Raw genomic sequence first — 72089 nt, forward strand, 5'->3', positions numbered from 1 at the left:
GGACATTGCAAAGGTAAGCCACAAAAAGCAAGGCCACCTGATAAAGTGGAAAGGTTGTGTCCTACACAAGGGTACTCAGCGAAGGGAGTGAGGGGACAATGAAATCCAGTGCATGTTTTTTTGTTGTTGTTTTAATTAATTTATTTATTTATTTATTTTTGGCTGCGTTGGGTCTTCGTTGCTGCGCTCGGGCTTTTCTCTAGTTGCAGCGAGCAGGGGCTACTCTTCATTGCAGTGTGCGGGCTTCTTATTGCAGTGGCTTCTCTTGCTGCAGAGCACAGGCTCTAGGTACACAGGCTTCAGTAGTTGTGGCTCGCGGGCTCTAGAGCGCAGGCTCAGTAGTTGTGGTGCAAGGGCTTAGTTGCTCCGCGGCATATGGGATCTTCCAGGACCAGGGCTCGAACCCGTGTCCCCTCCAACGGCAGGCGGATTCTTAAACCCCGGGCCACCAGGGAAGCCCAGTCCATGTTCCTCTTACAAAGCCATATGCCCTGACTTAGGGTTATACTCTTCCAGAGGAAGGGGGAAGGGGCTGCCTTTTTCTTTGGACAAAGGTGCCACCTGCTAACCAAGCCTTATTCTTGAGGGGGTGTGGTCTACTCAGTGAGGGTGTGGTCCACTCAGAGGGGGTGGAAGAGGAGAGAGCTATCTTTTTTTTTTTTAATTTTGCAAAAAAGGGTCTTAGCCCTGACAAAAGGTATAAATCAGCATAAAAGAGCGTGAAAGCTGGACAGAGACAGAGAGACGGAAACCCCCAAGAGTTGACTACACATATCTCTTCCTAACTCCATGTTCAGTGACCAGGTTAGTAGCTAGATATTGGCGTATAAGTTTTTATGTCACAGAAATAGGCAAATGCTACAAATCACAGCTTCCGCTCCTACCCCTTGGAGAGCTCATGTTAAATATTTACCTCTATTGGATTAAAAGCAAGCTTTAAGAGGAAGATAGGAGCTAAAATTTATTACGCACCTTTGGTGTGATCCTTGGCACCCATGCAAGCTTGTGATATAGTTATTGCTACCCAACTTTGTAGGGTAAGTAGCTGAGAGTCTTAGAGATGTTAAATTATTTGCTCAAGGTACCCATCCAGCTAGAAAGAGGCAGAATCTGAACTCGAACCCAGCTTTGTCTGGTTGACTCCAAAGCCCATGATCTTTCCACCATACTATGCGGTTTTGCAAAAATCCAAACTCTGTGATTTTCAGATGTTTCACCAACGGACTTGCTTATCACATTAATTCTCCTTAGCATTTGTATTTCCTTCAGTGACATTCAGGCATTTGAAAGGCCACTGCAGCACTTCCAGTACATTCATTAGACTTGCTCCCACAGCTCCAAAGACAGCCTCCCCATAAGATCCTTTTTCAAAGAAACCATCCCAGAGTCAAGCATGTCGGAGTTCAGTAACCACTGTGCATTTCTGACATTGAGAAGATATATTACTATACTCCAGTGACTGCAATGTTTAGAGCAGCTTTGGAAGAGTATTATATCAATTATATTATCCCTCTGGGAGCCCTATTAACATTAAAATGTCTTATGAGACTAGCTAAAGACTCAAGCAAAGAAAACCTCTCTTACAAAGGCTCCCTCATATTTTATAGTTGTTAAGAAAAAAAATCCACCTTGCCTCTCCCTTTGCACAGGACACTGGGATATATGACTCTTCTTGAACTATTTTAAGCAAGTTATCTTAGAAAAGGAGGGCCCATCTCAGAATAAGTTACCTCAAACCAAAAGCCATGCTGTCTGGGAGGTGATGTGGAGATAGCATGGATCAGAATCACACATACCTCAGTTCAGACTCTGGCTAGGCTACTTACGATATCAACAAAACAATAACAATCATTAAAATTTACTGAGCAACTATTCTGGGCAGCGGCTTTATGCAGTCTACTTAATTTAATTTCCACATCAACAGTGCAATGTGAGTATTATTCTTACTTTAAACGTGGGGAAACCAAAGCTAAAAGGCTAGGTAAACTCAGTCAACTCAGTTTGTGTGGTAGGCAGCTTATGAAATGACTCTCAATGACCCCTACCTACTGGTATTCAAATCCTTGTGTAATCTCCTCCCCTTATGTATGGGCTGAATCTGGTGATTTTCTACTAGTAAATAAAATACAGCAAGTGAGACGGGCTGTCACTTTCACGATTAAATTATAAGAGACTAGCTTCCACCTTGCTCGTGCCCTCTCTTTCACTTGTTCATTTTGTTGGAGCCAGTTACCATGTTGTGAGCTGCACTAGGGTGAGATTCATGTGGCAAAGGACAGAGGGCAGCCTCTGGCCAACAGCCAGGTCCACAGTCCAACATTCCATAAGGAACTAAATCCTGCCAACAACTACTGAGTGACTGTGGAAGTGAATCTCACCTCAGTTGAACCTCGAGATGACTATTGCCCCAGCAACACCTTGTTTGCAATCTTGCGACAGACTCTGAGCCAGAAGACCCAGCTAAACCCTGCCCAGATTCCTGACCCACAGAAACTGTGGGCTAATAAATGTGTTATTTTAAGCTGTTAAGTTTTGAGGTAATTTGTTACACAGCAATAGATAACTAATACAGGTGGTAAGAAACAGAGATGAAGGTAAGAAACAGCTTCAAAGAACAAGCTCCTTCTTCTTGGTTAACTAATTCCTTAAAAGCCACAATGACCCTGGGCAAATTACCTAGGCTCTCTGAAACTCCTTAAGTACAAGAATAAAATAAGGATGACGTCCATATCACAGTGTTATAGAGATAATAGATGCAATGCCTTTGGCTTATCTGTCAGTTAAAATATGAAAAAGGAGAAAATAATGAAAGGTTACCACAGGAGAATGTCTTAATAATGCCAGGCAGTATATATGATGGTGGGGAGCTTGAATAACAAAGTAGTTACAACATAGATTTTGCAGGTTGGCATCCAGGGAAGCACAAATTTTGGAAGCACAGTAGTTACATAACCTGGGTCCAGTCATTTCACATCTCTGATGTTTCTCATGGGTGCAATGACAATAATGCATACCTCACAGGAGGGTTCTGAGGATTAAATGAGATCATGTGTGTGGAATAACTGGGATAAGACCTGGCATAAAATAGACATTCAATAGATTCTAGCCATTTTTATATTATTTTTCTAGTTAGTATTATTTTTACTAACAATTATGGCATTTCAGGGACCTGTTACAGGTGAGTAAAAAGTTTCTAAATTGAGACCTTTTCAGTAACCCACATCATATTTGGCAGTTCCTCTCTACTCCTTAAAAGCATCAGATAAATCCAAACATACACACTTTGATTCTCCATTTCAACCTCTTTTCCCCTCTCTATTTATCAGATCTTATAGCAGGGCTTCTCCACTAGTAGTTATGCCCTAAAAGAACAATGAAAACAGAGAAAGCCTCCATCTAAATTATGTGTTTGATTTCCTACTCAGGGAGTCTTCTGAGGGATTAATCATCAGACATCTGGGCTACTGCAAGTATCTACAGCCACTTTCGATGCCTGTATAGAAAATATGTGTGGGACATAGTAGGCTCTCACAACGACCCACTTAATATCTTTGAGAGTAATAGCAGAAACCATATCCATCTTGTTTATTTTCATGCCCCCAATGTCTAGCAAAAGTCCCAGCTTAGAGTAGGTATTCAATCAACATTTGCTGAATTAATGAAAGAACTGAACAAACACGGTGGCTTTCTACCCTCCCCAGACAATCATTGTTTGGTTTTCTAAAAATCACTGTGCTCATCAAAAATTTTCATGAATAGATTTTTGTTGATACACTAGATGCATGCAGCAACTTCACTTCCTTTTTTCCCTATTGCCTACTCTACATCCTGACAAATCCGGCTGAAAAACAGAAGACTTTCCCTCCCATATACAGACTCAGTATCCACTCAGTTCCCTATGAAATGAAATAAAAGAAAACAAAACAGTGAACTGCAATAACAGCAGTTATGTATATTTTGTTGAGCTAAATGTGGGCGTTTACTTAGAAACTAAAGCCACTCAAGACGGTGTTAGCCAAGATTCATTTCTGCAGCCATAAAGGACTACCTCACTGAAGGCCTGTTTGTTTTTAAACCTTAAAGATAATTTGGATATATTAAAAAACGTAGTATGTCATATAGTTAATCTGAGACAAAATAGCCCTATGAGCTTATATAAATCACGTAATCCTCTAGCCTCAAAGAAGTTGATGAGAAAGATCATTGATACTGAATTTTACATACTACCCATTGATTTCCCTTAGACCAGTAATCAAAATTATCAAACATGTAGACCAAAACAGTTTTCAGAGATGATAATATGAATGGTTATTTTATAAGGGTCACAGATTTACTTATTCTCCCGTTTTTTTATGCATTCGTTCAGTGGGACTGGGGCACTCAGGAGTTAAAGAAAGAGAGAAAAAATTTATTCAGTTAGAAAGATCAGCAAGATGTGAACCACATTTTAGAATTAGAAACAGCAGTTATATTAAAGGAAAAAAAAGAAAACCCTAGACTTAGAATTTAAAGTAAGTGTGTGTGTGTGTGTGTGTGTGTGTGTGTGTGCGCGTGTGTGTGTACATGCACACGTTCAAATCCTTGGCCTCCTCTAACTGGCTGAATAAACTTCAACAAATCACTTTACTTCTAAGAGCCTCAATTTCATTATCTGTAAAATGGACAAAATCATCCTGACCTCACTCTGGCCCTGTTTTAAGGTTTAAAGGAAACATTGCACGTCAAAGTGCCTAGCATAGCTCCAGGCAGATAGCAGGCATGCATTAAAAGTTTGTTAAATCTCAGTAAGAATGGGAATGGCTAGGCGCAAATGAAGTCTAATTAGAAAATAATTACATAAACCAAACCTCTGAATGATTAATAGTGAAAATAAAAATGTTTTTTCCTTCTACTCCATTTTCTATTTAACATTGAGAATACTGTCACAATTAAGGTCCAGAACTTTGTGAAAGCGACTGCCATAAAAACATAGAGCTGGATTTATTAAAAAATAATAAACAGTTATCGCATTCAAAATGTTCATGTATTTAACTCCAATTCTATGGATTTTGCTAATAAAAACATACTAAAAATCTAAGTACACTCCTTCAAGAGCAGTTTTAACATTTCAGAATACTTTTATGTCCTCCATTGTTGGACCACCTAGCCTCAGCACACTCAGATAAATGACAGGTTTACAATAATTTTGCAGGTCCTTCTGAATACTATTTTTCATCCGCAAAGAGAAGTTGATCCTTATTTCATAGAAGACAGGGCAGCCACAGGCTACAGAGGTGAAGAAGTTCTGCTGGGACCTGCCTCATTCAGAGTACAAGTCTCTCCTGTGAGTTCCTCTTGCTCTAGTGACTCCATAAACATTGTTGTGCCATGTGGGTCTGTCTAAGGACTCTATTCTTCTCTCCGACACACTTTCCCATATGGTTTTTAACAATGTCTTATATGCTTGTGTATTCCAAATCACCATCCCAGTTCTGTCATCTCTCCAGCACTTCCAGTACAAGGATATGATAGATAGTTGTGCCACCATGTTCCACTGCGTCCTAAACTAGATAACCTTTCCTTCACTAAACCTGGTTGTCTCTCTCCAAGAATGACACCATCATCCACCCAGGGAACATGGGCCAGAAAACCGGGATTGTACTTAAACTCATCTTTCACCTTCCCCGTCTCTTACATCCAAGGCTTACTGATCTTTTCTTCTAAATCTTCATGAATTAGACCCATTATCTCCTTGTCTGGTATCTATCACTGACCTGAAGCTCTGAGCTTCAGGCTCATAGTATCTTTTACCTACCTTATTGTAGCACTTTCCTAAAAGGTCTTCTTTCCTCTAGGCTTGCCCTGCTCCAATCTGTTCTTCACCACATGGCAGCCATACTGATATTCCCAAAAGGCAAGTCTGACTATGTCATTCCACTACCTAAAATCACTCTAAGTTACCTGCGAGGTTGGAGGCATTGTAACTTGGCATCTTACACCTTATATGTATTCCTACTAGACTCTCTAGCCTTGGCTTGTATCAATCCCACTCTCCTTATTACAGTAATAATGAAGTTATACCAAATTCCTTAGAAGAGCTTTCTCTGCAATTCTTGCTACTTCACGACCATGTGTCATTTTGTCTGATGTTCCTGTAAATAGAACATCTTTTCTTCTCCTAGTAGTCCTTTAAGATTCAACTCTTCCTTCAGGAATCCTTCAATGAACCCCCAGACTTTTGCAACATCACGTGAGCGCCTCCATTCTGGAAGTAGTTAGTAAGAATTAACTTTCCTTCTGTACTAGTCTGAGATCCTTTTTAGAGCAGAGAACTAAGCAGCATAATGTGATCTTTAAGAATATGGGCTCTGAATTCAGAAGCATGGAGTTGGAATCCTGTCTCTACTAAGTATTAAGCTGCTTGACAAACTACCTAAACTCTTGGAGCCCCACTTTCTTTAAGAGGTGATAATAACACTGAACTCAATAAATAATTAAAAGAATTAAATGAGCTGAGACCCAAAGGATGAGAAACAGTTGGCCATGCAAAGACTTCGAGAATGCACATTTCAGGGAGAGAGACTAGCAAGTACAAAGGCCCAGCTGAGGAGTCACGGGGCACTGAAGAATTTACAGCCATCAGCCCCATCCCTCCTCCAACATTCACTCAGCCTAGGATTATAGTTTCTAAGGAAAAACAGCGAAAGCCCCAGAATTAAGACACGGTGCTTCGCAGAATTTTATTAATTGGAATCTGCTTCATTTCTCCTGCCCCATTTGGATTCTTTCCAGACTCTACTATCACACTGAAGCTTTGGGTGAAACTTAGAAGCCCTCAAAAGTGGTGAAAGGGCTGCTTTGGCAGGGCCCCAAAGGATGAACATAAATGCTGAGTGCAGCACTCTGGCAAGGGAACTTTGATGAGGGCATAATCCAAAATGGCAAGCCTTTGGATAAACACTGCAAAGCACATACATTCAGGGAAAGTTGACAGCAGGTTTATTTCAGCATGAGACACATTTGCCAAATGAACAGAGACGCGGAGATTTCAATGGTTTTAAAAATCAATTTTTGCTTTATAGCAAAGAAATAAAATGATTTATGAGTTTGTCAGAGAACGGATATGCCTTTTGAAAAAAATCCTCCTGATTCCAAAGTTTCATGAATTGCAAATGAAATAGCGAGTGATGTATATGCACTAGCGAGTGATGTATATGCACGTGTGTGTGTGTGTGCGCGCGCACGTGTGTATGCACATATGCGCCTTAGTGCTTGTCCTCTCTTTTCTTTGCCTCCGTGGTTTGGAAGCCAGCTCCACTGTGTGCCTTCACTGATGCTGCGAGCAAATTGTAATTATAATGCCAAGCAGTCATTTCCAAGACAAACCAAATCTGTGTTCTATTAAAGTCATGCAATAGTTAAACATTATTTTTTTACTCCCAACCATAATAAAAAACAGGTTCCCCATTCAATCTGATGCTCCAGAAGTCAGAGGATTCCACATGGTCCCTTCCGTGATATTTGGAAATAGATTTTGATGGTATCCCAGGCATATCAGCAGGAGGTCAGTTTAACTTATGGTTTATCATGTTCACTGTGGTTTGGACAGCGGCTGTATGGAAGTCCTGAAATGGTAATCGATTTCCTCCCTGAGATGCTAAGCCTGCCTGCCAAATACTAAACATGTTCCCTCAGTGTGTCATTTCGAGATATTAGATGGAATCACAGAAATGAGAGTGATACCTTCTGTGGAACTAGAGATGAGGAAATGCTGCTCTCCAGGAGTTGTCCCAAGAGGAAAACATAACACTTGAGTTTTTCTGTTCATCAGTTTTCAGGAATGATTCTGATGATATATTTTTGCAAAACTGTCTTTGAAATGAAATCTTCCTCTATAATTCACCAATTATTGCATCCCAATGCCCTAAATTTAAGTGTATTCAGAATGTATCTTAACAGTAAAAGTAACTCTTTAAAGAATGTTGGATAAAAAAGAACGTTCTAACATCCACCAGTAACCATTTACCTCCTATAGAAAGTCTAGCTTACATGCACTTTCTGCTTGCTCTTTAACATTTTGCAACCATGCTGAAAATTACCAAGACATTTAAAATTTCAATTTAAAAAGATGTAATCTTTCAGCTAGTTCTTTACTCAGCAGATCCATGTTATACCTCTAGAGTGGGGGATCTTGCTCTGTTTGGGCTTCCAAAGATTCCCCTAATTTCCTAACAAGCACAGCTATGTATTATATTTAAACAGTGGGTTTCAAATTCTGTGAGTGACTCACATAATGACACACATATTACATTGTAACCCAGTATACACAAAAACTTATAATTCATGGAGCAATACTTACCCCTACTACCTACCCTACACTCTAATATTTTATTTTATTTTGTTTCATTTCTATTTTTTGTTCTTTTCTTCTCCACTCTGCTCCACTCTACTCCATTCCATTCCATGTTTTAAATGCCAGTCACAACTCCTCAAATCAATTTTCCTATACATCAATGGGACAGGGCCTGCAGTTTCAAAAACACTAATTCACCAATTTAAAGGAATGTTTTTTCCCCTCCTCCTCCTTCAATATTTTACCTCCCAGTTTTAAGGATTTTGTAGCATAAGGATCTTCAGGATATCCAAGTTACCATGTTGACTCTTAACATTTACAAGTTTCTTTATACTCATCTCTAAAATGAGGATAAAGATAAGTAGTGCTGATAACACAGGATTGTTATAGGAATTAAATGAAATCATGTACATAAAGCACTTATGTCAGCCCCTGGCACATAGGATGTTCCCAATAAGTGGTAATGAACCCCTATGGCAGACTCCCATATCCAATCTCATCCTTTTTACCCCTCAGAAATATCTCTAGATATAAGAAAAAGAGGGGAAAGTTAGTAGAATAAGTCTTCTAGCTCTCCAGTTGATAGTTTCTACTGATTAATATTCTCAGTTGTTCTGTACTCCATATGGTGTATGGGCCGATCACCATCAAACCACAGAGCTCCCTTCACCATTCTAAACCGAGAGAAGTTTGACCAGTTATTTATTAAAGGGTTCTAATAAATAGCCAAAAGCTGTGCTTTAGAGATACTTAAAGTCACCCCTACCCCCCATAAGGAGCAAGCCCCTGCTGTGTGAGGGTCCTCTCTTGTCTCTACCTCTCTCCTCTTTGACTTCCATCTTCCCTTTCATGAACTTCTCTGTATATTGCTTCTTCCAACCCCCTTTACTTAGAATGTGATGAAGTGGTTCCTATCCCCTATGGTCCCTTCTTATGTCTTTCAAACTCTGCAATTCTTCCTTTGGCAATTCAGGTTCTACTTGATCTACAGATGAACAGAGGATAGTGACTGGTTGTAAGGGATGTTTTAATTCCAGTCCTTGGCTGCTTTTCTCCTAATTCCCTGATATCAAATAGAATATGTAACTGTGAGGATTGAGTTCCTTCTATAATGTAAACCACTTGTCTAGTGGACACTTGCCTTGGATAGTCCTATTTATTCTTTAAGAAATTATGATCCTAGCCTTAGAATGCTAAAGGCCTATCTGCCCCTTTGATTCCCTGAGCTGCACTGGAAGAGCAGCAATGTTAAGGAACATGCCTCTGCCTCTGCCATCCAGATAAATGACATCATACCAAAAGAATTTCCCTGTGGCTTCTTGGTGCCTCCCAGGAGGATTGAAAGTCTCTTATCATGACTTCCAAGGCATTTTATGATTTGGCTCCTGCCTGACTCTCCCTCCTTATCTTCTGCCATGATTTGTCTCCTCACCTACCATTTATTCTTTCTGTCTTCTATCTCTGCCATACAGAATGATTTACCATTCTTCCAATTTGCTGGACTTTCTGGTCTCTGCACATTTGTCTAGGCTGCCCTCCTGTACGGAACTCTTTCCACTCCACTCTACCCACTTCATCTGATTAATATTCCTCAACATTCAGCCCATATCTTACTTCTTCCTTCCCTGACTCCCCAGGCAGTGTTAGGTCTCCCATATCACGCCACGAACTTCTCTTTACTATAGCTCGTACCACCCAGTACTATAACTAGCTGTCTCTCCCAATACCATAAGCTTCTTTTCATTTCTAAAATCTCAGGAATGAAGGCAGAATGGGTATTTAGTGAGTATTGCTTGGGGATTTAGCTAACTTATTAATTAATCTCAAGTCCAGCCTCTTATGCTACGAGGCTGAATCACTTCAATTGTCTAGAACCACAAGGGTGTGAAGGAATGTCCTTTTCCTCCTCTACCCCATGAAACTTGCTTGGTCTTCCTCTGCCTAAAAGTCAGCCTCCTGTCCCATCAATAGAGGCTTCTTTTGGTGACACCCTATGGGTTGCTTCACTGTGGTTTGAATTTGGATGGATATGGTTGTATGTGTGTATTTGTGTATGTGTGTTTGACACTGCAGTTTGAAACAGTCAGTATCTCATCTTCTATTTGCTTTTAGATTCCTCAGCTTGAGCCCATGTCCAAAAAGTTAGCTTATTGCCTCCTGAATTATTTATTGACATTTGAGGCAATGGAATGTGGTCCAGATGGGGATTTCTATCTAATGGGGAAAGTGCTTCCTCACAAACTTGACCAGAGTTCCAAAACTGGGGACTGAGGAGGGTACAGAATTCTTCAGCTGTCAAAGAGCTTGGCTCACCATCAGTCAACAAGTGGGGTCAGACTCTCAGACTACATATCCATTCACCAGTCACTGAGTCCAACACATTCTCTTTCTGCCATGTCCTATAACAGGCACCATGCAGCAAGGATGGTCAGATACAGGTCTTGCCATCAAAGAGCTCAAAATCTGTTAAGTGAAGACCAGTAAACAGATCATCGGGATGGAGTGTGATAGAGATATGCATAAAACCAGGGAAGACAGAATAGAGAGTCAATGAAAAAGGTATAACAAGACCTAATGAAGGGATAATAGAATTCATCTGGTAATAAAGAAGTAAATACTTTTCCAGATGTGTCATGTGAAAATGACTTGGGAATGCCCAAAACTGATGAGAACCCAGAGTTTTGTCTCCATTGCTTTGATTGTCACTTGAAGCCAGACTGCTTGGTGCACTCTGGGGAATCAGAGAGGAGAGCTGAGCAGGTAGCAAAGGAAGGAGTCAGCATGAAGGCATGAGTAGAAATCTACGGAAGACAGTGCCACTTGGGAAACTTCCTTTTTCACTCTACAGGTTGCATGTTGAAGCAGGATGCAGGTAGCTAAGTAGAATTCAACCACAGTATTCTGAAGCAGTAGCTAGAAACCATCCCCTATCACTCTATATCCCCTGGTCTTCCTAGTTTTGTGACGGGAAAAGTGGCAAAAAGGGTGGTGAAGATATAAACAAGATGACTCCAAAAGTTGCTGCCATGTAGACACTCTATAGTGAGATCACCAGCTGACTTTAGGATCTATCTTGTGATGTTTAAGGGGAATCTTCAAAAGCTGAAAAGTCAAGATGGAATACTTTATGTTCTTGATAGCACCGAATCTGTCCAACACTTTTCCTAATATTGTCATTATCCTTTTTTTAAATTTTTATTTTACGTCACATTAGTTTCAGGTGTACAGCAAAGTGACTTAGTTATACATATACATATATCTATTCTTTTTCAGATTCTTTTCCCATATATGTTATTAAAGAGTACTGAGTAGAGTTCCCTGTGCTATATAGTAGGTCCTGGTTGATTATCTATTTCATATATAGTAGTGTGTATATGTTAATCCCAACCTCTTAATTTATCCCTTCCCCTCACCTTTCCCCTTTGGTAACCATAAGTATGTTTTCTAAGTCTGTGAGTCTGTTTCTGTTTTGTAAATAAGTTCCCTTGTATATTTTAGATTCCACAAATAAGTGATATCAACTGGTATTTGTCTTCCCCTATCTGACTTACTTCACTTAATATGATAATCTCTAGGTCCATCAATGTTGCTGCAAATGACATTATTTCATTCATTTTTTTTTTTTTTTTTTTTTGCGGTACACGGGCCTCTCACTGTTGTGGCCTCTCCCATTGCGGAGCACAGGCCCCGGACGTGCAGGCTCAGCAGCCATGGCTCACGGGCCCAGCCGCTCCGCGGCATGTGGGATCTTCCCGGACCGGGGCACGAACCCGTGTCCCCTGCATCGGCAGGCAGACTCTCAACCACTGCGCCACCAGGGAAGCCCTATTTCATTCATTTTTTATGGCTGAGTAATAGTTCATTGTGTATACATACCACATCTTCTTTATCCATTCTTCTATCAATGGATATTTAGGTTGCTTCCATGTCTTGGCTGTTGTAAATAGTGCTGCAATGAACACTGGGGTGCATGTATCTTTTCAAAGTATGGTTTTCCCCAGATATATGCTCACGAGTGGGACTCCTGCATTATATGGTAGCTCTATTTTTAGTTTCTTAAGGAACCTCCATACTGTACTACAAAGTGACTGTACCAATTTACATTCCCACCAACAGTGTAGAGGGTTCCCTTTTCTCCACACCCTCTCCAGCATTTACTGTTTGTAGAATTTTGGTGATGGTCATTCTGACTGGTGTGAAGTGATACTTCACTGTAGTTTTGATTTGGGTTTCCTCTAATAATTAGTGATGTTGAGCATTTTTCATATACTTTTTGGCCATCTGTATGTCTTTGGAGAAATGTCTATTTAGATCTTCTGCCCATTTTTTGATTGGGTTGTTTGGTTTACTGATATTGAGCTGCATGAGCTGTTTGTATATTTTGTAGGGTAATCCCTTATTGGTCACATTGTTTGCAAATATTTTCTCCCATTCTGTGGGTTATCTTTTTGTTTTGTTTATGGTTTCCTTTGCTGTGCAAAAGCTTTTCAGTTTAATTAGGTCCCATTTGTTTATTTATTTTTTTATTTTCATTACTCTAGAAGGTGGATCCAAAAAGATACTGCTGCGATTTATGTCAAAGAGTGTTCTGCCTATGTTTTCCTTTAAGAGTTTTATAGTATCCAGTCTTAAATTTAGGTATTTAATCCATTTTGAGTTTATTTTTGTGTATGGTATTAGAGAATGTTCTAATTTCATCCTTTTATATGTATCTGTCCAGTTTTCCCAGCACTACTTATTGAAGAGACTGTCTTTTCTCCACTGTATATTCTTGCCTCCTTTGTCATAGATTAATTGACCATAAGTGTGTGGGTTTATTTCTAGCTCTCTAGCCTGTTCCATTGATCTACATGTCTCTTTTTGTGCTGGTACCATACTGCATTGATTACTGTAGCTTTGACTCTGAAGTCAGGGAGCGTGATTTCTCCACTTCCATTCTTCTTGCTCAAGATTGTTTTGGCTATTTGAAGTCTTTTGTGTTTCCATACAAATTTTAAAATTATTTGTTTTAGTTCTGTGAAATACGCCATTGGTATTTTGACAGAGATTGCATTGAATCTGTAGATTATCTTGGGTAGTATGGTCATTTTAACAATATTGATTCTTCCAATCCAAGAATACAACGTATCTTTACATCTGTTTGTGTCATCTTCAGTTTCTTTCACCAGCATCTTAAAGTTTTCCAAATACAGGTCTTTTGCCTCTTTAGGTAGGTTTATTCCTAGGTATTTTATTCTTTTTGATGTGATGGTAAATGGGATTGTTTCCTTAATTTCTCTTTCTGATCTTTCATTGTTAGTGTATAGAAAGGCAACATATTTCTGTGTATTAATTTTTTATCCTGCAACTTAACAAAAGTTATTGATGAGCTCTAATAGTTTTCTGGTAGCATCTATAGGATTTTCTATGTATAGTATATCATGGCATCTGCAAATAGTGACAGTTTTACCTCTTCTTTTCCAATCTGGATTCCTTTTATTTCTTTTTTTTCCCTGATTGACATGGCTAGGACTTCCAAAACTATGTTGGATAAAAGTGGCAAGAGTGGACATCCTTGTCTTATTCCTGATCTTAGAGGGAATGCTTTCGGCTTTTCGCTGATGAGTGTAATGTTAGCTGTGGGTTTGTCCTGTATGGCCTTTATTATGTTGAGGTAGAGTCTCTCTATGCCCACTTTCTGGAGAGTTTTTATCACAAATGAGTGTTGAATTTTTTCAAAAGCCTTTCCTGCATCTATTGAGATGGTCATATGATTTTTATTCTTCAATTTGTTAATGTGGTGTATCACACTGAATGATTTGTGGATATTGAAAAATCCTTGCATCCCTGGGATAAATCCCACTTGGTCATGATGTACAATCCTTTTAGTATATTGTTGGATTTGGTTTGCTAGTATTTTGCTGAGGATTTTTATCTCTGTTAACCAGTGATATTGACCTGTAATTTTCTTTTCTCTGTTATATCTGTCTGGTCTTAGTATCAGGGTGATGGTGGCCTCATAGAGTGAGTTTGGGAGTGTTCCTCCCTCTGCAATTTTTTGAAATAGTTTCAGAAGTACAGGTGTTAACTCTTCTCTAAATGTTTGAGAGAAGTCATCTGTGAAGCAATCTGGTCCTGGACTTTTGTTTGTTGGGAGTTTTTAATCACAGTTTTTATTTCAGAGCTTGTGACTGGTCTGTTCATATTTTCTATTTCTTCATGGTTCCGTTTTAGCAGGTTGTACCTTTCTAAGAATTTGTCCATATCTTTTAGGTTGCCCATTTTATTGGCGTATCATTGCTTTTAGTAGTCTCTTACGATCCTTTGTATTTCTGTGGTGTCCATTGTAACTTCTCCTTTTTCATTTCTAATTTTATTGATTTGAGCCCTCTCCCTTTTTTATTAATGAGCCTGGCTAAAGGTTTATACATTTTGTTTATCTTTTCAAAAAATCAGCTTTTAGTTTCATTGATATTTTCTATTGTTTTCTTTGTCTCTATTTCAATTCTTTCTGTTCTGATCTTTATGATTTCTTTCCTTCTGCTAACTTTGGGTTTTGTTTGTTCTTCTTTCTCTAGTTGCTTTTGGTGTAAGGTTAGGTCGTTTATTTGGGACTTTTCTTGTTTCCTGAGGCAAGATTGTGTTGCTGTAAATTTCCCTCTTAGATCTGCTTTTGCTGTGTCCCACACATTTCATTTTGGATTCATGTTTTCATTTTCATTTGTCTCCTGGTATTTTTTAATTTCATCTTTAATTTCTTCAGTGATCCACTGGTTGTTTAGTAGCATGTTATTTAGCCTCCACGTCTCTGTGTTTTTTACAGGTTTTTTTTTCTTCTTGTAGTTGATTTCTAATCTCATAGCATTGTGGTCAGAAAAGATGCTTGATATGATTTCAATTTTCTTAAATTTACAGAGGCTTGCTTTCTGGCCCAGTATGTGATCTATCCTGGAGAATGTTCCATGTGCACTTGAAAATAATGTGTATTCTGCTGCTTTTGGATGGAATGCTCTATAAGTATCAGTTAAGTCCATCTGGTCTAATGTGTCATTTAAGGCCTGTGTGTTCCTTATTGATTTTCTGTCTGGATGATCTGTCCATTGGTGTAAGTGGGGTGATAAAGTCCCCTACAATTACTGTGTTACTGTCGATTTCTCCTTTATGGCTGTTAGCATTTGCCTTATATGTTGAGGTGTTCCTATGTTGGGTGCATATATTTTTACAATTGTTATTTCTTCTTCTTGGATTGATCCCTTGATCATTATGTAGTGTCCTTCCTTGTCTCTTGTAACAATCTTTATTTTACAGTCTATTTTGTCTGATATGAGTATTGCTACTCCAGTTTTCTTTTGAGTTCCATATGCATGGAATACCTTTTTCTGTCCCCTCGCTTTCAGTCTGTATGTGTCCCTAGATCTGAAGTGGGTCTCCTGTAGACAGCATAAATATAGGTCTTGTTTTTGTATCCATTCAGCCAGTCTGTGTCTTTTGTTTGGAGCATTTAATCCATTTACATTTAAGGTAATTATCAATATGTATGTTTTATTGACATTTTGTTAATTGTTTAGGATTTGTTTCTGTAGGTCTTTTTTCTTCCCTTCCTCATTTGTTCTCTTCTCTTGTGATTTGATGACTATCTTTATTGTTGTGTTTGGATTCTTTTTTCTTTTTTGTGTGTATACCAATTGCAGATTTTTGATTTGCAGTTACCATGATGTTTTTATATAGCAGTCTATATATGTACAAGATTGTTTTAAGTTGTTGGTCTCTTTATTTCAAATGCATTTCCAATATCCTGCATTTGTACTCTCCTCTTCTCACAATTGCTGGTTTTGATGTCATATTTGTGTTTGGATGATTTCCTACCTTTACTTTATGTTTGCCTTTACTGGTGAGCTTTTGCATTCATAATTTTCTTGTTTCTAGTTGTGGCCTTTTCTTTTCTGTCTAGAGAATTTCCTTTAGCATTTGTTGTAAAGCTGATTTGGTGGTGCTAAATTCTCTTAGCATTTTCTTGTCTGTAAAGCTTTTGTTTTCTCTGTTGAATCTGAACAAGAGCCTTGCTGGGTAGAGTATTCTTTGTTGTAGGTTTTTTCCTTTCATCACTTTAAATATATCATGTCACTCCCTTCTGGCCTGCAGAGTTTCTGCTGAAAAATCAGCTGATAACCTTATGAGGATTCTCTTGTATGTTATTTGTTGCTTTTCCATTGTTGCTTTTAATATTTCTCTTGGTCTTTAATTTTTGTCAGTTTGATTGATATGTGTCTCGGTGTGTTCCTCCTTGGGTTTATCCCTTATGGGACTTTGAGCTTCCTGGACATGTGTTACTGTTTCCTTTCCTGTGTTAGGGAAGTTTTCAGCTATTATCTCTTCAAATATTTTCTCAGGCCCTTTCTCTATTCTCCTTCTGAGACCCCTATAATATCAATTTGGTGCGTTTAATGTAGTCCCAGAGGTCTCTTAAACTGTCTTGGTTTCTTTTCATTCCTTTTTCCTTTGTTCTGTTCTGTAGCAGTGATTTCCACAATTCTGTCTTCCAGCTCAGTTATCTGTTCTTCTGCCTCATTCATTCTGCTACTGATTCCTTCTAGTGTATTTTTCATTTCAGTTATTGTATTGTTCAACTCTTTGTTTGTTCTTTATATCCTTTAGCTCTTTGTTAAACATTTCTTGTATCTTCTTGATCTGTCCTTTCATTCTTTTCTTTTCTTTTTTTTTTTTGTGGTACACAGGCCTCTCACCGCTGTGGCCTCTCCCGTTGCAGAGCACAGGCTCTGGATGCGCAGGCTCAGCAGCCATGGCTCACAGGCCCAGCCGCTCCGTGGCATGTGGAATCTTCCCGGACCGGGGCATGAACCCGCGTCCCCTGCATCGGCAGGCGGACTCTCAACCACTGTGCCACCAGGGAAGCCCTGTGCCTCCATTCTTTTTCCAAGATCTTGGGTCATCTTTACTATCATTACTCTGAATTCTTTTTCAGGTAGATTGCCTATCTCCACTTCACTTAGTTGTTCTTCTGAGGTTTTATCATGTTCCTTCGCCTGGAACATATTCCTCTACTGTCTCATTTTGTCTAACTTTCTGTGTTTGCAGTTCCACGTGCTGCAGGATTGTAGCTCCTCTTGCTTCTGGTGTCTGCTCCCTTGTGGGTGAGGCTGGTCTAAGAGGCTTGTGCAGGCTTCCTGATGGGAGGGACTGGGCCTGCCTACTGGTGGGTAGAGTTGGGTCTTGTCCCTCTGGTAGGCAGGGCCATGACAAGGGGTGTGTTTAGAGGCAACTGTGGGCTCATGAAGACTTTAAGCGGCCTGTCTGCTGATGTGTGGGGCTGTGCTCCCACCTTGTTGGTCACTTGAACCTGAGATGTCCCAGCACTGGCACCTACGTGCTGTTGGATGGGGCAGGTTTTGGCCTCAAAATGGCGGCCTCCAGGATAGCTCGCACCAATGAGTACTCCCCAGTACCTCTGCTACCAGTGTCCTTGTCCCTGCAGTGAGCCACAGCTGCCTCCCACCTCCCCAGGAGACCCTCCAAGACCAACAGTTAGGTCTAGCCCAGGCTCCTATGAAGTCACTGCTTTTTTCCCTGGGCCCTGGTGTGCACAAGACCTTGTGGGCACCCTCCAAGAGTGAAGTCTCTGTTTCCCCCAGTCCTGTGGCACTCTGGTAATCAAGCTCCACTGGCCTTCAAAGCCAAATGCTCTGGGGGCTCCTCCCCTGATGCTGGACCCCTAGGCTGGGAAGCCTGACGTGGGGCTCAGAGCTCTCACTCCTATGGGAGAACCTCTGCGATATAATTATTTTCCAGTTTGCGGACCGCCCACCTGGGGGGTATGGGATTTGATTGTATCGTGAATGCTCCCCTCCTACTGTCTCATTTTGGCTTCTTCTTTGTCTTTGGAAGTAAAACATCTCTTTTTTTTGGTCAGTTCTAGTCTTTTTTGTTGATGTTTATTCAGCAGTTCATTGTCATTTTGGTGTTTTCTTGAGAAAACCTGAGGTGAGCTCAGGTCCTTCTACTCCGCTCTCTTGTCCTTGGACCCCCTCATTGATCTTGATTTATCTCCTAAGAGTCCCTAAAAAGGGCTTAGTGCAGCTTCACCCCTAGGCCTTTTTGATTCCTTTCTTCTTTGATATGTGGCCTTCTCTTGTGATCATTTATAGAACAACTGCCACATTGAGTTACAAGTTACCTGAGCTGGGTGCAATCCCTCACTGTACACATGTGGGACCCTACAACAAAAGAGGGGAAGGAACTTCACTAAGATTATACAATTAGTGGCGGGCTTAGTCCTCCCAATTACATTCCTTGTATCTTGATGCTATGCTTTCATTTCAGGAGATCTAGTCAAGCATCTTTAACATCCCTGTCTCAAAGATGCAGGACAGAGGCTTGGGGAGGGTTTAATACCATGCCTATGATCACACAGGTAAAAAAAAACGAAAGGGAGCATTTAACCAGGAATGTTCCATTCTATTTTTTTTCTCGGCTGTATTGTATTGGGAAAACCTACAAGAACAAACCAATGCTAAGAATCACTCATATCGGGCTTCCCTGGTGGCGCAGTGGTTGAGAGTCCGCCTGCCGATGCTGGGGACACGGGTTCGTGCCCTGGTCCGGGAAGATCCCACATGCCACAGAGCAGCTGGGCCCGTGAACCATGGCCACTGAGCCTGCGCATCCAGAGCCTGCGCTCCGCAACGGGAGAGGCCACAACAGTGAGAGGCCTGCGTACCGCAAAAAAAAAAAAAGAAAAAAAAAAGAATTACTCATATCTTTTGAGCAAAACTCATCTCTCAAATACCTTGAAGTGTCCTTAGATACCTAAAAGGATGTAGCTTGACATATCCTTTGAACGTGATTTGTAGCAAACTCTCTCCTTGAGAAAATGGACACAGCTCCATGGAGATCTTTGTCTTGTCCATTCTTTAAGGGGTCTTATGTGACCGGATTACATGTTATATGACTGGAGTGCCCCAGGGGAGTGAAGTACTTGAACTGCTGCAGTGACTTATGCTGCCTGAATCGCATCCAGTGCCCTGATTTTTCACATAGTTGGGAAGATTTGTCACATGTTTATGCTATTTTGACAGTAGCCGAACTGAAATAATCCAGAGGCAAGCAATATTTTTGCTTCTCTAACTGGCATACCATGGGGCCCCTAGCGAGGTTCTCAATTAGTCATTAAATGGCTGAAATAAATGGCTTGGGTGCCTCTGCTAATAGAAGTATGCAGCAGGGCCATTAGAGAATCTTGTCTGAACAGTGACAAGGTCATAGGAAAGCAGAGGGTGCTATCATTGATAAACTCTGGGCACCAGTGAACTACTTTATGCAGTGTCTGAATAAGAAGAAAACTGGAAGTTCATCTAATCCTAAACTCCTCATTTTAAAGTTAAAGTAGACTAAGGGCTGAAGAGAGTCTCCTCTCAGGTTACAAAGAACAGAGAATTTAGAACTTCTCTGACCCAGAGTTTGAGTCTGGTTCAAGCACTTGTACAGGCTAAGTAGGGTCAGGTGTAATTATTATCTACAAAGAAGTAACCGAGGCAGTCATGTGACAAATTGTACCCTCATAGGGTTTGCATACAGTTCTCCTGGCTTACGTCTGCAGATACTATTGACTTCCTAACTCAACTGCCATACTCTACTTCGTTTTGGCTAGCAAAACTCTGATTTTATTCATGTGGCCATATGCACAGTCCCAGATAACCAATCACAATTGGTGTGAACCAGTTATGACAATTCCACTTCCTTTCATCAGTCATTTACTCAGAGTTGAGCTGGCAATCCAGTTATAGCCAGTGAGACGTTAGGAGAAGTCACTGGGGACTTCATGATGTTTGGAGCTGCAGCAGCCACCTTGTGACCACAAGGGGAGACACTGAATGCAAACTGAGGATGATAGAGCCACAGCACCAGGGGGACTAGAGTCCTTGATGACATTGTTTAGCTGGGTCCTCACACTTCTACACAGCCTGCTAATCTAACAGCAAATGACTTTACACTTTGCATCTGCCCTTATTTTGAAGATATATAAAAAAAATTTCCACTAATGGCTGAGACTTTGAAAAATAATTTATTCATTAATGGGCCAGTATGTTCCTCAAAAGCAGAGACTGCCAGGCCTTTCATTCTTGTATTTCCAAGGCTCAGGTCAGTGTCTGGTATTGTGTGGATGATCAGAAAATGTATAAAGCATATTTGACATGTATACTTACATAGACAAATACATTGCAGAGTAAAGTTTGGGGTGGATGTGACTAAACTTGAAAATTAGTCTTTGTAGAGAACCTAACACAAGCCAGCCCTTGTCCTAGTGAATTTCTCAAACCAGTGTGGTACCAAGGGCAAGATGATGTGAGCTGTCTACCCTGGATGCCAGCAGTGAGGGGTGCATTATCTATAAGGATTATAAAACAATACTGAAAATGGACTGAAAAGTTGTTCTGCTCTTCATTATCACCATGAGCCAGAAATTCTAAACAATGTCTGTGATAAAACACTCCTCCCTGAGAAAAATCTTTTGTTAGTGTAAATTCTAAACAATTGTTGTGGTTACTACTGAGTTTCGATAATACTTCTGTGAGCTTTACATTCATACTTTTTTATTACTTAACCTTTAATAAACATTATATTCTACACAGAAGTTAATTTAGAGAACTCCCAATTATTCAGGCAGTCCTTGACAGGCACAGATCAGCTATGGGCACTGGTGTTGAGATTATGTTTGTGACAATTTGGAAGCATTCCAGCTTGCACTAAGTGCAGTTCACATTTCCAGCACTTGTGGTATTACCTACCCCTATATTTAAATGGGTGATTCTGAATGAACATCAACAACATAGTGATCGAAAAAGATGAAGAAACAGAACTAGAGTTATTTCATTTCTAACATTCTGGGTGACCACTTGGAGAATTGATACGCATCTAAAACTTAAAGCAGAGCAAAGGTACAAGGTATTATGTTCTTGGCTGGTAAGTACAAATTTTAGCTCATAAATGAATTTGAATTTTTATGTTGTGAATTTTTAGATGAGGTTAATTGGACATTAAAACTACTATGTACAAGTAGCCAGAATCAGCTTAATCAGTGTACCTTGAAACACTGTACTTTAAAATTAATTCTTGGTATTCAACATAGAGAAATTATGCAAAAGGTCATTAACTATACAATAACATGATATAAGAAAATGAGTATTTTGCATAGGAAAAAAGATGAAAATTTCAATGAAGAAGCAAAAAAAGATGCTTGTCTTACATTGCTAGAAGAAATCAAAAGTACAAAAGGATGTTTGACTGCCTCAATCATTTTCTCAAAAAACTGGACACCTGTTTTAAAGCAATTGATCAAATAATGTCAATATTAGTTATCATGTAGCTATTTCCTTGAATTTTTTTTTTTTTTTTTGACTGCCCTGTGCAGCTTGTGGGATCTTAGTTCCCCAACCAGGGATTGAACCCAGGCACTCGGCATTGAGATCATGGAGTCCTAACCACTGGACTGCCAGGGAATTCCCCATTTCCTTGATTTTTGCAGAAGATTTTCCATAATATAAAACATTTTTGATAAAATTTCTGAAGAAGGTATTTTAGTTTGTTTTGTAAATTTCAGAGACATTTTAAAGCTGCTGGAATTGATCCCAAAGACAAACACATAGCCTATATAACAATTTCTGGAATTCATTGTGGAATAGGGTTTTTATGAATTTGCCAAACTTATTCCATGTATAATATTTTTCTTAATTATGTGTGTATCACTCTATTCTTTTGAAAGAAAAATTTTAATTAAAATAAATAAAAACAAAATTTTTTTCTTCAGCTATGAGAGAAGATAGGTCAATTATACTTCAGAAACAAACAAACAAACTCATAGAAAAAGAGATCAGATTTGTGGTTACCAGGGACGGGGGTGGAGGGAGGGGGAATTAGATGAAGGCAGTCAAAAGGAACAAACTTCCAGTTAAAAGATACATAATACTAGGGATGTAATGTACAACATGAGAGATATAATTAACACTACTGTATGTTATATATGAAAGTTGTTAAGAGTAAATCCTAAGAGTTTTAATCATGACGAAAAATTTTTTTCTGTTTCTTTAATTTTGTATTTATATGACATGATGGATATTCACTAACTTACTGTGATAATCATTTCATGTTATATGTAAGTCAAATCATTATGCTGTATACCTTAAACTTATATAGTGCTATATGTCAATCATATCTCTCAAACTAGAAGATTAATTAAAACAAATAATTTTTATCAACTATAAGGGAAGATAGATTGACGAGTCTGGCTATACTGTCTATTGAACATAAACAGGCAAAGAAGACCAAATTTGACAAAGTCATTGACACGTTTGCACAAAGGACAAAAACAGAAATTATAATGTTATTATGTAAATGTAGGTGTAAGCTCTTTTCCCTTTTAAAAAACTACGTTAATGTAATTAAAAACATTAATCCTTTAATTTTTTTTATAACATAATTTTCTATTGATGAGATTATATATACATTCATAGAAAAATTTACTGTCTGTATTTCTTTCCTTGCCACTATTATTATTCATTCATTTCATTGTTATTACTGAAAATCATTTTGTCACTTAGAGGAGGGGGGTGTTCAAAATGATCTGTTTTCACGTGTCAGATGTGCTAGGCTCACCACGTTTAGCCAGGACTAAGAGAAGTCAGGTGTTCAAGGTCCCAAATTGAAGAACTATCATGAAGATAATCCTTTACGAGGCTTCAGACGATTGCAATCCTTAGAGCCCACAGAACCCACCAATTCAGCCCATGCTTGAGCACAGCACGGGGTAGAGAGAACGTTGTGGTTGACCTCATGTGTATTCATAAATTTTACTTGAATATAAGTCAACCCTATTCTAAAGCCTTTCCCTTGCTTCACCCAAACAAATTTTTCCACTAAAAAATAAATATCAACTGTGAAACAGCCTATTTTTGTAAGCAAAAACATTATCTAATCCCCATTTATTATGATTCATACATATACAATGCACTTGATTATACTTTTTGGTAATGTTACATTTCTAGTAAAGTTTATTAAAAACAGAACTCTTTGAGAGATGCAAAGGGAATCACTATGAAAATCCACAATAAACTCCATACTGCCAGCCTCATTCCCCTAGTTAATGTCGTTCTTGAAGATATACACAGGAAAGGCGTATGGGGCCCCTTCTCATTTGTGTTATATTATATTCTGTTTCCATGGGAATACATTCTAAGGAGATGAAATCATGAAGTACTCTAGAAGGTGCTAATATCTCAATGGGGCATAATAACCCACTGAAAATATCTACATTCACATAAAATATGTCAAAGGAGAATAATGAAAATTCTGGGGAGGAGAGGGAATGAGCACCATAGACATGGCAGGCCAAGTTGCCATGCTAGCTTTGAAGCTGTATTTAATAACTGTGAGTCACATATAATATTAAAATACCATTGATTGTAATTTAATTTGGTCAGGGCCAGTGTCTACCCTTTGAGCATCCAAACATCTCTCTCTTTCAATCCCTCTCTCTCTCTCCTGTAGATTTTCAACTCAATGGACTTTTTCATCATTTTTTCTATCATTGTCATTATTCTTCATCTTATCAAATTTATTTGTCAGTTATTGTGACATTAAGTGCCAAGCAATTTACAAAGATCATCCCATTTATATTTCAGAATGCACTTATCATGTGGGAATTACTTTTTTTTCCATTTTGCTGCTGAGGAAACTGAAAGTCAGGGAGAACAGCACAGCTGATAAGCAGGATTCAGGACTCGAACGCAGGTCCCCCTGATGTGTTTTTCACTAAACCCCACTTCCTCACTGATGACCGGGATGCCTGAGGCTCCTAATTTATTTAATTCAGACTTAGCAGCTTACAAACATCCTATGAAACAAGACAGTTTCTTGCAGGTATAATGGGAATCCTAGCTTTGCCTCAAGCTATCCCAGCACAGATAATCAATTGGGAAGAACAAGCATTAAGAGTCTTCTCTATAAATCAAATGCCATGATGGTTTTGGCTAAAAGAAAGTTCAAGATATGCATACCTAAGGAGAAAGCAGAAGAGGAAGGGAGAATACCATAGTGAAGGTATCTGAGAATGTTCCCTGCTGGGCCACACGAACTCACAGGTGACCCATGTGGAGAATGAGACTGGGGCACCAGCTGAAGGAGCTCTATCCATGAAGGACTCTGATACATGGGTACAAGCTGGGCTGACCAGGGTACAAAATGTGAACCAGAGTGGGAGAAAGGACACTGGCTTAGCACTGCATGAAAAAAATGATGCAGTTTTAGTTAGGGTCAATTATCTGCAGTAACAAATAGACTCAAAAATTTTAATGACTCAAGCACAGAACTGTTTCTTGTTGTTTGTTTGCTTTTGGCTTTGCTTGTTTGTATGTTTTATTTGTGTGTGTGTGTGCGTGCACGTGCATGCGTGTGAGAACTCAGAAATAGTCCAAGGCAATTCTAGGTTGGCAGAATGACTCTGATCACAAGTCATTCAAAGATTTCAGGCTCTGTCACCTTCAACATGGTTCTCAAGGTCATCTCAGGGATGAACATCTAGCCAGATGAAGGAAAGAACATAGAGGACCGCTGTGGGAAATGCAGTACTGCCGGGTACTTACAAAGGAAAGGAATCGGGCTGGTGAACAGTTAGTAGACTCCAGAGAACTTACCCCCACAGTCCTGGGCAGCTTCGGGAACATCAGATAACAACTCAGATATCAGCATTCTCAAAGAGGATTCCAGTCCTTCCAGTGGAAAAGCAGCCCCATATTGTGGCTTCACATTCAGCAAGAAAGGCCAGAGGTAATAGAAATCAATGACAAGAAGAAAGAAGATGGTGCTGCCCTGAGAGAGCAGAGATCTCTGCTCAAGGCTCACAGGAAAGGAGGCTGAGCAGCAATAGCTATGGCAAGAGTCACAGATATCTAAAAGTTTAAATGTTTATTATTTTTAAATACCCAGACTCAAAGGAAGAAATAAAAAAGTAACAAAGGTTATTAATAACCATTCCACCTAGAGATGAAAATTATTAACATTTTGGTGAATACTCGTGTACGCACGCTCTCTCGCTATACAGTTGCGGTTGTCCCTCAGTATCTGTGCGGGATTGGTTCCAGGACCCCCGTGGATACCAAAATCTGTGGTTGCTCAAGTCCCCCACATAAAAAGGCATAGTATTGTACTTGCACATAACCTATGCACATCTTCCTGTACACTTTAAATCATGTCTTGACTTCCTATAATACCTAATACAATGTAAATGCTATGTAAATAGTTGCAGGCACATGGCAAATTCAAGTTTTGCTTTTTGAAAATTTCTGGATTTTTAAAAACTATTTTTGATCTGCGGTTTGGTTGAATCTATGGATGGGGAACCCGTGGATACAGAGAGCCAGCTGTGTGTGTGTGTGTGTGTGTGTGTGTGTGTGTATATATATATATATATATATATATACATATATACGTACATATACGTATTTTAAGATGATATATCATACTTCTGTATTATAGCCTGCTTTTTTCACCTAACCATTAAAGATTCTTGCTCTTGCATTCATAAATAAAATCTTAGTCTGTTTCATCTTTCTTTTTATTTATCTGTATCCTTTTTGCTTATAAATAAAGCTGCAACGAATATCCGTGTTCATATATATTGAGTCACTCATCTAATTTTTATATAGGAAAAATTACCAGACAAAACAATTGATTCATCACATCATTCATGCCTACATACTTTGGTGCATAACCTTAAGAGTGTACACATTTAAAAATTTGAAATATATTGCCAAATTTCTCTTAAGAAAATTGTACCCACCTACATTAGCAGTATATGAATCCTTGATCCTTATAGTTACGAGCCCTAGATATCTTTATTATTTTTAATATTTGCCAAAAAAGCAAAAATATTTTTAATATTTGCCAAAATTAAAATTTTTATTTTAATTTTTATTTCTTTAATTATTAGTAGTCATAATAATGACTTTGATTATGTGTAGTCTGCATCTATTCAAATGCTTATTGGCCATCCTACGCTTATTGTATTTGAATATCTGACAGCTCAGTGCCCTCCTCAGTTACTGTTTTTCTTCAGAAATTTTTTGCTATGCTAATTTTTATTTTAAATGAACTTTAATTTAATTTAAAAAGTTATCAAGATTGTGTTAAACACACAGGTTTGTTCAGTGAATAATGGCATCACTAGAGTGAGTATTTGCACAAGAACCAAGTGTAACTCTTCATTTATTCCTCCCTTTCTATGATCTTTGATGGAGTTTTACAGTTTTCTTCAGGTAAGTTCTGAACTTTTATTTTTTAAGTTTATTCCTAAATATTTTATGTATTAAGCTGTATTTTGTATCAGAATGTTCACCATTGTATTTCTTACCTGATCCTTCTTTGTTAAATAAGAACTTTTTGAGTTTTATATATTCATTTTCTAACCTGCTACCTGATTGGTTTCTCTTTTTATATTTATGAGCTTTTAGTTGGTTTCCTGGGTTTTTATGAAGTTGGAAATTTGCATTTTTCTGTATTTATATCTCTTTATTTTCTTAACTATTTGCATGGATGATTTTTCCAAAAGAGTGTGAAATAACAGTGGGGATAACAGACATGCTTGCTTGTGTCTGACTTTAAAGGAAATGGCATCGTGTGTGAATGTGTGTTTGTATGTCTGTATGAGAATGAGTATGTAAATGTATGTTTATTATATGAAGAAAATAGCATCTTAATTCTGTTCCTCCTAGAATTTTAACAAGGAACAATCAATAAAAGTTTTTTCTTTTGTTTCTTTTCTTGCAGTACGCGGTGGCCTCTCCCGTTGAGGAGCACAGGCTCCAGACGCGCAGGCTCAGCGGCCATGGCTCACGGGCCCAGCCGCTCTGCGGCATGTGGGATCTTCCCGGACCGGGGCACGAACCGGTGTCCCCTGCATCGGCAGGCGGACTCTCAACCACTGCGCCACCAGGGAAACCCCAATAAAAGTTTTTAAATGCCTTTTTAATATCCATCATGGTACGTACAGAAAGTAATTCTTGCAGCTACGTTTTGCATTTGACAGGGAGTTTCTAAGCAAAAATGGGGGAATCATGTTAGTTATATTGTATTCATTGCCTGTAACAGGGAAGGACAAATCTTTAATTCTGTAAAGATGCATCTCCAAAATCTCAAGTTCAGCCGTATACTATAAAAACAGCTTCAGTGTACTTTTTAAAAATGAATGATGACTACAAACTGCTTAAGGACAACAAAATAATTGCCATGAGATTGAACAAAGGTCAGATAATTATGTGGAAAACCTGGAACCTCATTGCCCAAGGGGTTTGTAATATGAAACCAAAATAAAAATGCCTGTAGGCGGATAAGAGATAGGTCTACAGTTGCTTCATACCTTACAAAGAAAGCAAATAGTTGCTTTTTAAAATAGACTTTTTAAAATGGGATCCTTCAGGGGAATGAAGGAGTTGATCTTTAATGTCCCTTTCAGATCTGCTAGGGAAATGAGGGGCATCTAGAAGAAGAGGCTGCTAACAGCCACTGGAAAGAGCAAAGAATGTCAGAGACTTCAGAGGAGGAGGGGGTAGTTTTGTTGTGAACTCATTGACCTAAAAGGACCCACTTACCCAGTGGAGAGGGAGAACAGAGTTGTATTTTCTCCAGGAAGCCTTTCCCTACTTCCTCTTCCACCTCAGTTCCTAATAAAACTAGACTCTTCCCTCCTTCTAAGCTCTATACCATTTAGTGTGCCTCTCCTTGGCACTTTCTCTTCTAAATATTTATGTACATGTTCTTTTCCAACTAGAAAATAAGACTATTGAAGGCAAAATTCATGTGTTTGTATCATGCCCACCCATACCCTATAGCACCCAAAACAGGACGCTGTGTACAGCAGACATTGTTCAGTAAGCACTATTAAATGAATAAATGAGTGATAAACATAAGCTTAACTTAGATCTCTTAACAGTATTCCTACTGATAATAAGAATGATAGCATAGCTAATTTTTATGAAGTGCCTATTATGTGCCAAGATTTTAATATGCATTATCCCTTTAATCCTTATAATGGCCCTTGCAGGTAGATATTATCCCTACTCAAGAGATGAAGAAATGAGGTTCAGAGATGTCCCCTGATTTGCCAAGGCTCACATAAAAGAGATGGAAAGGTCTTTCTAGACATCAAAGACCATGTTCTTTCCAGTGTGCCAAGTTGTCAGGTGTCGATAGGAATTTCAACCCTACTTACTTGAACTGTCTGGTGTTCCTATTCTTCAACGATTACTTTGAAGAATTTTAGAAGAAAAAAATATGTTCAAATGTGGGCGGGATTTCCAATGAGTTTTGATATTGGAGAAAATGTATTGCCAAGCACTAAACAAACATGGAGTCTGTTTTATGAGTTAATGGATTAAGTTGGATTTCAGTAGCATTCCTGTATCATACACAGCACACACATGCTCACGCCTTCCCCCAAAATTCGGAGCAGTTGGTGTTGATCACAGACACTGCCAGCTAACTGGATTGTTTCAGAAGAATGCTACATACAGAGTTTGTATCTGAGACTGTTGCTTATCCAAAAAAGTTTGTGAAAGCATTTTAACAGCCCAGATGATCCTCTTGAAAACAGAATAAATGGTTCCCTAAAATATCTTTCCCTGTTTAAAATATAAAGGTTTTGAAGGCAGGAACTGTGTCATTTACTTTCTGTATAGAGAATAAGCTGCTATGTAATACATGCTCAATAATCATTTGTTAAAAGAAGTGAGCAAAATTTAGCACTATGGAGTTTAAGCCCATCTACACTGGTTATACCAGTAGATACTACCAAATCTGGTTTTCTTTAAACAATTCTAATAGTCCTGTAAGGAAAACTTCAAAACGAAAGGTGTGAGCAAAAACAGAGGAAATCAAACAAACAAAACCCTTGGGTGCCAACTCATGAAAAACCTTGTGTACCGTGCCCAGAGAAAGAAAATATCACTAGAATAAGCAAATTTAAAAATTACAAAACTAGCTTCAAATACTGATAAAATTTGAAGCAGGGTTAGAATACTTTACAAGTTGCATTTAATATTGATCATTTGTTGTGACTTTCTAGAGTTTCTTGCTGAGAAAGATCTGAGACCAGATGCAGGCTCAGAGAATAAAGAGTATTATGATCTACTCTTAATGTCTGATGGTCATAGTCTGTGGCCATAGGGCTGGTGCTCCTGCCATGCATGTGTTTAATAATACCCTAGGTTTAAAAGGAAAAAGAGGAATTCCCTGGTGGGCTAGTGGTTAGGACTCTGGGCTTTCACTGCCGGGGCCCTGGTTCAATCCCTGGTCAGGGAACTGAGATCCTACAAGTCACTCAGTGTGGCCCCCTCCAAAAAAAGGTAAAAGAAACAACAGTAAAGAAATAGAAAAAATATTTTTTAAAAAATAAAAGGAAAAAAGAAAGCAAAAGGTTATGCCTTTAAGAAATAGCTTGATCGGCCAGCATCATTTATTCAACTATAAGACTTAGTAAAGAGGCCATTCGTTTTTCTGACAAAATATAATTATTGAGGAACTTAATTCTTAAAGATAATTTTTCCTTTATTAAAAATTAATATTTTATAGGCTTGTATACAGACCAGAAACAACATAAATTCAAAACTCAGTCTGATTCTTCTATTAATTAAGTAATATAGTATAGAAGAGGACAACCTTTTGCCTTGCCCCCTCTCGCCCCCTGTCCAAAATGCATACACACATTTTCATGTGCACATATGTAGGCAGCAGTGGGACAAGCTAACTAACCAGAGCTGAATACTAGCATGAGGAAGCCAGACTGTGGAGAACTCTAAAGTTACACAGGCACAATTGTGAGGACTCTCAATGCCAAACCACAAATAGTTTATGAAGAAGAACATTGGTACCATGGTCCTCTGGTTTTCACACACTCAGAAACACTGGGAATTGGAAGTTTCCCTAGAGGAAAAAGAAAACCCCAAATGCTGCCTAATAGCAGTTAAACTTAGTGAAGGAATTTTGATTTGAACCTGTTTGCATGTCTTTAAATTGTGCTCCAGATTTTATCTTAAATTTGAAAACAATGGTAGATGCTTAATGATTTATGCTTTTTCACTTAAAAATAGTATTGGCTAAAATCTGTGTTATCCCTGTTTCTCAAGTCCTGAATAGTAACAAGGAATCTTTCTTTTAAATTTTTGTAAGTCAGTTTTTCCAAGTAGCAAAGACTTTAAGTGATACAGAAAATAGGAAAATAGAGTGAATTATTTCATACTTATACCTATAGGATGACTTTTTAACTATCTGACCAGTTTAAGAAAGCAAATCCATTGTTCTAGGAAAAAGAATACTACAAAAGTTCACTAATGAAACTAATCAGAATTGTAATTTGCAAAATACACATTTGTACTTCTTCATCTTTGGCTTCTAAGGTTTCCTTTTTGCCCAAGTTATCAAAAAAAAAAAAGACCCTCCCCTAATCTTCCACGTTGCTGGGTTTTTTTGTTTTTGTTTTTTCTTTTCAATAAGTAGGAAAAAGCAAAGAACAAACCAAAGGAACAAAACAAAACAAAAATACAGGAAAAAAAAACCCCACCCTAATCTTAGCCAATAACCGTGTTTCATTTGTTCACATTATCTAATTCTGGATGATTTTACTTTACTCTATCTGAGATTTCTATAGTTAGGTGCTTCAAGTCTGTTTTGAAAATAATCTGGATACGAAAAAAATAATAAATAAAGGACCATGGCCTAGACCTTCTAACTCTAATTCCAGATCTCCTCCTCCACACGGTGGCTGATTCTGCTAGATTATCTTGAATAATCTTGTAAAGAAATATTAAAAATTTTATTGTGAACCATCTCAAGGAATCTCCAGTTGTGTTAAGTTTTCAGAAGTTGACAATCTTATTTAGTAACCCTTCCAGAGATACAGTGCCACATGGTGCTGCAGTACTGGACCCAATGAAACTGTGTATTCCTGGTCACCAGCAAGGACACAGAAGTGCCTGTTATTTGGTTTTCCCCAGTCTAGGCTTGCCAGACAGCTCCTTTATATACATACCATCCCAACTCTTTCTCCAAGAATCTCATGAGTCATGAAAACAAATTTTCTACTTATATCTACCCTACCAACTATTTTTTTAACTTTGGAGGCCTTGATCCTGTTAATGGTATTATCCAGCCAACTCACTGATTTTGCTTGGTTTTAAATGGATATTAATGGAACAGAGTGACTGCAAACATTTTATGAGTAGTCCTACTTGCTGATCTTCAAGAATTCTGTCTTTTAGCTTATGTGTACCTTGCACTGGGATGGTCTTCTCCTTGGGTCCAAGTTCTTCAAGAACCAACTTACTTTTCTGTCATGCCTTCCATTCTCAGCCTTGCTGAAAATGACCTTCATTTGAATTTCTATATAATTTAATCTGTGCTCCTCTTTCCTTTTCCTTATCATATGAAATAGTTTTTAGCTGCATGTCTTAACTTCCCTAAAGAACTGCAAGTTCCTCCAAAGCAGTATCTTTGTTTGATTCATTAGGTGCCAAGAACTTAATAAAAGTTCAGTAAATTATGTATTTGATCTATGAATAAATAAAAGGATAGAATTTAAACACATACTGTTATTAGATGTATATATTATCAGATTATGTACTGCTAGCAGGACTTTTTAGAATTTTTAAAGCAATTAATCATGGTTCCCAATCTTTTTAATATACAATATCCTTCCAAGGCTTGATTTTGCAATAAATATCTCCCTAAAGTGGAAAATGACTCTTGGCATGATATTTTTTGAAAAAATTATTTAAAATTAGGTTTCTATTAAAATATTTCTTTGGATAAGTGTTATAAAAGTAGGTTAGAGAATTACAAATCGTGGTCAAGTATAACAATGCTTAAAGGCATGAACATACTCATTACAGGCTGTATTAGTTTCCTAGGGCTGCCACAAAAAAGTATCACAAACTGAGTGGCTTAAAGCAACAGAGATTTACTCTCTCACAGTTCTGGATGCTGAACATCTAAAATCAAGGTGCTGGCAGGGCATGCTTCTAACACCATCACATTGGGCAGTAGGATCCAACATGTGAATTTTGGGGAGACGTAAACATTCAGACCATAGCATGTCATTTTTTTCCCTTTGGTTGCATGATGTGGTATTTTATAACAATAGTTTTCCTAATATGAAACTATTATTATATTCCTTTCAAAAATCCAACCTGGATATGAAATACGGTTCCTTTAATATTCTGCTAAATTTCTTTTACTAGTGTCGTATAGAGTATTATTAAAAGTTCATTATACATGACATAGGTCTAAATTTTCTGGTTTCTGCTGTTTTTGTTGGGGTTTCAATATTATAATTACGTTAGTTTATAAAATTAAGTTTTATCTTTTTCTAAGTTTCGGAACAGGTTTTATAGAATTTATTAAAAGTTTGAAGTCACTTATAAAAATGTTTAGAACTGAAGCTTTTTTATGTCTAATAACTTGACAACTTCTTAAAATTTCTTTCCTGATTATTGATCTATTTTCCCACTTCTCCTTGAGTTCATGTTTTCTAAATATTGGGTTTTTTCCCCTACTTCTACTTTATCTTCTTGTGTTGTTATTACAATTATTGCTTTCCTTTTAATTGTATTTAACTAAATTGTATTTTTCTGCTATTATCTTTGCCCATCCTTTTTTTTTTTTTTTTTTTTTTTTTTTTTTTTGCGGTACGTGGGCCTCTCACTGTTGTGGCCTCTCCCGTTGCGGACAGAGCACAGGCTCCGGACGCGCAGGCCCAGCGGCCATGGTTCACAGGCCCAGCCGCTTTGCAGCATGTGGGATCTTCCCGGATGGGGGCACGAACCCGTGTCTCCTGCATCAGCAGGCAGACTCTCAACCATTGCACCACCAGGGAAGCCCCTTTGCCCATCCTTTAATTTTTATTGCTCTGCATTATTTGGTTTAGTTGTGTTTCTTTTAAAAATCATATGCTTTAAGTGACGGGTAGGATCCTGTCTGAAAATCTTTGCTTCTTAAGAGGGGACTTTGTCTCTTTTATGTTTATTCTTATAAAATGTCTTCGTACTCACTTGGCCGTTTTTTTAAAAGTTTGTGATTTTAATGTTTATTTGATTTGTTAAAAATCTGTTAATATATGGATTGTGTTTTCTTTGGTTATCTTTCCCCTGGTGATTAGGAAGGTAGAGAAGAGACTACATATCCTGGATCTTGATGGCTGAGTAATTGGATGGAGTCAGCCATAGTGTGGGAACTCAGTACTTTGCTTCACAAATAATAATATCAAGACCCAGCAAAGTTAGTTTCATAAAAAATTAACAATAGGATTGATCTTAGACCTAGTGCTCTTAGCTTCAGGACAGTGCTTTCTATTGCCTCAACTTGTGAGAAATCTTGCCCTATTTCATGTAAATGAGCCTTTTCCTCCTCAACAATCCCTGCCCCATATGTTCATACTTCCTTCTCATGGAAGAAGCATGTTTTCCACCATATCAATGTTCTCTACAATCTTAGCAAGGCATAGAAGGCTATGCACCCACAGAAGAATGCAAAAATAATGTATTAGTTGAAGTTGGAACTTAGTGAATTATCAGTAAGCTTATCGTATTTTCAAAGTTCCTTTCATTTCAACTTAACACTGAAATTGGTAAAAGGGATTTAGGGATGGTTTTTGACATTTAGGAGCTCACTCCTTATTCAAGGAGGCAGATACATGAATATGTAACTGTCATACATGGCAGACTCTAATGGGCATTACAATTTGGAAAACATCTCTGACATAATAAATATGGCATTTAGTGAAGCTTACATGTAATTCCCTCTCATCATTTCTCTTTGAAGAAAATGAGTGTTTCAAAATACTTTTAACAAAGATTAATTTACTCATCAGTCTTATTACAGGGTTGGTATTTTCACTGAAAAAGAACACATACCGCGATACAAAAGCACACACACAGGCACATACTCAAATATTAAAAGACCAAGCTTGCATTTTATCTGTAGCAGCCTGGTTCGGTTGCTGAAGGAAGTCAAGGAAGGAGGGAGGGAGGGAGGGAAGGAAGGGGGAAGGAAGAATAGAGGGAATGAAGGGATAGAGGAAGGAAGAGAGGGAGGAAGAAAGAGGGAGGGAGAGAAGAAAGGAGGAAGGAGGAAAAGGGAAGGAAGGAAAAGAAAGGGAGGGAAGGAGGAAAAATCTTTTTAAAAAAATAAGAAGGAAGGAGGATGACTCATGAAGGAAAGAGCAGAACTCATCTAATCCATTTCAGCCTGTGTTATGGCTCACAAGAGTTTCAATGTCCTTATCTGTAAAATGATGATTATGCTATACTCATAGGGTTGTGCGGATTTCAATTAAACAAGGCAGCAACTGGAGGCTGCTGGCACATGGCAAACCCACAGTAACTGGTACAACAGATTGTTACTCACATTAATTGAATGTCTACATTAAAGGAGCTGCCTGTCATCTCATTTAGTATCTCTGCAGCGTTAACTGATTCATTTATTTCAACAAATCTGGTCACAATCTCTCCTTACTGTTGCAGACACACATAAAAAAGTGTTTGAAATTCTTACTTTTTGACGAACATTTTAGCTGACATTGACACATTTCCTTTTCATTGCACCTCTAGACCCTCACATTTTCTGAAATTAACTCGTATTGCTCTATGCACAAGTTAAACTCCAGTAAAAATGAAAGCTGCAATAAATCAACCCACCAAATCTTGTACTTCAAGGGTGATTCCATAAATCACACGGAAAGTTAAGAGACTTGCCTTGAAGAAAGTTCCATGTATCAGAGAGATCTTTTTAAAAGTGAATAATTTATGTTTAAAATAGATCTTGAGTCGCCTTTTAAAAATGTATCCCCCGCCTAATTATCACAGTAATTTGGAGATGATTCAGGCTCACGCTTAGTAGTAATGTCTTTGAAAAGGTGCTGCTTCTGAAAACTACTTTATTTATGATGCTAAATGCAGGGCACTATCCTGACTGTTAGGTGACAGCCTCTTTTTGTGGATGTGCTCTTGTCCTTGCTGCAGGAAGCAATTTAATAGTTCTTTTTTTCCTCAAACAGATTTTTCCCATATGTCCTCTACTGCTGCCAGGCTAAGAATTTTTGAGAAAGCTAAATATATATTCCAGGTCATTAAAACATTTTCTTATACACTAAACTTTCATTTTTTTAAAGAATAATATATAGTTATTTACTGTAAGTTGGCTTTGTGCTAATAACTTTTATTTATTTATTTGGATGTCAGGTGTGCTAAGAATTTTACATATATTTTCTCATTTAATCCTCACAACACATCTGTGTTTGCAGGTACTGTTCTTACCATCAGAGTACAAGAAACACCATGAGCTATAAAACTGAAGTAACTTAACTAAGTTCTCACAATAATAGAACCAGGACTCAACCCCAAGCAGTCAGATGGCAGAAGCCAAGCTCTTAACCCTGGTACTATACTGTCTCCTGGCTAGCCATGACATGTTAAGAGAAAAATGCAAATTTCAGAACAGCATGTATAGAAGGACCCCCAGTGTGATATATTTCCTTGGTGTGTGTGTGTGTACAGATATAAAATGTATGTATATAATATATATCATATATTTATATATGTGCATGTATTATATTTTTATATAATGTAGACATCAAAAATAATGAAAGTTATTATTGGGGCTTCCCTGGTGGCACAGTGGTTGAGAGTCTGCCTGCCGATGCAGGGGACGCGGGGTCGTGCCCCGGTCCGGGAAGATCCCACATGCCGCGAAGCGGCTGGGCCCATGAGCCATGGCCGCTGAGCCTGCGTGTCCGGAGCCTGTGCTCCGCAACGGGAGAGGCCACAACAGTGAGAGGCCCACGTACCACAAAAAAAAAAAAAAAAAAGAAAGTTATTATAATATGTAGCACTTTTTATAGTAAGGACCTTCTATATGCTAGATCGTTCACACGCATTACCTCACTTACTTCTCAAAATAACCCATTAACGTGGGCACCGTTCTCTCTCCACTTTACAGATGAGAAGAAGCACAGCAAAGTAAAGAAATTTAATGAAGGTCATAGAGCTAAAAAGTGGCTAAGCTAAGAACCAACCAGATAATGACATATGTATATATACATATGTGTGTGTGTGGATATATAAATATATATCCACACACACACACATATATATAGTTTTAATTTTAAAAGGGGCCATCAACTAACATAGGTTGAAATTAAGTTCACAAAATGAACTTTAAAAAACTGAGTGTAAACAGGTGGTCCCCATTGGCCAAGATCACCCTTCCCTGCACTTACAAATGGGCATTGTCCCTGACTGCTTGTCTTTTCTTCTGTGGTTTCTTTGGTTAACAAGATTCCTTTCAGATTGGCACATTCAGTTTTCAGAGGTGGTGATATCTTCAATTAGATCATTATAAAGTCTTATGGCCTGAGAGACATTTTCTCTCTTTCTGGCGACTGTGTCTCTATTCCAGGGGTCAGGAAACTATAGCTTTGACATTTATTTGTTTTGTACAGTCCATAAAGAATAGCACTTACTTTTAAAAAATGGCTTAAAAATAAAAAGAAGAATAAGATTTCATGACATGTGAAAATTATATGAAGTTCAAATTTCAATGTTCATAAATAAAATATTATTGGAACACAGCCATGCCAATTAATTTATGCATTGTCTATGACTTTTTTTGCACTACAGTAGCAGAGTTGAGTAGCTGCAACAGAGACCAAATGGCTTGCAAAGTCTAAAATATCTACTATCTGGCCCTTAACAGAAAATATTTGCCAACCCCTGCTGTATTCTAATATGTCGTGTACTTATTTTAAAGTTCAACTTTCTGGGAGTCTCTCTCCTTTCCCAACTCATTCAGGGTACCTTACTATTGCCCTGTGTCCTGCTTTGATCTCTCAAGGACATGGCGCTTTCAAACAATCTTTTTTCCCAAATATGACCACAAATTGATTATTTTCACATTACATAGGAACATTGCTACAGCTGCTAGTGGTCTAAGAAAACCTAGATATAGTAAAGTGGGCCACAGACTGAGAATCCGAATTACTCACAATCTTCCGCCTCTCTGGACCTCTGTTTTCTCATCTATAAAGTAAGTGCAGTACTAGATAGCTTAGGTCATTGTTACTATGACATCCTATATTTACAGTAATTCAAAAATCAACATTAACTGAACATCAACCATATATGGGTAAGAAAAATGAATGTGAACAGTTCACCTTCAGCGATCTCACAGCCCAGCACTTGTCTGGACTGTCCAAATATTAGCTACCCAGGGGTACTGGTAGAATAATGCCCACTCCTCCACTCCCCCACTCCCCACCAAGATGCTTATGCTTATGCCCTAATTCCCAGAACCTGGGAACATGTTACCTTACATGCAACAGCTTATCAAAGCCACCTTGTTGACTACTATTGTATGTCGTGTCTCATATGTTACCCATCTGACCAATGTGCATATTTGGTTATGCCACTTCTGCTGTTATCCAATGCTGTTTATTGAGGAGGATATTGAATTTCAGACACAAAGGACTTGCCTATGGTCAAGGTACTTAAAGGTAGACAAGGATCCAGAAGAAATGTCCCATTCATTCATTTAATGAACATGTACTGGTTATCTACCATGTGCAAGACTCTGCTGCTACCCAGTGTGTGATTCTTCCTCCCTGCATCAATGGTTCCTAATACCCAAGAATTGGTTCCACTTGTCCCCATAGCAATGTAATGCTTGGAATAATTTCATCTACCAAAAAAATAGAACCTAATATGTAAAAATTTATCTTCCTCTTATTAACTAATGAGGTACAGAACTCAGAACTCCTGAGTTGATAAATTCTCCTCCTAATTATGTAAAGCACACAATTTTGGAAAGTAATTTTGAAGGTCAGCCCTTAGGGGCTCAGAAACCTCAGACCAAGAACCACTGTTGTTCTGGGCTTGAATCGCTAAATCTTGATGTCATAGCAGCCCTTCAGAGCCAAAATGCTAGAAAGGTCTGCTGCTCATTTGGGTCATCAAAAATGAATACATCCTCTCTCCCCCTTTCTCTCTGTCTCTCTCTCTCTTTAAATCTAGAGAGAATTATCCTAGCCTTGAACCCTTGTCCAAATTTTCTGAGGAGAATTAAACAAGTTCCATGCTATTAAGTTTTTTGGATTAAGAAGGAAACAAGGGAAAACTGTTTGTGATGAGGGACAAACTGTCCTTTGGAATCTGAGTTACTGTTTCCAGGCTGCAGGAATGGAGATGAAAAGGCTCAGAACAGCAGCTGTGGGAATAGAGGGAAAATATAAACAAACCGAGGACGCTGAGAACTTCTACTAGGATGAGTTGCTCAGAAGACATTTACAAAGAACAGAGAGAGGTATAATAGGATTGCTCAGTCCCACGTCACTCATGCCAGGGTACATGAAACTTAGACGGCCAGATTTTCTTTCCAGAAGACAAAGGCAGAATCTGCCTGCCTTAGGGTAAATTAAATGGCCCAATTATATAATAATGAATGAAAGGATAAATGAATGAAAGAGATACTACTGATTACTATCATTTTGTCAATCTCTGTGTTGAATACTTTCCGTATGTGATCTGTTTTAATCATCGTAACAACTCTGTGAACCTGGTGTTCATATCCTCACAGGTAGATGAGGATACTGACAGTCAAAGGGGTGAAAGAGACCCTATTACAAGCTGGACACTACACACTAATGAATTTTTAAAATATAATTATCTTTATTTAATTCTCATTACAAAATCCAGAGCTCCATATTATCCTCACTTTTTATATGCAGTGAATCGGGATTCAAAAAGATGATATAAATAAACAGTAAATAGCCGTATGAGTCCTGACTTCTCACTACTACCTGGCTGTGTATTCCTGGGACATCTAAGTGGAGATGCCCAGCTGAGAATTAGAAACATATCCAAAACAGCTATAGATAGAAACATGGTACAGAGGCAAGATGAACAGGTGAATTTTGAATTAGAGCAGAACCTGAAACGTTGAATTGCTTTAATGTGGCCAATTACATGAAGAGAGAAACGGTGGTCATTAAAAAAAAAATGTGGTGAAGCTGCAGTAAGTGAGGGCGGCCAAACATGAGCTTTCTTCTTTGCTGAGATTCCTGACAGATCCCACAGCCCTTCATCTTTGTAAGGGTTACTTCCTACAGCTCAGTTTCAACTCCCTCCCTGGGAATTGCAGCCTTTTCAAGTCCTGGACACCTCTGTCACCACGGATTCACAGTGGGCATTCATGAAAGAATAACCTACACTCATCATCTCTTCGTATTGACCTCTCATTCACTCCTTGATCTGACTGAATTTTTATTGCCATCACGCATCTGACACTGACTCACCAGGGCCACAAACAACCTTCATATGCAATAACCACCAAGCATACACACACTTCAGAATTGCTTTTGCTTGACACTACTGACCACCAATTCCACCTAGAAAGTACTTTAATTATGGGTTTTGGTGATGCCATTCTCCTATGTCTCTCCTTTCCCCTTGAGTTATCCCTTCTCATCTTTTCCCAAACTTTTCCTCCTCTGTCCACTCCTTAGGGGTAGTGTACACCAGAACCCAAAGGAGAAGATTCTCTTCTCTGTTGGCATCTCATTTCCTCTGGTGGCTTCGGCTATTACCTAACCACACACCTATAATAATGAAAGCTATATCTGTATAAAAGCCCGTAGTTATATGTCCAATTTCCTACTAGACATTCCAACCAGGACATCCTTTAGACTTTTCAAACTCAACATGACCAAAGTTAACTCTGCATTCTTCCCCTGACCGCAAACCTGCTTTATCACCTGTATTAGCTTCCTATTGCTGCTGTAACAAATTACCATAAACTTAGCGGCTTAAAACAGCACACATTTATTATCTTAAAGTTCTGAAGGTCAGAAGTCCTTAAACCACGATGTCAGCAGGGCTGCACTCCTTCTAGAAGCTCTAGCAGAGAACGTTTCCTTGCTCTTCAGCTTCTAGAGGTTGCTGACCTTCCTTGGTTCATGGTGCCTTCTTCCATCTTCCAGGTCCAGCAGGGAATCATCTTCAAATCTCTCTTTCTCTCTCTGAGCTCTACTTCTGTCACCATAGCTCCTTCTCTGACCCACCTGCCTCCCTCTTATAAAGGCATTTGTGATTATACTGGGCCCACCTATATAAGCCAGGATAGTCTCCCCATCTCAAGGTTTTGAACTTATCACATTTTCAAAGTCCCTTTTGCCATGTAAAGTGAACTGCACAGGTTTTGGGGATTAGGGCATGGACATCTTTAGGGGAGACATTATTTTGTCTACCATACCACCTGTGCTTGCTCTCTCAGTAACGTTGTTGTCTAGTTGTCCCAGCTAGGAACCTGTGGTGATCTTTGACCTTTCCTTCACCCCACACATCTAGGCCACCACCAAATTCTACAAACTTCACCTCCTAAATCTCCCTCAAATATTCCTCTCTACATCCACTTCTTCCAGTGTCATCTGAAACTTTCCTGCTCAGGTAGACTACATAATTTGATTCCAGTACCAAGCCTTGAGATAGAAATACATAAATCTTTGAATATGTTTGGGAAATTTTTTCTTGATATTTTAATAGAAAGAAAAACATTGTCACGGAGAGCTAGATGTGTTCCATTAGAGAGGCTACTGTGGCAAAGTAGCAAGCCCTGTGGGTGAGGAATCGGAGGCTGAAACTGAGTTACAGCTTGCCATTTCCTAACCCTGTGACATCTGGCAAGTTATTTAAGTTTTCTAATTCTTGGTTTCCTCATCTGTAACACCTAACTTGTAAGTTACTTAGAGACTCAAACTGCAATGACGTAGGTATTTATACCGTTCATGTGTAAGTTATCAGTAACACACTTTTGATTCAAAGGACAAGCCATTAATAAGCCTAATAAGCCAGAATGGAAACATTTCAATATTCAAAAACTCAGCCTAGGCCATCTCAGGTCCACAAGCATCAACTTTTCTGTCTCTCAATGGAGCTTAAATACTTATAACTAGGCAGGGAGCAACTTTCTGCCCATTCTTGTCCAGGGGAGATTTTGGTTTTATTTCTATACAAGTGTGTGGCAGGGGAACTCTTTAAGAAAAATAACACTAAATTATGAATACAAAGTACATTATAAAAGGGAGGGTTTATTTGGAATGAAAAGTGAAATAAAAAAATATAAATATCTTTCTTTGCAAATATTATAAAATCATGACCACGTGACAGAGGCTTGGGCAAGTGAGAAGCCTTGAAGCTTAAACTTTAGCAGCTTCAGAGTAACTCTTTCTCTGCTTTGTCTATTCCTGTGTAAAAGAGAAAAGTCCACAGTTCTTATATTCTTAAACATCATGGTTACCCCCATGCCCAGTGCATGTAAAATAACTTCCCTATTTTCAAAATTGAGGTGCTAAATATTCTACTAACACATGTTACAAATAAATGTCACATGGACTCTGTGGCTTGCTAAGCATTAAACATTCCTGCTACAAATTTGTTTCAGTCCTGCATTAACAAAAATCTGACTGGTATGGGGATTCATCCTAAATTCCAAACAGAGCTGAGAGGAACAACAGAAAACGTTTGCTCCTTAAAGGACTAGATACACATACAAAGAGACAGTTGAACTTGCGGAATTGCTACACACCCGGGAAGCATGATTGAAATGAACAAGTAATAGGTCTATTGTTTTTTAAAACTAGAATTTGTGAAGAGAAGTGCTATGGGTGTTATGGTGCTCTGCCCAGATTCACTCTTCAGAGCCACAGCACCATTCCGTGGAAGATGAGACTGTCAGCCACACCAGGGGTCCCCAAACCCCAGCCCCAAACCAGGCTGCACAGCAGGAGGTGAACGGTGGGCAAGCGAGCAAAGCTTCATCTGCCGCTCCCCATCGCTTGCATTACCGCCTGAACCGTCCCCTTCCCCCAACCCTGTGGAAAAACTGTCTTCCATGAAACCAGTCCCTGCTGCCAAAAAGGCTGGGGACCGCTGAGCTACACCACTCACAGCTGTACCCTTCACTGGGGACTGCCCTCAGTTTCAGGGAACTGTCTGGCACAGCTGCATCCTCTCCCATTGGTCTGCCACCAACGCTGCAAACACCCAGCCCTTTGCCTCAGTTTGGAATAACTCTGAAAGAGCCATCCTAGCTCCAGAACTTCCATACGACTGGGTGAGGCACCACTGGCAACCACACGAAGGGGCAACTCCCCTTTTCCCAATGCTGCCTGCCTCACTCCGCAATCAGAGGTGTAACTACTGAGAGCACACCCCAATCAACCTTCATCTCAAAGTGCATTTTTAGGAAACCAGTCTAAGACAATTGACACTAGAAGCAGTCCTAAAAGGCAGACTCCAAAATGAGATCTGGAGTTGGATTTTCTCAGTGGCCAGCTGCAGAGAATGCTAAATTCTTAGACCCAGCACATCTACTATACAAAGTAAGGGTTAAGGAGGGAAGCAGTGCCATAGAGGCCTGGATGGAAGCTTTGAATGAGCCCAACAAGGGTGACTGAGCTATTGCTGCTGCCATTGTCTAGGAACAGAATCCAATGTTGAGCCCCTAATGTGGCACTGCCCCTCAAGACAACCAGTCAGCCACTTCGAGGCAAGCTGACTACATTGTTTTGTAGCTGACTACAATTCAACCCTTTTCACCATGGAAAGAGCAGTGATTCATATTGACTGGGGTCAACCCAATTTCTGGAAATGTGTTTGCCTTTCCTCCCTGCAGAGCCTTGGCCTGCACAATTACCCGAGAACTCACAGAATATCTGATGCACCAACATGGGATCCCATACGATATTGTCTTAGATCAAAGGTGCCATTTTCCAGAAAAGGAGGTGCAGCAGTGGGCATATAGCCATGGGAATCCATGTTCTTTCTCACAATCCATACCAGAATCCACTGGCCTGATAGCATGGTAGAATGGCCTCTTGTGGGTATAGCTGAGGTGCCATCTTAGAGAAGATGCCCTGCTAATATGGGGCACCATTTTCCAGGAGGTGGTCTACACCCTCAATCAATGATCTTTATGTGTTCACATAGCCACAGTAGGTACATCTAGGAGTCAAGGGATGGAATTGGAAGTGAAGCCAATTACCATTGTCACCTATGACCTACTTAGGCACTCTAGGTCTAGAGATCCTGGTTCCCAAAAGGTGAATACTTCCACCTGGCAACACAGTAAGAGTCCCATGGAACTTTAAGCTCTAGCTATCACTTCAGGTTAGCTATCACTTCTGGCTCTACCTGGTCACTTCAGGATCCCCAGACCAACAGAACAGCAGATGAGGAAAGAAGTCACCACATTTGCAGGAGTAATTGATACTGATAATCTGCAGGAAGAGGTTCCTGAGAAATCAGCTGTTAATCTGTCAGTTCTTGGTTTGGTTATCTTTTCTAAGTGCTTTTATGGTATTTTATTCATCTTCGTTACTCTGAAATTGCAGGTACACATACATTTTTATTGATCTTCCTTGAGATTTATTGACTCTCCTGAGGCTGAGCACTTATGTTTTTCACTAGTCAGTTTTAGAAAATTATCAGTTATTATCTCTTCAAATTTTGCTTTGTCTCTATTCTCTCATTCTAGTGCCCCAATTAAACACATATTGGACACTATTGACCAGGGGCCACATTAAACTAAATTTATGCTTTGGGGCTTTGGGGCTACAGAGGTAAGAGTGAATTCTAGACCTAAACATGGGTATAGGCAGGCTTGCGGTTAGAAATTCTCAAGGGAGACATACACTCCCTTCTGTCCAGCTCCCGGCCCAGCCACTTTACCAAGAGCCATGGCCAAAATGGTCAAGTACATTTTGCTCTGTCCCTCTGTGGGGCAGGTTTTATTTTAGGTCACACATTTAGGACTTCTTGGTGGATCCCAATATTTTGGCAAAGATTTCTATGGTCACATCCCACTGTGCTCAGGTCCTGGACTTTATCTCCTGTGCTCTGCCTTTTTGACATATTAAAACTAAGAATTTAAGATCTGCAGAATCCGTTAGGGCAACCTATACTTATTTATAACTCTGGAATCACACTTTCTTGTGTTTTTCTCCTCTAAGTGTTTTTCTTACTTTACCACATGCTGAGTCATGCTTTTACAAAACAACTTGATCTAACTCTCTAGGTTCCCTCTACTGAGGGTGTTTCTCTGCATATCTACCCAGCCTTATTGTTGCAAACAGATGTTTAAAATTCCTCATTTTTGCCTCATTTCTGAAATGTCCAACTAATCTCTTTTGATCCTCAGAAGACCTGATTTAGAACCTCAGCCCTGCCACTTTCTAGTGCTACAAATGGGACATTACTTCACTTATCCTTTTCTCAGCTCCATGTCCATAAATGGAAGAGAAGATGACTTTTGGGCATTGTTAGGACTAAATGACCTAATGTCTATACTAGTGCAAACTAGGGGCACAATCTTATTTACTCTGGATCTGGACTATGGTGGTAGATTAGAAGGAACTCTTTGTATCTATCCAAGGCCTATTGACAGCGTCCTTTCTCTAGTTATTACAGACCTGCTGGGCTACATGATGGCCTCCAACCCATTCACTAGAAAAACCAGTGGAGGGGTTAATCTAGCAGATGAAGCTATGACTCCTATCAGAGACTATCCCTGACAGAATTTCTTTTAATTTTCCCGAAGGTGAAAGAAAGTGAGGGCATCACAGGGCATTTGTTAAATGTTAAACTTTGTGAGTTTTTCCTAAAAGTTGTTATGAGTGTCTATTTTCTTTTTTTGTTATTAAACAACGTAAGTAGCACACACTCCTTGTATGTTTTCAGAACTGCTAGTTTCCCTCTCATGCTGTAGCTTGTCAGTGCCGAAATGACCACACTACTCTTTTCAAACCAGGTCAACCTATTCCCATAGCAAGAGCCTTCATGGAGTGATTAATGTTCACGTTGCATCATCCTGATTCAGTTCAAATATAGATAAATGGTAAGTGCATGCAAGAGCTCTTCATTCCCTAAGACTCAGCTTAAAAGTCAACTCCTCTTTGCAACTTTCCCTGACTTTCCCCTCCCACTCCCAGACAGTCACTTTCTCCTCTGTGCTCTCTCAGGACTTCATGCAAACGTTATCTTAAAAGCTCTTACCGCTTGGCTTGGTGTCCTGTAACTATCTGTTTACATGTCCCAGGAGATATTCAGTCTCTTAAGAAGAAGGGCAATATATTATTTCTTTTTGTAACTCCAACACCTAGCACGCTGCCTACCACATAGTCGATGCCCAATAAGTGTTTATTGAGTCAAAACAAGAATGTTTTAAAATTGTTATATTACATACCTACAATTACATAAGGTTACTGCTTCGATTCAATGAAACTAAGATTTAAAATGTCAAAGCATAATTATTAAATTCTAGTTAAGAAATAGTACTTTTTAAAAGGTACTTGGAGAGCTTTGAGGTATAATGTTTCATGAATTCTATTTGGTGTTATTTTGGTGGCTTTTTAGGTTTTTTTTAAAGAAGGAGTTAACTTCATAGAGTCTACAAATGCCAGAATGAAAAGGGGACTTTGAAATCATGCAACTCAACACTGTCTATTACTTTCCTTGCTTTATTTTCTTCAGAGTATTTATTATTAATTCAAATTATATAATTTTCATGCTTTCACGTTCCTTTTCTATCACAGCTGTTAGATTACAAGTTCTAGGAAAGCTGGACTATTGCTATCATGTTTACTGCTATGTTCCCACCTCCTGAAGTAATGCCTAAGGCATAGCAATTTCTTAAGAAATATCTGTTGAATGGATGGATAGATGGATGGATGATAGGCAGGTGGATGGATGGATGGATAGATGAATTAATCAATGAATGAATGAATGACATGTGCAGATGTGAAAAGGGACTTGTAGGACTTAGAGTCAAGCCTTTTGATTCCCAGTGTAGCATCTATTATGCCCCAGAATACTGTCTCATTCTTATGTAAAATAGCTCAAGTCCCCAGGATTGAAGCTCAAAATCTCTATTTTATTTTCTTTTTGGAATTTCTGTTGCCACTGCCATAGTTCAAGGCCCAACATTTACACCTGTAATATGTTTTTGTGCCTTAAACATCCTTATTAGATGTCAATGCAGGATGGCATCAGTCAAGAATTCAGGAGCAAGAAATAGGAGGCCCCTTTCTGCAGATGGCTTCAACCTTAAAAAAAAATTACAGGATCATCCATCCATTCATTTATCCAGCAAATATTTTTAGTGAATGTCTATCATATGCCAAGCAATAGTTCTAAGTACTTGTTTACTTCAGTAAACAAAACAAATAAAAATCCCTTTCCTGGTGGAGCTCAAAATATTTTGGGGGAGGAGGAGAGGGGAAATAGACACAAATAATGAACATAATGAGTAAATTTGATAGTTTGGCTAGACAGTGATAAATGTTATGGAAAAGAATAGAGCAAGGCAAAGGGGATTGAGAATGCTGGGAAATCCATTTTACCCTGGCCATTGTGTCAAGAGCAATGTGTAGAGGAATGAAGGGACAGGCATGGAGACCTGTAAGGAAACCGGAGAAAGTTCCACTACACATACCACACACACACATATATATATCCCACACACATTTACAAATAACCCATCCATACAGGAAGCTGGCTTATATCAAGTCCAAAAGGAAGCCCTGTGGGTTGCAGAAATAATAGCTGTTCCCCCACCAACTGGCTATTCATCTCCTCCCATGCATAGATCCTTCATAACACCCGTGTTATGGGTGTGACCAGCCTCCTCTCACGCATTTTCAGCAACAGGGAGCTTGCCACTATCCGATGCAGTCAGCTTGATTTTTAGACAACTGGGTTGTTACTTTCTTGAGTTAGTCTGAAATCTACCTCCATTGTTTCTACCCACTGCCCTAGTTTAATAAACACATTGGAGTAAGATGGAAGGAACATCAGCTTTGGAGCAGTCAAGACCTGGGTTTGAGCTATAGCCCCACTGTTTCCTAGATAAGTGATTTTCTGCAAGGCACAGTTTTTCCTGAGCCTCAGTTTTCTCATCTAAAATGGGGATAACAGTTTCATAATATGGGCTCATTAAATATTAGTTCCTTTATCTAGGCACTAGTCTGAATACCATATTAGCCAAAATAAATAAAGCATGGGCTCTGCCTTCAAGGTCAGACCCACTCTTCTGAACATCACCTGTTCCTTCAGCCGTTGCTCCTATATAATAGGCTGAAGTATTCTCGCCTCTAGATACGCCCAGCTTTGTTTATACCTACTTGTCCCGTTGCCTGGCCTTCCCTATATAGATAATTGGGTTTAGGAAACACCTTTTTGAAAAACTACCTCTAATCTCAGGTTGGGTAGGAACAGCTTATCCTATAGGGGAATGCGACAATCTGGACTGAGAATCAAGAGTCCATGGGGCCCTGTTCCAAGGACTTACCCAGTTCCCTGTGCAACCTCGGTTAAGTCATTTTCTTCTTGAATACTTGACTACCCTATCTGTATAATGAGGAAGTTCAGTAAAATGAGTGTGTATACTTTCTCAGTTGTAACACAGACACCTAAGATTCTACAAATTTGATGTGGAAGTAGAGGCAGAGAGGAGATATATCTTGAACACTTGCTGTGGCATACCAATTCTTTGAATAATTATACCTTCAGAGAAGTGTTCTTGGCACTTTTTTTTTTTTTTTTTTTTTTGCGGTATGCGGGCCTCTCACTGTTGTGGTCTCTCCCGTTGCGGAGCACAGGCTCCGGACGCGCAGGCTCAGCGGCCATGGCTCACGGGCCCAGCCGCTCCGCGGCATGTGGGACCCTCCCGAGCCGGGGCACGAACCCGTGTCCCCTGCATTGGCAGGCGGACTCTCAAGCACTGCGCCACCAGGGAAGCCCCACTTGGCACTTTTATAAGCATTTTCACTTTATTATTTTGAAACTTCAGCAAGATTTCTAAGTGGGAATGCAAACAGCCTCTGAGTAACACTGGGGAATAGTCTTTGAGCTTCCCGTTCACTGCCATCTATAACTATAATTGTCACTGCAGACAAAATGTACTTAGTTACAAGGTCATGCACTGAAAAATAAAATTGAATCTAGGATGGGGAATAAGTAAGAGATGTGTGAGTGCCTTAGAGTGTGTGTGTGTGTCTTTGTGTGTGTGTGTGTGTGAGTGGGTGGGTGGTGTACTTGTCTGATTTTTTAAAAATTAATTAATTTATTTATTTTTGGCTGTGTTGGGCCTTTGTTTCTATGTGAGGGCTTTCTCTAGTTGCGGCGAGCGGGGGCCACTCTTCATCGCGGTGCGCGGGCCTCTCACTGTCGCGGCCTCTCTTGTTGCGGAGCACAAGCTCCAGACGCGCAGGCTCAGTAGTTGTGGCTCACGGGCCTAGTTGCTCCGTGGCATGTGGGATCTTCCCAGACCAGGGCTCGAACCCGTGTCCCCTGCATTGGCAGGCAGATTCTCAACCACTGCGCCACCAGGGAAGCCCTATATGTCTGATTTTAAGAAAATTAATCAGAAGCCACTTAAAATCCTTATCAAGATTACATGACCAAAATTAAACTAATAACTTTAATGAAAACCCAGAGTTAAGATAACCTAGCAAGATCAATTTCCAAAAGCTGCCTTTGCAGTTGAAACATCTCAACACCAGTTTTTAGAGCTCTAACTGCCCATTTCCACAGTGGTTGCTGAAGGGTTTCTTCACGGAAGGGAGTGTGAGGGAGTGTGGAGTCCCTTGAGAAGGATAACTATGGGGTAAGGGAAGCCATGTGCTCTGGGTCTTTTATCCATAAGTGAATTAGAGGAAGCTATTGCACTGCAAGCTCCTCAAAGGGTTTAATGGGAAAACAACTGTAGAAGACTGAGTGTTTGTAGCCTTCCTCTGTTCAATAGCCCTTCCAAACAACAAATGGCAGGAGGAGTAGGTCTGGGACTTAAAAGAAGCCATTTCATCTTTCTAGCCTCAATTTCCTCAACTGTGTTGGTGGGGTGAGGAGATGTTGTGAGGGACATAGTAGGGCTTAATCTGAGTATTAATGAAGTATGGGAGCCACACTGGGAAAACTGAAGGTGACTGTGGAGGTGAAAGTAGGCCTCCTGAGGTCAATAGGATTCTTATTCCTAGGCAAAGAAAAGAGGCGTTCCTGATAGGAAGAAAGAGTTGACACACCTAAGAGTCATCAGGGAACTGGGTAGGTTCATGGTGAGTGGGGAAGATATTTTGAAGCTGTGGGAATGACCCCACTGTCCTCTGGATAGGTACCTCAGAAGACGGAATACTAATGCTGGAACCTCCCAGTGAAGGTCTAAACTCACTTTATGGCCCAAGAGACCTACTCATTTGCTGAGCCCCATCTTCCTACCTCCAAAGCCTCAGTAATAGCAAAAGGAAAGGAATCTGACCTATGGAAAATTTCTACATCCCCAAAACTCATCACCTTCCAAATTCAGGAAGAAACGTTCTCATGAACTAGGTGGGAGTTTGGTGGTTGTTATCACCAAGTTTGAGTTTAAGGAAATAAATGTTACATGGGAGCTCCTTAGGGGAGTAAGTACAGTGGGAAGTCAATAGGGATTTCCCTTCCATCCCCTCCTCCAGATTCCCATTTTGCTAAGGATTGCTTTAATAGATCTCGAAGGACTGACTCAGCCTCTCCCACTCCTCCCTCTTGGCTCTGTCTTCTCAGTAACAGTAGGGAATCGAGGATCTTCTTGATGTCCAGGGCTGAAGAATTGCCAGGGAGCAGAGCCAGGACTGGGGAACAATGCATAGTTCTCATGGTGGGTGGCAGGCTTAGATGCCCACCCACTTTGTGGGAGCTGTAAATCAGGCCTCTTCGGATCTGCAAGTGGCCTCATAGCCACCTCCATGGTTTGTGTTCACACCGGGAAAGCCCAGCTATGAACGCTTCAGAACAAGAAAAAGTGGGCTCAGCTAGAACTGAGACCTTTGAGAATTTGAAAGACAGACTCTAAGGCCTTCACTTCCTGGCATTTCCTTCAGGCCTAGACTGCTACAGCCAACCTCAAGGTCAGAATATCTGTGAAAATGCTATCAGTTTTTCTGAGTGAACCTGTAAAAGGAACCAAATTAAAATGATTAGATGAAGACAGTTTTGGGTTTCGATCCATGTGATAAGTTTTCCAACTGGTTCCTGTGAAATTTTTGTTGCGTATTTCCTCAACTTCAAATTTTCTTTTAAAAGGTAACTTTCCTACTTCTCAGATGATAGACATCCTACCTTTAAGTGGCTCTAAAGGCAATATCAACCAGAGATTAGGAATATCAGCTTTGATTAAATTGAGCATGAGGTGAGTCAGCCCAGTAAAATACATGCTTAAAATGTATTTTATTTTACATCAGATCTGTGGAAGTAATTGTATTTTAAATATCTGTTGAACAGCCTTGTAACCAGTGTTATGAACTGAATATTTGTGTCCCTTCCACCCCAAATCCATATGTTGAAATCATAACCCCTAATATAATGGTATTAGGAGGTGGGGTCTCTGGGAGATGATAAGGTCATGAGGGTGGAACTCTCATGAATGGGATTGGTGCCCTTATAAAAGCGACCCCAGAGAGTTATCTTGCCCTCTCTGCCAATGTGAGCACATAGCAAGAAAATGGCCATCTGCAAGCCAGAAGAGAGCTCTCACCAGAACCTGACCACGTTGGCATCCTCATATCAGACTCTAGCCTCCAGAACTGTGAGAAATAAATTTCTGTTATTTATAAGCCACCCAGTCTATAATATCCTCTTATTCTGAATAAGACATCCAGTAACAGGTTTATATACGAAATGATAATTAAATAAATTGATTCAGTTGCTTCCCAAGCCTGCCCACGGCCTACAAAGCCCTACTTCTTGGTCTGACCTCATCTATTATCAGTCTTCCCTTCTTTTGCTCTGTCCAGCCACACTGGCCTTCTTGCTATTCCTACAACATCAGGTAGCATGACCTGACTTCAGAGCCTTGCTCTCTTTGCTCAGCCCAAGCCACTCTCCTCTCAGAAAGTCACATGGCTCCATCCTACCTCCTAAAAGGACCAGACTACCTGAGATCCCAGCTTCTCCCCCCTCCATCTCCCTAGCTGGATTTATTTTTCATCAACACAGCAATCGCTATGTTACAGAGATTGAAACATAATCTTATGTTACAGAGATTTTCATTATTTTGTATCTGACTCTCCCACTAAAATGTAATCTTTATGAGGCCAGGGACTACAATTCTTGCTTGATCCTTAATGCCTGAAATGATACTTGGCAGAAAGAGGCCTCTTAATAAATAACTGTTGGATTAATTTTTTTAAACTAGCAAGTAAATTTTTTGTGTGATATTTTCCAGATACCACGGTAAACATTTTCATGTATATTATCTCAAAAATGCCTTCTGAAACATCCTCTCTTCACCATCATCTCCTTCTACCGGTCTTCCCATCTGCTAATGGAGTTTACTGTTTAACTACCTATGATTTCAAAGAATGCTGTCTAGCTTTCATGCACAGAATTTATTACATTATATTTATTTCTTCTTGTCCATACCTGCTTCTCCCTAGAGAGACAGGTATGCTTCTGGAAGATAGCAGCATGTTCTTATTCATCTATTTTCCCAGAGCTGAACCAATTCCCAGGCACGTAGTGAGTGTTCTACAAATATTTATTGAATGAATGAATGACATTTTAGGTAAAGAGAAAAGAATAAGCAGAAGCAGGGAGAAGACTTTTTGGCTTTCAGAGGCAGCATATTTGAGAATGGAATTCAGAATCAGATTTAGATTTAAAGCAGTCTCTACCACTTACAAATTCTTTAGTCTTGAGCAATTTACATATACTAAGCTTTGGTTTTGCCTTCTATAAGCCAGGAATAGATCCACACGCTCATAGGATTAAGTAATGTAGGTAAGTGCCTGGTATGCTTGTTCCTTTCCTTCTGTATGATGCCAAATGGCTTCAAATTCTCAGGGTGTGATAACCAATTTGATTGGGATTTCAGGCCTGGGGAGGGGTGAGAGAATGGGGATCCAGAAGCTAATTAGCCAACTGTCTCTATAATGGGTTTCTCTACAAGTGATTTTCATCACTTTCACATTAGTGACAACAGATGCAATTTCCAGACCAGTGAGAGTTCCTCCATATTGCTTTAGCACTGAGGGTTCCTTCAAGCTAGAACCGCATGGCTATCCAAGACATTTCTATGACCACATGAGGAAAACTCGCTCCTCATAGCCTTCCTGGAAGCAAGACATATACACACATTTTCCCACTGGACCTTCTTTGAGTTTAATTATCTGTCAAATAACAGAATCTTCAAGGGCCTTGGGAGGGTCTAATCCTCAGTCAAGAATTTAAAAATCCTTTCAACATTTCTGTTTTCATCTCAAACAAGGTTCTTCTTTTCCTGCATGATCTATTTCTACCTGTATCTCATAATCATGAAATGAGTGATTTCTTCAAAACTAAACTACAATTCTGCTCATAGAATTTTGTTGGGGTTGCTTAGGGGACCAATTAATCACACCTCTCCCATTTGAGTTCTGAATCTACTAAGAAAGAAACACTGGAGCCAAGCAGGAGTCTAAATACCAGTATTAGTGATAGAAAACCAGTATTGGAAAATGTGAAATGAGAAGCCTACGTGAAGAAGCCTACCCTAAATTTTAGATCTTGAGAACCATACCTGAGGCCAGTTGGGTCTGACAGCTTCAGCTATAAGGAGCATTATTACTTGCCTTATTGAGTGTAGAGAGTCCAAGAGACAAAAGCCATTCATGAGTAGTTTTGTTTATCCCACCCAAAAGGGAAATGTCCACCTTAGTAGACTTCCACTGTCTCACCAATCAGTGACAGGAGCCAGGAAGCAGAGCAATGCTTTTAAGTGGATAGAAGTTCCCATGTTATAGGCTGGCAGGAAGATGGGGGGAGGGAAGGATACTCCTCTGGTTGTTCTGCTGCTTTTATCCTGCCCTAGAAGACCCCTGACATCTCATGCATTCTTCTTCCAGAATATAACCAAGTGTATGGCCTCCTTCTATGCCAAACCTAAATTAAACTGTACCAGTTCCTTTAATTCTTCCTCACATATCCCTTTTAAAACCATTCATTATTTTTGTTGTCCTATTCCTAGATCCTGTGTAAGTTTCATATTTTCTAAGTCAAAGGATCCCAGAAAAGAACTCCCATGGCTAAGATAAACTTTAGGAAAGTTAGATTCTCCATCAATGGAAAAACCTTTTCCGCACTGTGTCTGATGCATAACTTGTGACCCACTGTGACCCTAAGCAATCCTTTCTTATTCAGTAAATAGTTTATTCCTCTCTTCTGAGTGACTATTTTGTACTTTCCCTAATGGTCTTCACCAATCCATCTGGCCAGCCCCAAGGGTCAAGAACATACCTAATTGGAATCCAGTTTTTCCAGGCACCTGCGCTCATGCCAATTTATATCAGAGGTGAATTTAATGAGTAAAGCTACCATTCACGTACCTAAGATGCTAATTAAATTCCTAAAGACCTCAACTTCCTCCAATTCACTCAAGGGAGAAGAGAGCCTTTGAACAGCCACCAAGCACCTGACCAAGTTCAGACTCTAATTTCCAAGAGCCATGTGAACATATGAACAGCTTTGAAAATGATCCCTGTGGTCTCAAGGACCAAGACATGAAGGAGGGGAAAGCTTGACTAGCAGAAGAGAGAAGGTAATCTGCTGAGGGCAAAAACGACCAAATCAATAACAAGCATGGCAACAATAATAATAACTTACATAAGATTATACCATGAATGTTTCCTTCTCACGGGGAATCTTGAATCTGTTACAGCTGTCTTGGTAATTAAAAGGCAGCTGATGTTAGGTAGACCAAGCACTCACCTTGCTACCAATTTTCTAGTGCTACTCTTCTTTAGGGCTGTGACCTTAGGCAAATCACCTATGAGCCTTAGCTTCCTCAGCTGGAAGATGGATATAATAATGCCTATGTCACAAGGTTGTTTTGTTGCTCAAGCAGGACTCAGGATACAAAAGCGCTTTGGAGACTGAAGTACTACACAAACTGAAGTTATTATTATTGATAATAACAATTATTATTCCATATCCCTGCAAGGCATATAAAGGGATGAATATTATGTTACCCATTTTACAGATGAGAAAACAGAGGCCCAACGGATGGCTAATGTTGGAAAATACCATAACCTTCAGAATCAGGTGGACTTGAATCTCATTTACTAGGTGTTTGACCTGGGTGTAGTTATTTCAATTCTCTGAACTTCAGTTTTCTTCTACAAAAATTTTTTTTGTGGGACTGTCCTGAGATAACACAAGTGAAACACCTGTCCCATTATCTAACACCTGTTTTTAAGAAACAAGTGTTTACGAGTCCATGGGCTCTTACTGATAGCAATATCTAAAGGCTAGGTTTTCCCCACCATTTAAAAATAAGTTTTTTTAAAAAGGAAAAGTCGATGTGCCATAAACCATGGCAGCTGCAAACCCAAAGTCTCGGCACAGAATGACAGGGAATCCCAATCCTTTCTCTGGTCTCTCCAAAACAACAAAAAGGAAGAGCTTAGCTGAGACTGGGTGAGGGTGAGTGTACCCCATGGTTCTGGGCACTATGATTCTCAGCTCCCTCTGTCAGCTGCAGGGTTTCCCATACCTCTCCCATGCTGCTGTGATAGGGTGATACCCATTATGTCAGAAGAGTCTAGATGCCCAGTAAAATAATTTCGTTTAACACTTGTTCCGAGCCTCCTGGAGAAAGAGTGCCTTCAGTATCAACATATAGGGATAGCTCAAAGTAGGAAGCCCTGCTCTGATCTAGGCAAAAGAACTCTGTGTGTGTGTGTGTGTGTGTGTGTGTGTGTGTGTGTGTGTAAGTGACGTGTGTTTATGTAAGTGTGTGCTTGTGAGTGTCTGTATATACATGCATATAGTGTGTATACACACACACACACACACACACAGCTTACACTTCCCTGGAGCCCTGCCTGTTACCCCAATTGAGTGGTAAAGAGAAAGGCTGAGGTGGAAGCCCAGACCACACGGTAAACCCAGCTCAGGGAGGCCCAGGTTCTGGTTGCCTCCCATAATTCCCTCTGCCTTTTTCTCTTTGCCCAGAGACCATCTCATCCCTCCCCTTTCCAGTCAACTGACCTTTTCCAGTGAAACCATCCTTAGCCCCTTAGACTTGGTCAAGCCCTCCCCTATTACAAACTCCAAAATCAGTTGTGTTCCACTCCCTTGAGTAAAACACCCTCCTTCATGGCATTTATCAGGTATGAGGTTTTACATTTATTTGGGTGATTGATCAGTCTGTCCCTCTCACTAGTCTGAAAGTTTCGTGAGAGCAGAGGCAACGCCTATTATTGTTTACCAGTGTCTAGGCACATGGTAGATCCTACAAAAATATTTATTGAATGAATGAATGAATAAATGGAGAGTGAATGAATAAATGAAGCAATGGACTGATTATTTACTGAAACAATCAGTGATCTTCTCTTAGAGCACTTCCCTCACTTATAAAATGGGAGCCATAAAGTCTTTTCCATCTGCCTCATAGACAAGATACTGGATTACAAAAGCACAAAGTCAGCACGGAGTTATAGCTGCTGAAAACATTCTCTTCAGGAAATCAGGAGGCTGGAGGCCTTAATCATAGCTCTGTTCCCCAGAGTTTCTGATTTAATTGGTCTGAAAAAAAAAAAAAACCAGAGCATCAGAACTTATTGCAAGTTCCTCAAGTGATTCTAAGGTGTAGCTAGGGTTGAGACCCATATGCTTGGTACTTCAGGGAACCTCAGGTGGAGACATTCCTGATCTCTGCCTTCAGTGTCTCATTGTCTAGAGGGCAGGGAAAGCCTGCAAATAGGTCCTCACATTAGAATGTGCCAAGGGCTGCAATGCAAGTTTGTAGTGGCAGCTGTAAGATTCAATAAAGAGAAGGAAAGCCTTCTCTGCTTGGGTAGGTTGTTCAGGAACAACCCTACAGAGGCCATTGCCATGAGTTCCATTTTGATATACAATTCAGAATTCACTAGGCAGAGCCAGGGAAGGATGCTGGCCCAAAGAGCTACTACTCCCAGAACTCTTTAATGGAAGAGAGGATCAGAACAATGGACAACTGAAAGAACTATGTGAAAGACAGTTTAAAAAAATCAGCTACCAGCGGCTCCCTGAACTCAAGCAGCTGAAGGGAACGGTTTAGACTAGTGGCTCTCCAAGTGTGGTCCCCAAACCGGCAGCAGCAGCATCTCCTGGGAACTGGTTAAAAATGCAAAGGCTCAGATCCCACTTTAGAACTACTGAATCAGAAACTCTGGTGTGCAGCCCAGCTGTCTATGTTTCAACAGGTCCTCCAGGTGATTCTGATGCATGCTACAGTTGCGAACCACTGGTATGGGAAGTCCCCGGAGGGATGTAGCTTTTTTTTTTTTTTTTTCCAGGATGTAATTCTCAGAGGTTGATATAAGAAAAGATTCTTGGACAGTACATTTGATTTACTGGCAAATAAACATGAGTTTTGATCAATTCAAGGAGCCTTAAGCCTTAAGGAGCTCCCCCTTCGGGGAGATTGAGCTCTGCCAGCAAAAAACCCAGCACCCCCTGTAGCAGGACAGGTGTCCTGCCTAACAGCAGAGAGGAGAAGGCCTTGCTCAGAGCATCGGGGCAGGCATGATGCCTCCCCCAGCTACGGCCTGCCACGCCTGCCCATGGGTCTGGAAATCAGGGCAAGGCAAGATTCCCACATACAAAATTAGATCTTGGAAACAGGTTAGTTATCTTGGACAGACTTAGGACAGGGGAAAGTTATCAGTGTACACATCTACACACAGATCTATGTGAAACTGAATTGAAACCATACAGTCTCCCAAAGAGAAAGCCAACCGCCAGAGAGATCAGGAATTACAGGACACCCGTGCTATCCCTTGTACAGAAAAATCAGGAACCAGGTTTCTGTAGATTGTCTGAAGTCGACCACTCCCCCACCATCACCATAGCCTAGTTTCTCCTAGGTACGTGCAGCCTTCAAGGGACACTTACAGACGTATTGGCCTTTTACAAACTGCCTGTCAAAAACAAGTCACCCGGAGTCCGAGAGACAGCCGTCAGTCACAGTGTTTTATTTTTTAGATGCCGACCGTAATTATCTGTGAATAAGTGAAGCAGCAGAGCACTATGGTGTTGCATGACAGCTGTGAAGGAAGCACTGGATGCTGTGTAACTATTCTTTTCCTCCACCTAGGTCATTAGCTTTCAGCACCTCGTTGTTTTGCTGCTTCCCTTTCCATGTTGATTTGGACACTTCTATGGCATAGGGGGAAAAGCAAGAGGTTTAGAACTGGATGGATCAGAGTGGGTCCAACACTCATCAGCTGGGCAGCCTTAGAGAGATCGTTTCACTCCTCCGAACCTCAGTTATCTGCAAGATAGGGAAAATAAGAACCTGCCATTTTTATGAAGATCAAGGGAGGTGATGCTTATGAAAAGCCAGGACAGTGACTGGACCACTCTTTCTTTCTTTTTTTTTTTTTAATTTTTGTTGGAGTATAGTTGATTTACAATGTTGTGTTGGTTTCAGGTACACAGCAAGGTGAATCAGCTATACATATACATATATCCACTCTTTTTTAGATTATTTTCCATATAAGCCATTACAGAGTATTCATTTCCTGAATCCCTGGGCTATACAGCAGGTCCTTATTAGTTATCTATTTCATATATAGTAGTGTGTATATGTCAGTCCCAATCTTCCAATGTATCCCTCCCCCCACCTTACACCCTGGTAACCATAAATTTGTTTTCTACATCTGTAACTCTATTTCTGTTTTGTAGGTAAGTTCATTCGTACACCTTTTTTTTTTTTTTCCATTTGTAGCAGCATGGATGGAACTAGAGATTGTCATACTGAGTGAAGTAAGTCAGACAGAGACAAATATCACATGATAGCGCTTATATGTGGCATCTAAAAAAAATGGCCCACTCTTAAGAGATCAATAAATGTGGTGCTTTTCCCTTCTTCAAAGTTGTATTACCTGGGACCATGTGTGAAAGGGATTTTGTATGCTGTGAATGGTTGCACAAGTGTTGGCTATTACTATTCCTTTTCTTCCCTTTCCTTTTAATTTTTACCTCCAAGCCTTTCTTTACCATCATTTTGGTTTTTATAGGAATTACACAACGTTAGCTTTAAAAAGACACCCACCAAGTATCCCACCCCCAGCTAGGTGTGTCAGAGATATTATCTCACTTAATCCTCACAGTGATGGGTTAACTCTCCCCTTCTTTACAGTTAAGCAAATGAAGCTCCAAGGAGTTTCCTGTGGTTTGGGGAGCTTTGTAGCTGATTTGTGTTAGGACCAGCTTTTGAGCCAGGCTGTCTGACACTCCACCTTGCCTCCTGGGAAAGGCCTTGGAGATCCTTACAGCATAATTCAATGTTGCATCCTCAAGGGACTTGTCCAAGGTCACAGAGCAAGTTACAAGCAGCACCAGGATTAGAATTCACAGCTCCTGATGCTCAGACCAGTATTCCAAGTCCTTTGCTCCTACGTGTGTTTGAGTCAAACTCTCCTGACCCAGGAGAGGAAAGATCTACAATAAATTATCCTTTCCCGAACTCTCAGCCTTGAATCTCTAGTTTGACAAAGAAACCTCAGAGGTTGTTTCCTTTGTGGAGCTTCTAATCCAAGAGTGGGGTGGAGAGAATGGTGGGGGGGTTGGGGGAGATCTTTGGATGCTTAGTTCCTGTTTATCCACGTGTCATTCTTTTAGTCCCGGAGGCCATAATATCCATTTAGAAAGATTAAATCAAATGGGATTGAGGGCAGAGAAAGGGGAGCTAAGGGGGAGGCAGAGAGAGAGGGAAGAAAGTGGAATCCTCTAAGCACTAGAATAAAGAACCTAAGACATCACTAATTCTCAAATAGGTCTCACTTCTTACAGACAAGCTGCTCCTTGGGAAATCGCAGGCAGATGAAAGCAGCTTGCGTGATTCTTCTTTTTGTCCCTGAACCTGGCTTTTCTTTCAGCATTCTCAGGTGCACTGGAGGCCCTGAGAAGAGAGAGGGCTTTTTCAAAAGACACTTCCACCTCCTAATCCCTGTGCCTACAAACCAAATATTGATCTATTTAGTAAACCAGCCTGTGGGAGGAGAGATTGTAAAGCCCTATTTACTCAGCAGTTGGGCCCCCCTGACAGCTGTTCAATGGGGGATTATGATGTCATAGTGGTAATTACACTATAAACAAGGGATAGGGAGAATAAAGCATGAAAGGAAACTGTGGTGCTGGTTACCAAGCAACACAAAATATGTAACCTGAAACCCAACAAGCATGTAAATTTCCTTGCAAGCCTCCCAGATGTCCTCACTTTATGGCCAGGGCACAGTTTCAGTTTCAATTTGTTTATTTGCCCTTCTTCAGTCACAAATGTGGAACTGAGAATGCTGAAAGAGAGAGAAGAAAGCAAAGAAAAATGGGAGGAAAAGGAGGGCTTGTACTTTCTTCCTAGGATGTAAGAGGTCAGGAGAAAGCTCAGGGGCTTGGGTCTTCTCTCTTCAGAAAGATGTAGGGATCATTGTCCCAGGAGGGGGCTAAGCCAGGTAAATAAGCCAAAGGCAACTAAGAAAGTGAGCCAGGGGAGAAGAAAAGGAGAAAAAAAGGAACAAAAAAGTAAGAGGATGAAACTAGTTAAAGGGGAGAAGGAAGAGGACTCCATGGCAGGATCAGCCCCCAGGGACTCGAAGGGGCCCTGGAGTCCCCACTGTCACAGCGCCGCATCGTCTTTCACACTTCGGGTGTCGAAGTGCTCCCTAGAGTACCCCGGAGCCCCGCCTTTCTTTGGGCAGCTTTATCAAAAAGTTCTTACGATGGGGCTTCCCTGGTGGCGCAGTGGTTGAGAGTCCGCCTGCCGATGCAGGGGACACGGGTTCGTGCCCCGGTTCGGGAAGATCCCACATGCCGCGGAGCGGCTGGGCCCGTGAGCCATGGCCGCTGAGCCTGCGCGTCCGGAGACTGTGCTCCACAACGGGAGAGGCCACAACAGTGAGAGGCCCGCGTACCGCAAAAAAAAAAAATAATAATTTCTTACGAGGAGCTGAAATCAGCTTCCCAGTTCTGGACACCTCCCCTCATGCCCAGGACAAGGAAGTTACAGACCCACAGATGTTTGGAAACAATGACCAGTGTACCCTGTGTTTTTCTTCTTCTGGAATCTCATCCCAGCAAAAGCTTTCCCTCCCAGTAATTTTTTCTAAATGAGACTGTTTCTTGCTCACCCCCCTGAACAATTTTCAATTTGTCAGTGTCCCTCTTACAATCTAGGATTTGAAACTAGACAGATCCTCTCAGGTGAGATCTGACCTCACAGAACTAAACGGGATCAACCACAGCTCCAGCCAGTGCCCCCTGCTCCCACCCCACTCGCTGCCCTCGTCCACTTGCTCTGGAGAGCTGTGGAAGCTTCTCGCAGGAGATGGCTTGAACAGGCTCATGAGAACTGATCGTTAAATCTTCAGGAATTCCGCGAGGTCGTTTTTAAACCATTCATAGCTTGAAATCCACCGTGGTGACAGTATTTACGCCACAGATATGGGCAAACACAGCAGTTCGGGGCTTCTCTTCCCCATCCTCTAGAGAGCTGGATTACCAGCATATCACTGTCCCTGACCAATCACATTCAACGACTTTTGGGATTTTAGTGATTCACAGAGGATTGGCAGAAACCTGTAACCAGAGAGCTATAAACCACAGACTTCCATACAAAAGCTACAAAGGCTTTGATATAAAGCAGAAACCAACACACCATTGTAAAGCAATTATATTCCAATAAAGATGTTAAAAAAAAAAAGCTACAAAGGGATTCACTCCTGTTAGATCTAAAGAACATGGAATAGGATTTTAGTTCCCCTTGACTCCCTTCCATCTACGGTGATTACCTTTGCTGACTGAGAACATTTCTCTTGGGATTGATTCATACTACAGCCACATAAATTCCCACCGGGTACTCCCAGAGCCAGATGCTGAATGACCCGGATGAGGAAAAAAAAAAAATTCACTGAACTGAATTGTAGAGACTGCTGCTGCTGGCGGGAGCACAAACACAGCAGCTGGTAGAATCAATGGCTTTTCTGCAAACTTGGGATTCTGTCAAATTTCTTCTCCTCCTGAATTCTAGTATTAACTGTCTAGAATGACTGTCTGGTGACAAGGCTAAATTCTAGTCCAGGATCAGCCACTCCCTTGATGTTTGATTGGAAGCCCATCACCGTCCCTCTCTGGGCCTCAGTTTCCCTGACAGCAGTGAGGGTTGAGTCTCAGGACTTTTAACTCCAGATGGCTTTTCCAGCTGGCTCCAGCTTGGGTCATGGTACTGATATCCTTACAAGTGCTGTGAGCAGAATTTGGCATTGGATGAGCAGCGTTTTTCCACAAGTTAATTCTCACTGTGTGGACTTGTGTCCCGCTTTCACTCCTCCTGTTGTCCTGGGGATGATTTGTTTGTTGTGACTCTCCTCGATGTACTACAAATGCTGATGAAACTGTCCTCGATATTGCAGCCCTGAGCCATGTTATCTCCTAGAGAGTCTCACCCAAGTCCAGGCTAATTTTAAGTCACTTCCCGAAGCCAGGCAACCCAACCTGAGATGAAGCAGAAGTCTGGGGGAGCTTGGCAAAGCCTGCATCCCTCTGCAAAGATCCTCTCTTTGGCTCTTGCCTGAGCCCTTCTCAGAAGAAAATGCACAATGATGTTTTCTTCTGCCAACGTTATGACAACTTAGGAAAGGTCCCAGTGCTGCTGCTCTGCATCTTTGTAACATGTTCCTTCCAAGGGCCCAGGTTTTCAAGTAAGAGAGTTCAGCATCATTTTTCAGCCCACTCTGATCTCTTCTCCCATCATGGCTCCAGCAACACTGGTCTGCTCAGCACCTTTACACTTCATGCTCCCACTTCCCGGATTGCTCTTCCCACACATGTCCCTATGACTTGATTCCTTTGAGTATTCTGATGTTATTTCCCAGGCCTCCCTTGACTGTCCTGTATGAAGAGCAGCCACTCCACCCATGCCCCCCAATCCCCTCTGAGTTTAATCTGTCGCCATAGTCACCATCTGACCACGATGTATTTACTTGCATTTAACCCTTTCCCAGAATGTTAGATCCGTGAACACGGGGGCTTTGTTTTTTTCACTTCTACATCCCCAGTGCCTGGAACAGGGTCTGGCAAGTGATAGATACACTGTATATATTTACCAAATAAATGAATGTACAGCAGATTGTCATTGTTCATGGATTCCATGTTTGTGAATTTACCTACTTCCTAAAATTTATTTGTAACCCCCCAAACAATACACATGGCAATTTCATGGTAATTCACAGATATGTGCAGAGCAGTGAAAATTTTGAGTTGCCTGATGTACCTATTCCCAGCTAGGGTTGAGCAAAGTGATGGTCTGCCTTCTTATTTCAGCTCTCATACTGTAAAAAACGGTTTTATTTGCAGTCTATTTGGTGCCATGTTTCTCATTCTTAGTGAACTTTGTGGGTGATTTTGTTGTTTAAAATGCCCCCCAAGCATAGTGCTTAAGGGCTATCTAGTGTTCCTAAATGTAAGAAGACTGTGGTGTACCTTACCAAGAAAATGCATGTGATAAGCTTCATCCAGGTGTGAGTTATAGAGCTATTGACTGTGACTTCAATGTTAGTGAATCAACAATACTTATTAAATAAGGTGTCCTTAAACAGAAATACACATAAAACAAGGTTATGTATTGATCAGCTGATGAAACTGTTGTGACCAGAGGCTTACAGGAACCTAACCCTGTATTTCCCCTAGGAACAATGGTTCAGTATTTACTAATTCAATTCACAGAGATTTTATAGACCATAACTACCATGAATAATGAAAATCATTGTACCTAGGTTTGAATCTTGAATGCTAACCCATCAGCAGCAGTGGTGATCTGGTGAGTGACTGTCATTTTCTAAGCCTTAGGTTCCTAATCTGTAAATCTGTAATGATATCCTCACAGCTGATCAAAATAATAAGTGAGACAATTAACATAACCAAATGCCTAGTATAGCACCCGACCCACAGAGGGTAGACCACAGATATTCACTCCTCTTACATTTCTCTAGTTCATATATATATTTGAAATCCACAGGACAAATACATTTAGCTTTCTTGTGTTATTAAAAGCATTTCTCCACATAATCCTCAGGACTTTGAAACAGCCCAACTTTCCTGCTTCATCCTCCTACTGTTGGACATTGAGCTTAAATCAAAATTTGAATTATACAACAGACAACTTCTTTTTTGTTAATGTAATTCTTCTCTCCTTCCCAAGGAGTTTATTTCTTCATAATAAACTCCCAGGAGTGGAATTACTAATTCAATGGGTACAAACAATTATACAGTAGATTGCAATAGTGATGATGAGAGACTTCCAGGCAGACACTCCACTGGGTGTGTGTGCACAGGACTTAGAGGTTCACCAAGTGATTCACCCATTCTCCTGCAGCTTGCAACTTCTCAGAGAATTCACACCTGGGAGAAGCCTTAGCGATCACCTTGTCATATCAAGGAGGGAAATCGAAGCTAGAGAAAAAAAGCGACTTTTCCAAGATGATATGACCAGTCAGTGCCAAATAAGAACTGGACCCCAGGTCCACTGGTTCTCCAATCAGTGTTCTTCCCACCACCACCTGGCTAAAATGAAAAGTAAAGTGTTCCTACCAGGTGTAGTAATGTTGCTTCCTCAAGCTTTTAGGACCCATTGCTTTAAGGAAAAGAAACATGATAGGTACAGTTTGTTTTCTGCTGAGAAATTTAAGCATGCCCTTCTGTTCTATTCATCCCCTCTCTTTTTAACTTCTGTGTCGACACTGTAACAGACAGGATAAAGAAGAGGCTCTGTGCTCAAGTACAGGGTTCAACATCAGCAAGACAAAGGGAGAATCTACAGCCGACCAGCACATTTCTGTCCCTGCACCTGTCATTAAACTCTTCTCACTCAACTGTCTCCTGCAAGAGGTCTAAAGACTGCAACTACTCTCATGAGACTGTGAAGCAAAAACTGAGCAGTACTTTTCCGATATGAAGATAATAGATCTATACATATAAACTATCATGATGGTAATTAATGGTTCCTAGAGAATGATAGGGCTTTGAGGAGTCTTCTGCTCTATTAGTACAATTTTCAAACTTAACTGTCTACTTAGTCTCAAAAAGTTCTTGATGATATCACAATAGAACAAAACAGAAGTAGAACAGTTCAAGTTTCATGTGAAGCTTTTTTGATTTCAGAAAACACACTCTTGTTCAATTTCAATCAAGAAAGATAATTCCCCAGAAATTCATGGAATCATCTCCATGCTGGAGCAATAAAGCCAATGACCCTCAGGTTGACATAGGGTAAGAAAAGAGTTTCTCAGAAATGTATACCTCAGTCATAATCTTGGGTTGAGGATGAGATGGCCTAATCTGTCATCAGAAGGACTGTACTGATGTGAAAACAGACTTCCCATTTTTTCTCTACAGAAGTTAGCAGTTCCCTGTGTTTGCCCAAGATTGCCTATCTTTTCAGAGAAGGAAAGAGGGAGGGAGGGAGGGAGGGAGGCAGGGAGGCAAGGAAGGGGAGGGAGGGAGGGAAGGAAAAAAAAGAACATCTTTTGAGTTCCACAGAAATTTCTCATATAAAAGAAAAATATACACTGACCATAAAAAAGAAATGCATATCCCATTTCCTTAACATTTAGTAAAGAATGTTTTCTCTTAACCCAAACCAAAGCCTTCTTTTCTTTCCATTTGGATATGATTATCTGTCCCTTATTCCAATCAGCAGCTGTCATGTATGTCTTGGATAAAGGGTCAACTTCTTCTCCGTGAAGCCAGTTCTTATTTTTCCATAAAAACACTTATCTACTCTAACATTTGTACCAAGAACATTAGCCAAGATTTTAGCTATGTTTAATAAGTATCCATCAGCAACTATATATCTAGTATCCCCTGCATATTCAGCACTGGCTACAGAATGGGGGATGTATAATGACTTGAACAAAAATGTATTCAACTATCATTTAGCTCCTGCTCTATGATGACAGAAATGCTAGATCCTGCTCTTGAGGATCCCAGAAGGTAGACAGACAGACAAGGGGAAAAAATGATGTAGCAATAGTAGAAAGAAATGTAAGTTAGGGAAAGAATTAATTGCCAGGGGAGTGGGGATGACCATAGAAGGCTCCACTGAGGAGGTGACTGCTGATTTGTGAGTTGTGAAGAATAATAAGGAATACTCCAGATGAATGACATGAAAAGGGAGAGGACACAGCTGCCAGCTGGAACCTTCAATGTAAAGGCCTTGAAATATCATCCAACAAGGGAGAGTACAGAAACATTAGATTGAAGGCATAGGTAGAGGATGATAAAGGCCACTGAATGTCATGGTGAACATTTTGGACTCTTAGAAGAAGCACCAAAAGGATTTTGAGAACTCTCTCAGGCAGCAATATGGAGGGTAGACTAAAAGGGACAGGTACTAGAGATAAAGAGATCTCATAGGTAAGAAGAGGTATTTGCTGTGGCCTCATGGAGTAACTGAGGAAGGGAAAGCCAGGGAAGTATGTCAGGGTACTTAACCACAAAGAATTGCCCAAGAATTGGAAATCCTATATGGCAGGTCAGCATCTTTTTTTTTTTTTTTTTGCGGTACACGGGCCTCTCACTGTTGTGGCCTCTCCTGTTGCGGAGCATAGGCTCCAGACGCACAGGCTCAGCGGCCATGGCTCACAGGCCTAGCTGCTCCGCGGCATGTGGGATCTTCCTGGACTGGGGCACGAACCCGTGTCCCCTGCATCAGCAGGCGGACTCTCAACCACTGCGCCACCAGGGAAGTCCCCAGGTCAGCATCTTTGAGGAGGGCTCAGGAAATACCTGAGCCTGGTGACAAACTGTAGATACCCTAGATACCCACCTCTAGCTCTTGAGCTCTCCTTCCTCAACTAACTGGTTCATAATCCTACAAAGTGAAAGAAAATAGATGTTCCTCACACATTTTCTCTGGCCCAGTGGATGCATGGCTCTCTAGCTGGGAGCGGGTGTTAGTAGAAATCAGCCCAGGCTGAGTCTCACTGCAGAACAAGTACCAAGGACTCTAATATGGCAGCTGTCAATTAGAAAGTGACTTTGCATGGAAATATTGAGGAGCCAGGGATAATAGGCTTCTTCCCTCTATGCCCCTAGTATAAAAGCTAGAAGAAGCTGGATACGGAATGCTTGCTTGATGGGTTTCCTGAGAGGAAAGAGATGGTGAGACCACAGTAGTGTTCCAAGACTGTCCTTTCTAGGGAAGCTTCTGCTTAACCCCCTCCTGACCAATTTAGCGAATTATATGTGAAAATACACCCACTGGGAAAAACCAAGAAAGGAAAAGCACACAAACAAGGGACCAGACACCAAAAATGGGAGAAAGGATGTAGCTCCTATGACATACGTATGTCCCCTCTTCTTTGTTCCCATTGGTTCTATCCTAAAAAGGGACCAAGCAGACAATCCCATTCATAGTCCTGAATCAAAGTAATTGAGGCTCTGCTAAGACAAGGGTAACTTCACTGACTCTGTTGCATTCTGTCCTAAAAGTTCAGGAGGGTATAAGGATAAAGTGGTTTTGATAAAAAATAGGGCAAAGAAATAATCAGGGTTATAAACCATCATTATAAGCAATGCACCATGGAGTATACTGGGAACATTGTTAAATTTTTTGTTTAGACCAACCTTTGAAAGAGCATGCCTCATTATTTTAACTTCAATTACTATAACTCACATCACTGGATTCTTGTTATACCAGTCCTACTACTCAGAAACATTTACAACAATCAGCAATTCTTTTACTTGAAGGCCCACAGATTACACTAAAAAGTATTGATAATTTCCACTAATCATTTATTTTGAACAAGACATGAATGGAAATGAACGTGGAATTTTGATCTAAAGGACAGATTCATCACCACATGAAAGCACAGTGGGTAACTACCAGATGGCTGAAATGACAATTAACTCCATCCTTAATAATTATAATTTGACAGACAATAAACCAAGATGGCAGGCATCTGTAACTAAACACCCACAGAGCCAGCTAAATAGTATTGCACGATAGCTTAACCTCATAAAACTAGCAAACTACTGCTGGCTAGTGAGCAAGTAAATCTCCCAAACACCAGAGAGAAGAAAATTTTTGGGTCACCATGTTCCTACATTTGTCAGCTGGACACAATTGAGGGTCCAATGTTGTTTTCTTTTGTTTTTATTTGACTTTTTTCCTAGGACAATTATTGTTATTTTCCACAAAACATTAGCTCATTTTAAAATGTGGGATTATGACTTTTGTATTCCAGTGAAACTGTTCTCTCAAATAGCTCTACCCCAGGACCTTATATACTCCTTAGGTTATCTAGCCTTGGCCACAGAGCAACATCTACTGATTTATTGCCCTCTTTCTTGACGACTTCTCCTTACTTACCTTCCATTATGCTCTCCTACTTCTTCTATTTTTCAGAATTCTTTGCTGGATTTTGATCATAATAATGGTGTTAGTATCAACAACAACAACCTATATATTCTTCGTTATCTTCTGCTAACTGATTTCTATGCATTTTATTGGTCAATTCTCTTAGCCCTCTGAAGTGGAGATCTTTGTTTTTTCAATTACTCTTGAAAATATGGAGGCCAAGAATCATCCAGTCACTTGCCCAAACTTGTCATAAAGCTCATAACTGGTGGAACAAAGATTTTAACTCGTCTATAATCACAAAGCCATTGCTCTCAACTCTGACATTTAATTTGTACAGTCTTTATTATTTTTTCCCAGTTTTTATGTTGGTCTTTTAAAAAATATCACTAAATATCTTTTCCTTGCCCTGTCTTAGCTACTCCCCCATAGCTGTCACCTCATTGCTAAGAATTGCCAAATCTATCTTTAACCCCAATCTGCCTCCTGAGTACCAGATTCTTGCAACAACACACGGCTATAGTCCCAATCTGGATTTATTCTTTCATTCAACAAAAATCTACTGAGCAACTGTGGCACTATTCTACGTACAGGGAACACAGAGGAGAACAATAAAAAATCAGTGCCATCATGGAACATATATTATAGATGCAAGAGAGTGGTAGGAAGACAAACCATAGATAAAATCTAAAGGTAAAGTATAGAGTACGATAGATGGTGCTACACGCTAAAGCAAATAATTCAGAGAAGTAGGGGAGGGATTGGGAGATCATAGGTAAGAGGGAGCAGCCAATTTATATAAGGTAACCGGAGGAGGCCTCACTGAGTAGATTACACTGGAGTGAAGACCTGAAGGAGGTGAGGGAGTTGATTAGATGGGCATCTGAGGAAGCCATTCTAGGCAGGAGAACAGTCATTGGAAAGTCTCATAAGTGGAAGCACATCAAGCATGTCTGAGGAACACTAAGGAAACCAATGTGGTAGTGTGTTGCCAGAGAGGGCTGAAGTAGGAGAAGAGGAAGTCTGAGTAACAGTGGGGCCAGGGTTGGGAAGGTTCAGTCATGCAAACCACCCCTGTAAGTACTTTGGGATTTTACTCTAAGATGGAGATGTCTTTGAGAAGCTATGAACAGAGGAGTTATGATCTTATTTTTTTACACGGGCCTCTCACTGGAGCACAGGCTCCAGACACGCAGGCTCAGCGTCCATGGCTCACAAGCCCAGCCGCTCCGCAGCATGTGGGATCTTCCCGGACCAGGGCACGAACCTGCGTCCCCTGCATCGGCAGGCAGACTCTCAACCACTGCGCCACCAGGGAAGCCCTCTTATTTCTTTTTAAGAGGACCACTCTGGCTGCTGAGTTGAGAATAGGCTGAAGGAGGGCAAGGTGAAAAGCAGGGAGGCATTTAGGGACTCTTTCAGTAATCTTGTGAAAGATGATGGTGGCTTTGATGGTAGCCTTGAAGATGGTGAGAAATGCTCATATACTGTATATACATTGTAGGAAAAGCCAGCAGAATTTGCTGAAGGATCAAAAATAGGATTTAACAGAGAGGAGTCATGGAAGATTAAAGAATAGAGTTGCCATTTTCTAAGATAAGGAAATTTGCTGGGAAACAGGTCTGGGGATTGGGATTGAGGACGAGATCAGGAGATTAGAACTGGATATTCTCAGGTGGTTTTTGTACAGTTGTGTACAAAACTGATACCTATTATTCCCAATTCAAAACACACATAAACACACACACAGAAACACACACCACACACCTTCTCCTGTATATTCCTCATCTCCATTAACAGCATCACTATTCCATCCAGGAATAGTGCCAGACTTAGGGGCCCTTTGTGATGCTCCCCTCTCCCTTACTCCCACATTTGATTACCCCCTAATTCATTCCACTCAGAATTAGACAAGTTCTCATTCCATGAATATACTTGTTTTTCTGTTCTAGTGCACAAATCCTTCTCTCAGTCTACGTGATCCACCCAGTCACATTCACCCTACCTTGCTTGGCCACTATCAACTTATTCTTCAAGATACAACGTAAATATCTCTTCATTGAAGCTTTCTGTGAGCCCATGAGCAAAATTAGCTGTTCACTCCTCTTACTTTTACTTATTCATCAAGCTAATATAACTTTTTCCACTTTGGGCATTTGTTGATATTTGTAGTACAGCATGCATGTGGAAATGATGAGAGATGAGGCCAGGGGAGAAAAAAGGAACGAGTTTATGAAGGACCTTGAACATCATGCTAAGGGATTGTACTTGGTCGTGAAGTTGATAGGGAATAAGGGCATTGCTTGAAGAAGGTGAAGGGTCTGGTTTAATGTGAGTCTTCAAGGATTCACTCTGGGCCTCATGTGAAGGGTGAGCTGGAAGGTAAAGAAAGAGAGGCAAGACTCGAGCTCCTGAAATAAGGAAGAGATAATGGGGACGGAGAGGTGAAAAAGATACGACTTTTCTGAACTAGACTCCATGGGGCTTGGGGACAATAACATTTTTTGAGCCTTGCCATTAGGCGCAGTTTTAAGAACCCTTCCTGTATTAACTTATTTAGCTTGTTCAACCTTCTCATGAGGGAGATGGAATTCTTATTCCCATTTTACAAAGGGGTTAAACTAAGACACAGACAGATTGAATAAGTTGCCCAAATCACATAGCTATTAAGTAGTAGAGCCTGGATTTGAATACAAGCAGTTGCTCCAGGACCCATGCTCTTTTTCCCTACCCTCTACCTCCTACAACATAGTGAATTAATATAAAACTGTAGTTAGCTGCACAAGAACATTTTCCCAACCAATACCAACCCAAATTGAATGTCTACTTCAATATTTTTGCAGAATCACCCTTCTAAACTACACCATTCATGAACAGTACATGCTATAACTTGTGTTTATATGCATGCTTAGCCACTATGTGATGTTTTTCTTAGTCTTTCTTCTCCCTCAGTCAAATGAGGGGAAACATCTAGCATATGGAAACATTTCCACACTGCAAGTTATGCTGATGGGGAATATTATGCAATTTGCAAACACTGTCAAATGAAATATAAATATGCATTAGAAAAATGCGACAGAGACAAAAATATCTTTGTGTGCATGGTTCATTCAGTCATTCATTTTTTCATTCAACAAACAGTAATCAGGCACCCACTCTATGGCAGGGGCAGTGGTCATCAGTGAAAAGAAAGGGATGAATAAGACTTACCCCTTGTCATGAGGAAACTCACAGTCTTGCGATTTTTATTTTTAAAAGGCCAGAGCAGAATGAAAATATTGCAGTTGACTCTCTGTAACCATCTTAGAGATAGACAAAGTCCTGTGCTTTGATTCATGTAGAGCTATGATCTCTAGCCCAGCTTTACCTCTTACCAGCTGGACATGTCACCCCATCTATCTGAGCTTCAGTTTCCTCAACTGAAAATAAGACACTGCTGTACAGGATGGTTACGGGAATTAGGGATTATGCCCAGCGGAAAATGCTAGCTTAAACCAATGAAATCAAATGAATGACTCTTGTGGCCCTTTGTTTTTTAACCCCCAGTACTGTTTCCAAGGGTACAGTCAAAATTCACAACTAACAAATTATTCCCACATATTCCAAAATTAGCAAACATTAACAACAGCAAACAACAATAAACCAAAAGCTCCCTAGTAGCTTCAGGTAAGACAGAAATAGCCCTGACTATCAGGAACTGAATTGGTCAAGTTCTTGGAAAAGCAGCTGATGCCTTGTCAACAGCGAATGCATACCAGGAGGAAAGACAAGCTTTTTGAACCTCAGTTTATGAATGGGGAATTAAACTTGCTGAAGAAATGGTGAAGTTTTGTATATCATTGCAGGGAACTGTTCCCTAAGAACCAGTGTCCCTGCAGGGAGATAAAACTGAAATTCATGTGAAGATGTCCCAATAGGTTTTCTTCAGAGAAGTGACACCATCCAAATGGTGGATTCTCTCCCCACAGGGGGACCCCGATAAACAAGTTTCCAGGAAAAACACAGTCCCATTCATTGCTCCAGCTATGAGTCAAGAGGGGACTTCCAGCAATAACTCAGTAAGAGAAAGACAGTCAGACTGGTTCTCCAACCTCCACAAGGTAGACATCTCACCATATAAGGGATAACTGATAGAAGGCTAATTGGAAAAATCAGTAAATACCAAACACATTCCATGTGTCAAGCATTGTGTCAGGCTCCTTTACTGAGGCAACTTATTCAACATTCCCAATACCTCAGTTAGGTAGGTAGGTAAATAGTTATCATTATTTCC

Source organism: Neophocaena asiaeorientalis, unplaced genomic scaffold (assembly GCF_003031525.2).
Source record: "Neophocaena asiaeorientalis asiaeorientalis breed wild unplaced genomic scaffold, Neophocaena_asiaeorientalis_V1.1 scaffold342, whole genome shotgun sequence".
Taxonomy (NCBI): domain Eukaryota; kingdom Metazoa; phylum Chordata; class Mammalia; order Artiodactyla; family Phocoenidae; genus Neophocaena; species Neophocaena asiaeorientalis.